The 69,365-nt window shown below is 43.2% G+C and overlaps 5 protein-coding genes across 6 annotated transcripts in view; 2 read left to right on the top strand and 3 right to left on the bottom strand.

Moving 5' to 3' along the window:
- The window catches only part of LOC127003355 (regulator of nonsense transcripts 1-like), a 14,257-nt gene extending 4,081 nt beyond the window's left edge, over nucleotides 1–10,176 (bottom strand). Inside the window, exons 1-13 of the mRNA XM_050869887.1 lie at nucleotides 9,886–10,176; nucleotides 7,075–7,179; nucleotides 5,846–5,995; nucleotides 4,940–5,112; nucleotides 4,486–4,698; nucleotides 3,925–4,097; nucleotides 2,904–3,111; nucleotides 1,679–1,844; nucleotides 1,266–1,460; nucleotides 992–1,080; nucleotides 764–866; nucleotides 410–544; nucleotides 50–284 (exon numbers count right to left, since the gene is read on the bottom strand). Coding sequence (XP_050725844.1) covers nucleotides 50–284; nucleotides 410–544; nucleotides 764–866; nucleotides 992–1,080; nucleotides 1,266–1,460; nucleotides 1,679–1,844; nucleotides 2,904–3,111; nucleotides 3,925–4,097; nucleotides 4,486–4,698; nucleotides 4,940–5,112; nucleotides 5,846–5,995; nucleotides 7,075–7,179; nucleotides 9,886–10,062 — 2,122 coding nt within the window. The 5' untranslated portion in view covers nucleotides 10,063–10,176. The remainder of the gene's footprint in view (nucleotides 1–49; nucleotides 285–409; nucleotides 545–763; nucleotides 867–991; nucleotides 1,081–1,265; nucleotides 1,461–1,678; nucleotides 1,845–2,903; nucleotides 3,112–3,924; nucleotides 4,098–4,485; nucleotides 4,699–4,939; nucleotides 5,113–5,845; nucleotides 5,996–7,074; nucleotides 7,180–9,885) is intronic.
- Nucleotides 10,177–12,613: 2,437 nt separating this feature from the next.
- Nucleotides 12,614–25,763, top strand: LOC127003353 (uncharacterized). Of its 2 annotated transcripts, none has more exons than XM_050869885.1 (12): nucleotides 12,614–12,763; nucleotides 14,506–14,581; nucleotides 14,980–15,092; nucleotides 15,380–16,452; nucleotides 17,233–17,820; nucleotides 18,005–18,100; nucleotides 19,364–19,492; nucleotides 19,897–19,978; nucleotides 21,082–21,175; nucleotides 21,691–22,680; nucleotides 23,058–23,237; nucleotides 23,679–25,763. In XM_050869885.1, exons 2-12 carry the CDS (start codon nucleotides 14,537–14,539, stop codon nucleotides 25,257–25,259), a joined length of 4,971 nt encoding a protein of 1,656 aa, XP_050725842.1. In that variant the 5' UTR covers nucleotides 12,614–12,763; nucleotides 14,506–14,536; the 3' UTR covers nucleotides 25,260–25,763. The 2 variants fall into 2 exon arrangements, with proteins under 2 accessions (XP_050725842.1, XP_050725841.1); XM_050869884.1 differs by having other exon boundaries at nucleotides 15,380–16,497.
- Nucleotides 25,764–25,828: 65 nt separating this feature from the next.
- On the bottom strand, nucleotides 25,829–30,136 carry LOC127003354 (26S proteasome non-ATPase regulatory subunit 14). The gene is made up of 8 exons (XM_050869886.1): nucleotides 29,989–30,136; nucleotides 29,206–29,312; nucleotides 28,697–28,846; nucleotides 28,372–28,588; nucleotides 27,832–27,944; nucleotides 27,107–27,171; nucleotides 26,723–26,858; nucleotides 25,829–26,117 (listed from the first exon to the last, which is right to left on the bottom strand). Exons 2-8 carry the CDS (start codon nucleotides 29,296–29,298, stop codon nucleotides 25,956–25,958), a joined length of 936 nt encoding a protein of 311 aa, XP_050725843.1. The 5' UTR covers nucleotides 29,299–29,312; nucleotides 29,989–30,136; the 3' UTR covers nucleotides 25,829–25,955.
- Nucleotides 30,137–31,132: 996 nt separating this feature from the next.
- Nucleotides 31,133–64,306, top strand: LOC127003350 (eIF-2-alpha kinase activator GCN1-like). The gene is made up of 44 exons (XM_050869881.1): nucleotides 31,133–31,194; nucleotides 31,291–31,393; nucleotides 34,985–35,180; nucleotides 35,553–35,787; nucleotides 36,066–36,221; nucleotides 37,713–37,914; nucleotides 38,378–38,556; nucleotides 39,007–39,204; nucleotides 42,518–42,673; nucleotides 42,932–43,097; nucleotides 43,224–43,462; nucleotides 43,843–44,014; nucleotides 44,613–44,749; nucleotides 45,064–45,230; nucleotides 45,751–45,948; nucleotides 46,686–46,894; nucleotides 47,393–47,528; nucleotides 47,836–48,080; nucleotides 48,399–48,565; nucleotides 48,927–49,079; nucleotides 49,479–49,643; nucleotides 50,008–50,241; nucleotides 50,590–50,784; nucleotides 51,101–51,319; nucleotides 51,684–51,948; nucleotides 52,077–52,256; nucleotides 52,749–52,912; nucleotides 53,375–53,500; nucleotides 53,593–53,742; nucleotides 53,939–54,124; nucleotides 54,440–54,588; nucleotides 55,159–55,270; nucleotides 55,586–55,801; nucleotides 56,175–56,377; nucleotides 56,881–57,100; nucleotides 57,743–57,975; nucleotides 58,095–58,275; nucleotides 58,400–58,514; nucleotides 58,625–58,854; nucleotides 59,353–59,546; nucleotides 59,989–60,200; nucleotides 60,697–60,950; nucleotides 61,415–61,645; nucleotides 62,278–64,306. The coding sequence occupies exons 1-44, from the start codon at nucleotides 31,180–31,182 to the stop codon at nucleotides 62,401–62,403; spliced, it is 7,989 nt and encodes a 2,662-aa protein (XP_050725838.1). The 5' UTR covers nucleotides 31,133–31,179; the 3' UTR covers nucleotides 62,404–64,306.
- Nucleotides 64,307–65,150: 844 nt separating this feature from the next.
- LOC127003352 (vitelline membrane outer layer protein 1-like) lies at nucleotides 65,151–68,868 on the bottom strand. Its single transcript, XM_050869883.1, has 6 exons — nucleotides 68,704–68,868; nucleotides 67,514–67,641; nucleotides 67,229–67,361; nucleotides 66,433–66,590; nucleotides 65,828–65,893; nucleotides 65,151–65,493 (listed from the first exon to the last, which is right to left on the bottom strand). The coding sequence occupies exons 1-6, from the start codon at nucleotides 68,771–68,773 to the stop codon at nucleotides 65,392–65,394; spliced, it is 657 nt and encodes a 218-aa protein (XP_050725840.1). The 5' UTR covers nucleotides 68,774–68,868; the 3' UTR covers nucleotides 65,151–65,391.
- Nucleotides 68,869–69,365: the final 497 nt, after the last annotated feature.

The following is a 69,365-nucleotide window of genomic DNA, read 5'->3' as shown; positions in this document are numbered from 1 at the left end:
GGTGAATGAATAGAGTGTACTTGTACATGGATGGCAGGACACAACTTACCATCAGCAACACCATTCTGCAGGGAGCCTTCGTAGAAGAAGTTAGAGGGGAATTGAGCCAGCTGGGGGTGCATGCGGTACTGGACAGTGAGTCGGAAGGGTCGGATGCCAAGGACGACCAAGCGCTCAAACAGGGACTGTGAGAGGCCAGCACGTGAGGCCTTTTTGCACATCACCACTGGCCCCAGCTGGCAGTGGTCCCCCACCAGGATCACCTGCTTGGCCCCCAGGACAACCTGTGGCAAATCATGAAGCCTGAAGTAACTGCAGAACATTTTTATATATTAGTCAGCACCTAACACTGTAACTAGTTTTTAAGGGGAACTGTATGTTGTCACTTCAACCAAGGTGATTCGCTTACCGGGACCATGCACTCGGGTTCAGTGGCCTGCATGGACTCATCAATAAGGATGGAGTGGAACTTGAGGCGAGCCAGCCTGGGGTCTCCAGCACCCACACACGTGCAGCAGATGACGTCAGCAGCCTCCAGCAGGGTCTGGAACATGAGGGTGATGGTGTAATGTTTACTCCAAATAGATAGTTTATTAGACACAAGATATTACTTCAATACACCGGTGCTTCATCTCTCCTTCCCCAGTAATAATAATCTAAAAATCTTAACATATACAGACTTGAAGTACAATCATTGCCAGTAATGGGTTCGTGGCCCCACACCCTCCACCATGGCCTTACGCACCACATGAAATGAACTCACCTTCTCGGCCTGCTTCTTCAGCATGCGATAGCGCTTCTCGTCAGCTGAAGAGAGCTCACCAGTCTCCTCCTTGAGCTGCTGCAGTTTCTGAAGCTCACCATTGCTGTAAATATCAAATGGGCCTTGAATTCATATACAATTGTGATTAATGAAACAGTCCAATGAGACAAATGGTGAGTGCAGGACAAATAAACCAAGAAATGAAGAATTAGACTCTTCAGTACTCACTCCTCTAAGTTGCGGATCTGGTTGTGGAGGGCGAGGAAGGAAACAGGAGAGTCAATGGCTTCACGGGACTTGGCACAAAGCCGCACCACCTGCAGGAGAAAGAATAAAACACATCAGAAGATGCTAGGAAATGTTCAGATGCCCTGAACTGAAGCAAGACTGATTGGCGACAAACACTTGACAGCACAAGCATAATTTGTGGCAGACTACATCACTTTGGCATGTATGGAATGGAAATACTAGAGCCCTATGCCTGCAAGAGGACAAGTTGTACCTTCAATCCAGTCTTGTGAATCTTCTCGGTGAGCTGGTCGACGGCAGTGTTGGAGGGGGCACACACCAGCACGGAGCCACCCGTCTGCTTCACCAGCTGGTACACAATGGTGGCAGAGGTCACAGTTTTGCCTGTGCCTGGGGGGCCTTGGATGAGGGACAGGGGGCGCTGCAGGGCATGTTTCAGGGCATATTGCTGGAAGGGATAGGATTCATCATCAGTTGTAAGATATCGTGCAGCCACTCATCCAGTAGCATCCAGCAAGTCAGTACAAAAGCCCTTTACAGTTAGAGTATTCAATAAAGTTATCTCCCTCATATTAGGGAGTGTTGCAACAGAGAACAATAACCAGTTAGTTGTTAGCTTCACCACAGTTACAGAAGGCAAAGAACTAGATTTTTGTGGTTCTTTACCTGTGAAGTGTTGAGGGTTGGCAGGTTTGGGGCGGACAGCTGTTTGGGCAGGTGGATGTGGCGGAAGATGAGTTCATCCATCTCCACGTGTCCCAGCAGTCGGTGATAGATGTAGGGTGACACAGAGGAGTCATCAACAGCAAACTTACGGAGGGCAGCCTGCATCCTAGGAACACATGTGAACAAGATGGTAAAGATGCAAGGAACAGTAGTGATGAGCAGCAATTGGAGCAGCGTGCACTTGGTAGCCTGCACTCTAAAACGCCTACAGACAAGTTGGTAAGGATGCAAAAGGACACCAGTTAAAGAAGTGGCCCTCTATTCTAGAAACAAACACATGCAAGATGATAGAGACGTAAAAGAACAGCAGCTTAATAAGAGCGCTGAGAGAAACTTTCACTTTGTAGCCTCTATTCTAGAAATATATTCCTTCGAAATGAAAGGGACAAAAAAAATCCATTACATGTGGCTAAGTAGGTGTACAAATATAGATAGAGTGGGTTTATAGGTAAGATTGCATGCATGTGAGCGTTAGGCGTATTTGCTGGTGGTGCTAAACGCTTGCTGCGAGCTCCACCCACACTCAAATCTCCTGCGTATGAAAGTGTTCCAACACTAATTCTCACAACACAGGATTGCCAATTGAGTGGGTTCTTCACTAAATTTGGTGGAAAATCATATCAGCCCAGCGCGGCAAATCTACGGACGAGTAACTGGTGGATGTTCTTGCCCAATATAGCGGCATTTTTGCATAGCTTCACCTATCACCTGACTAATTCTTTGACCAAATAGTTGTAAATATTGCAGTTGGCAACACTCCCTTGCCAGAATCTGAAGGAGAGATGTCCGCAGTTCCCTCAATATGGCTGATCACCCCGCAAGCACCAACATAAGTGTTAACATTCAACACTCCCTGAACATTCATGTACGTTTGCAAGAGAAGCATACAAAACCGACTCCTATAGATCTGGACCTCCTCTTTCCAATGGTGTTTTTGGTTTTTAGCTGTGACGAACAGTTTTTGAGATACAGAGGTTAAAAGAGACCCCCCATTGGGCTGCCTGACTGCGCCTGAGGGGATAGTCGTGTCCCGTCCCGCACACAAGGAAAGGGTTAAGAGTAGCATGAAGAGTAACTGAGTGCAAGATGAATATAGGGAAGATAGGATGTGCTGAGCTCAGTCAAGACAAAGGTTTATAGGTAAATGAAATAACAGTTGACCTACCTATCGAAGCTGGTGGACTTCCACACAAAGTCAACCACAAACTTGTCCCGGCAGTCTGTGGGGACACCGACGTTGGACTTGAGCTCAATGCCGACCTCCTCCCCAAAGTTGTCAGGGATCTTGATGACGTGCCCCACCCCGGACCAGGGCTTGTGCAAGTCCCCAAGGTACCTCAGCCGCAGCTCATCTCCGTGCATGAGCCGCATGTCTGCCAGGCAAGTAAGTTTCTATATAAGAGGACAGGGGTGGGTCAAGGCCTAAACATAAGAACAATAAAAGTGCCTGTATTAAACATCCTACTTCTAATAAATGATGAAAGGGGAAGATGTTGAATGCCAGTGATCAAATTCCGGGTTACCTGCAGCTTGTTATTTATTTATTTATTTAATTATTTATTTTTTACAGTAAAGGAAACAGTTCAAGGTAAAAAAAATAAAAAATGAAAAAAATGCCCGCAAATCACTGCTCCTATAAAGAGTTAAGAGGAGTGGCCAAAAGAAAGGTCAATTTCGGGAGGAGAGGTGTCTTGATACGCTCCTCTTGTTATATGAAAAAAAAGGAAGACAGGGACAACCAAAGTAATGAGGACTAATTGACTGATTGATTGGTTAAGTGATTGGGACATTCTATCATGGCACAACTATCATCGTCATATGCTGCCAAAAAAAAATTAAAAACAGTTGACTAATAGGACATATATAAAATTGTGGCGATAAATTTCATAACAAAGAAGAAATGAGGATGTGCACTAATTTTGGTACAGGGGTGACGGCAAGGGAGGGAAGTTGATTGCGGAGTGATGGAATAAAGGAAACGTGTTCAGGGACTTTGTAAAATGGAAGGGTTTGAAATAATACATCTTTTCCTGAGACAGTTTGAAGATTAATATCTGAGAAAAGGGTCAAAGGGTAATGATTGCATATTAAAACGACAAATAATGATGGGTTTTTTGAAATGTTGAAATGTTGACTGAACGAAAAATGGGACAAATGGGGGTGCCTGTACTAGTCTCACTACGTACCTCCGTCAGTCTTGGCCAGGGTGAAGTAAGCGCAGATCTTCTTGTTGAGGCCGATGTCCCAGCGCACTTCTATCTTGTCTTGGGTTTGGGATTCCTTCAGCTTCTTGTCATAATCAGCCTCCAGCTTCACCAGGGGACCAAAGATGTTCTGGTACTGGAACCCATCCTCGTACCTGCCAGGATAGTAGAGAACATGTACTGGTCCTTTCAAAAAGTATGTCACATATTAGGGGGCATTTTTTGGACCCCCCACCCTCCATCACAACGCCCTAAAAGGATGTCACATTATTTTAAAATATCTCCCACTCTCACTTTCTTACCATAGTGCATAAGGAAACTCATTACCATGCAATGACTTTATGTATCTAACACTGTGAGCTCTTTCTTTGTTGTATTCTATAAGTTCCTAAGCTTTAATTTAATACTACATCTATGATTTTATGATTATACTGTACCTCTTAGCTGGCTGCCTGTTGTCATGAGGAAAATGGTACAACACATGATCACTAAGCTAAAACCACAAGCCTTTGTTCAAGATGATATTAGATTAGTATTACTCACCTGAGGCACACCTGCTGGGGCTCCTCGTCCACTCCCGGCCGCTCCAGGTCATCAAAGGTGGCAGAGGCATTCTCCTTCCACAGCTCCTCCAGTTTGTTGATCTGCTGTGCCGTAATCTGGCGGGCACGAAGCTGCTCGGCCTCTGAGGGCACCCGGACCAGCCAAGGCAGCAGGGCACGGTCGTTGATCAGGGGCTTCCACTGTTCTGGGTCCCTGGGGGTCACAAGCTTCACTTAGAGCCACATCACTATATGCTATTTGAACCCTATATCTTTTAATTCAAAACCTTGTACATATTAATACAAAATTAAATACACTTTTTGGGTCTCTTTCGGCCTTCTAAGTGGAAGCAGCATGTTGAGACCTTTGTCCTGCCTCCTCGGCCATAAAAATATCTTAAAACACACCTAATACATAAATTAATACAAAAATAAATAAAACAATGAAGACTTACCAGTTCATGTCTCTCAGGGAGCTCTGTGCTGCACAAGGCTGGCGGCAGAGGAGCACCACCACCGACTCGGCCTTGGCGGGGATGAAGCCAAGCACAAACACATTCTTGACGGCACACGCGTAGCACTCCAGCACCGTGTCCCGCACCAGGCCATCCTTGTGCAGGCTCACCTCCTGCCCACAAAATCAAACATCATGTTAAAAATTTAGCTCTCCACTTCATCTCCTGCACCTCATTAGCAAAATAACATGATGCCACCAAGATACTGTTCATCAGCTGGCCCATCCTGCTGCAGCTTCCTTCCTTCCTTGCCACACCCAACCTTATGTCACCAGTATATTTAATTGTCAACTCATCCCTCCTATTCCTGAGTGTGTGTAAAGTGGCAGCAAGGACAGAACTAGAGGGATCAAAATACCACAAAAAGGTCTTCCTGCCCTCAATCCCCCTCCTATTCATTCTCTTTAGTTGCCATATGCAATACACACAATTAATACCCAGTGACTCAATACTTAAATGTAAAATAAATAATAATAACAATATTAAAATCAACAATTTCCAGCTCTTTCTTCTTTTCCTTTAGACTCTGTATGTAGTCTGAACACAATACATATTTAATTTCCACTACAAAACTAAATGTTGAAACCTAAACCATTCACTGAGCAAATAAACAACGACTGACTAATAATGCTAAGTATATCAATAGATAATAAAAATAATAATCAACAGAAGAAGAAGAGGAAAAAAGATGATGATAAAGAAGAAGAAAAATAAGCAGCAAAAAGAGTAAGAAGAAAATGGAGAAGAAAATGAAGAAGTAGAAGAAGAGGAAGAAGAAGAAAAAAAGAAAAGTGATAATAGTAATAGCAGGACGAGGAAAATTAATACTGGTGACAATCAACGCACCTTATGCTTGGCGCGAACCAAGTGGTTGATGATGTGGGAGCCGGAGGTGTTCCCACGGCCATTGCAGAACCACTTGTGGCAAACGTTGCACATAACCGCCGAGGCCGGGTCGTGGATACCACAGTAGCGGCACGCCCACTCAGGGAGCTCCTGGAATGTAGCGCCAGATTTGCACAACCCTGACAGTCTCAAAAGTTGATTTACTAATAGAGTGGTGGATGAAGGGAACAGGATTGACAGTTATCTTTAGAGTGATTATGCACTTGTGTCAGAGAGGCTCCATGATGACGCTGCAGTGGTCTGACACTGACTGACAATTTTTACTCAGGGTATGTGTATGGGGCACGTCTGCCAGCCAGGCCTCACCGTGTATGGCCACCTTTAGGTGCATCACGTCTATACAGGCTTTTTAACATAGTATTTGCAGCAACTTTTCTGACTTTCCCTTTTGCACTGTTCAATAATAATAATAATAATAATAATAATAATAATAATAATAATAATAGGTACATTAGTGACTTCCCAGAACCAAAGATTGAATAAATATTATACTTTCTTATACTTTATAATGATAATGATAACTAGAGTCATAGCACTCAGAGAGTGCACACCTCCGCCAAAGATTGTCCTGAAAATTGGTATGGGCATCAACTGTGACCATATGCATCGTATGGAAGCATTTTTTTTCAAAATTTGATGAAATTCTATTTTTTTTTTAACTCTGACCTTGGGCAAACTTTTGGAGGTCAAGGTTAAAGGTCAAGGTCATGCAAGGTGCATGATATGGAAGCATGTTTCGAAATTTGCTGAAATTCTATTTTGTTGGAAACTTTGACCTTGGGCAAACTTTTTGAGGTCAAGGTCAAAGTCAAGGCCATACAAGGTGCATCTTTCCATGAGCTAAAATATGAACCAAGTCTGAAGGCTCTACGATGACGAGAACCGAAGTTATGGCCAAAATGACGTTTTGTGCGACCTTGACCTCTGACATCAAAAATTTAATGGGTTCTATTTTGGATGGACACGAAGCTTCCCTGAAAAATTGGTTGAGATATCCGCAAAATTGTGCACAGGAGACTGCTCACGAACAAACAAATAAATAAACATAATGACCGGACTGAAAATATAACCTCCTCCCAATTTTGTTGGCAGAGGTAATAACAATAACAGGTACATAGTAAAGAGCTATAAATTAAGGTATGCATTCCAGGACAAACACCAAAACCAACCTTGGTATAGAAAGCATTTTCATCTTCCTCTTCCTCAAACTGTAGTTCTCCCAGCGTCTCCGTCACCTTCTCCACCTCTGCCTCCACATCCCCATTGACAGTGACCTGCAATGCATTCATAAGTTTAATAATATAAAATATAGTACCATCTTAGTTATCCATATACAGCCATCTGTCTAAACATCTGCCTTGATTTATATTTTATCACCTGCCCATCACACTAAAGGCTTTTTTTTTTTTAAGGTGTATTCTATCATTTATGCAGGGTGATGTGGCAGAAAGAATGACATAATGAATGTTAGGTGGTCTGAAGGTATAAAGATTGTGGCCATGAGAAAACAGAGGATCTTGATAAGTCCCACAAATCTTATCAGCTACTCTCACAAACTCTCGCTTGCGTTCTTGGACCAGTCACTCACTCTGAACCGAAATCTTCCTATTATACACTTAACCCCTTGAATGCGGATTTCCTAAAAGAAGACATCACCAAGCTACAGGAATGGAAGTTGGAACAAAAAGTGGCTGCTACAATTCAATGAAGAAAAATGAAGTCATGCACCTTGGGAGGGGCTATCCAGCATACTAATACCACATGAGAAACACTCCACTATCCACCACAGAGGCAGAGAAAGACCTGGGGGTATATGTTACCAGGCTACCATTGAAAGCCAAATTAATGCCAATCGCAGACGACGGGTTAAAAATATGATGTGTTTTCAGGTAAACTGTCTCGGAGATTAAGGAAGAGGCCTACAAAGAGGAAGAACAGAAGAGAGAAAGAAGGTAGAAGGGATTAAGAGGTGAAAAGTGAAAATGAGAGATGACATGCTGACCTGACCTGACCTAACAGCTTATGTCTCTTCCTGCTAATGCTTTTGATGAAACATAAATCATGAACTTTATAGCAGCATTTAAGATTAAAAAAAAAAAGAGGCTCATTACAACAATTATAAATAAAAAAATAAACAAAACTGACATGAATAACTATCTACACATAAGCTGCAAAATATAAATCTAAAACTCATGATGTCTGAATGAGAGGCAGAGGAGGAGGAGGAGGAGGAAAATAGAAAAATAGAGAAGGGGAAGAATAGTGGAAGAGGAGAGGGGGTTTGATACTGGCTAAAATAAGAGAATATATATAAGTAAATAATATAAGAGAGAGAGAGAGAGAGAGAGAGAGAGAGAGAGAGAGAGAGAGAGAGAGAGAGAGAGAGAGAGAGAGAGAGTGTGTGTGTGTGTCAGGTGAAAACTAGATGTGGATGGAAACTGATGGAGGAGTAGGAGGAAAATGAGGAGGAGGCAGAGAAGGAAGAGGAGTCAAGCCAATCAGAGAACAGGTCATATGTCAAGCTGACCAATGAGTGAAATTTCTGCAATGTAAAAGTGAGGCACAACTATGAGTGGGAACATTAAGCTTAAGCTTTACCCCCTACTGAACCAAACACATTAAAAATAGTTAAGATGCCTATAATGCTCTATAATATTCCTTATCACTACTATTCAATGGTTGGTGGAATGGCTGGTCATAAGGCATTGCCTAGTTTATCTGAAATGGAATCTAGGAATTATTATTAGCCTATTTTTTTTATATAGGAAAGGAGGCAGCTCAAGGGCATACAAAAGGAAGAAACAAGACAAAAAAATGGTGCTGCTCCAGTAATTAGTGTTACTAGAAGATTTCAAAAAAGAGAGGCCAGTCATTTGGAAAGGTGTCTTCATACTTCCATGACAAACTTGTTCAAAGGCTCTATTCCTGTATTTCACAACTAGGTAAATACACCTCAATATTGATCATTCTTCACTTGTTTTACTGCCTATTATTTAACTCCTGCTATGCAAAGCAACAACCCATAAAACACTGAGAAATGCTGACCAATGATTATAATACAGGTAATTTCCTTATGTTATAAAAGTAAATTTGATAGTTAACAGTACCCATAAATGTCTGTGACAGGTCTGGAATAATGACTCGCTCCCTTCATTATGTCAAAGAAAGATGGAGAAATATGTAGATCACTGCCGCCTACTCCATCTACATTGATGAAAACACTGCAGAGCAAATTAAGCCTATCAATGTATTTACCGTAATCAATTAAACTTTGCAAACCTAACCAATATAAATCTAACCTGACCCGACCTAACCAAACTATATATAACCTAATCTGACCCTCTGCTCTGCCAAAATGGATATGCCAGACTGTACTCAAACTTTATACATCAATACTTTTGTTTTTTTTTCATTTTCCAAAGTACAGCGCAACGTCAGTATTAACCTTACACGAGACGGCGACCATAGAAACTTTTGTATTCAGCAAAGAAAACGGTGGACAAAAAGCATTGGTGTATGAAACCTGGAAAATAAGGGAAATTAAAACACAGGAGGAAACACAAAAATGAGAAATACTAATGACATGTGCCGTTTCAAAGCCTGTACTTCGGCCCATCAACTGAACTGAACTGAATTTAATCTTTGCTGTAAGCTGTCTATGTTTCACCGCGCTAATGACACATGCATACACTGCACAACCATGTGGCGATTAGACCAAAGCAAGTTAGGCAGGTATGTCCCCACACCTGCCTTTACACACACACACACACACACACACACACACACACACACACACATACATCAGCCTGTCTGTCAACTACACAAACCCACAGACCTCAAAAGACCACCATTTAAGACCAGGCAAGTCCCACCACCCCGGAGAGATAAGGATCCCCGTTGACCCTTAATTCCCTTATAACATACAGACCCCTCCTGACCCCCGGCCCTCCCCTGCCCCGTGACCTGACCCTGCCCCTCACCTGGCTCTGGGAGGGCTGTGTCTTGTCCAGCGGGTCGCCTTGGGTCTGGGTCTGGCTGCCGAGGGTCAAGTTGAATTCATACTCTGACCCCTGCGTGTCAGCCCCCAAAAGGTCAGTCTCCTCGGTGTCATAGAAGGTCAGACTCTGGGAGCTGGGGCCGTACGCGTCTACACTCATGTCTGGAGGGACTGAACGGACTTAACGCACTCAATTTCAACTCTTTTTCCGTTCAAATCTTGCTTCCCGCACTACCATGTCCGAGGGAACCATGTTAGTGTGAGCGGCGCCGCGACCCACACGGTTTTTAGTCGCAAGAAACAAAATAGGATCAATACAGGTACAGGACTAGAAGAGATCCCATCCCCTATACGTCAGGTTCTAAATAGGATCCAATGCTTTAAATACAAGGATCTAATGCTTTCCGCTATCTCCCTTTGCCCTTATTGCTTAGATATCCCCATGGCACACGTCACTGGTGGAGCCTAAATGGAAAAATAATTATCTCCTATGCTACTCCCTCCTTATCATAGAGCTCGTTGTCCCTCGCAAGGCCCGGGGGAAGGAATGCCCCACATATTCACGGCCATCCAGCTCCCCGCCATCACCTCATTGCATTTCTTTCTTGAATAGTTTACTGACCATACGAATGAGACTTAAAAGTATGACGTCATGTGTTAAATGATGCAATAAATGTTATGTACCCAGGTTTTACATACTACGCATCATTTTAAGGCTCTGCTACGTGTATGAAAGAACTTATGGTGGGAAAAACTTAATTGCTTTCCATTATATACATACTTAAACTTTTGTAGCGATGTTGACATATATATTGAGAAAACTTGCCTCCCTATACCCTACGCATACTTAAACATATATAGCTCGATATAGCCTGGATTTATAGATATCATATGGAGCTCATGCCTAGTTTGATGGACTAAAAACTTTCACATGATTATAAGAATGTAGTGACAAGCAACTGATAATGATAAGCCCAGACTATCCCGAGGGGCGTACGCGATCCTTATAGATGTGAGCTAGAAGGGCACAGCAAGCATATTCAATTGGGGGGAGATTAATTACTTGATTGATTGATAGTTTATTGTTGCAAGTAAAACAACAAAGGAGAAGGAAGAATTAACTATATACACTGCTAATCCCAACTATAATCCAACTATATAATCCAAACATCCATGCAATTATTATTTACTCTAAGCCTGAATTAATGTATGTATGAGAGAGACAGAAGAAAGGGAATAGATCGATGGAATTAGGCTAAAGAAAAGAAAGTTGTGTTGAGCTATACGGAAAGGCGTACGTGTGTAAGAAAGATAAGAATGGAAGGAGAAGGGAGTGGAATTGAGAGAGATAAGGGGAAAGGAAGTGTTGGAGGTCAGACGTTTTTATTTATTTTTTTTATATCTCCTCCTCCACACTTTTCCTCCTATACTCTCCATCCTAGATCTTAATTAATTCTCCTCTCTCGATCCTTTCTCCTCTTAATTATCTCTTATCCTATATATGCTGGTTGATTGATAGTTTATTGTTGCTATGTACGTTGTTTTGTAAGTTTTGTTTTAGCTAAGGATTTGTCTGTACAGAAAAAGATAAGGATGAGAGTCATTTCCGCTCCCGGCCGAGATTAATTCTCTCCTCCTTCCTTTTCTCTACTTTCTCCTCCTCTCTCCTATCCTGTCTGCTGTTTTATTTGATTTATTTTAATTATAGGATTCGCCTGTACATAACAAGATAAGGATAAGGATAAAAGGTCATAATTTTACATATATTTACATAGATATTAGATTACAAAGACCGGCGCTGCCCTAAACCTCCTTCCTTTATATTACTTAATTAATTTATACCTCTTCTCTCCTATCCTATATGTTGTTTTAGTTTATTTATTTTAGCTGGAGGATTTGTCTGTAAGTAAAAGATAAGGATAAGGGGCTAGTATATATACCTGTACGTACGATAACTCTCTCTTCTCCATTCATTCCTCCTTTCCTCTACTTTAATTTTCAACTCTTCAGCTCCTATCCTCTATGTTGTTTTACTAGACTTAATTGTTTTAGTTATAGGATGTGTGTGTACGTGAATAGATATGGATAAGGACGTATATAGTACAAGCTAGGGTCTCGATTATAGCTAGTTCCTCTCTTCTCTCCTATCCTATATGTTGTTTTATTAGATTGACTTTAGTTGTATTATTTGCTTGATTGAGTGACTGCAGATAGTTTATTGTTGCAAGTAAACAACAACTAGAAGGGAGGAACATGCCATCACAACCCCCAGGCAGTACATTTGTGTGATTATACAGGATTAATACAGGATATGTGGAAGTAGCCAGGAAACTAAAAAGATACAATATGGTACGTAGGGGTGCTAGAAAAAGAAAGGCCTTGATTTAGTCAGGGGAGTATATAGAGATATCTCGACATATCTATTTCTAAAAGATCTCTCAGTCATAGTAGCTCGCTGAGTAAAACTAAACACGGAAGAATGGAAGAACAGGCAACAAAACAACATAAAAAAACAACATAAGGCATAGGAAGGGAATGAATGCAGTTAGATCGAGATATTAATTAAAATATAAATTATAAGAAAGAGCCGGAGAAAGAGGAAGTGAGGGTGGAAGAGGGAGGGAGAAAGGGAGGTAAGGGAGGAAGGGAAAAAGAAGGTACTGAACATATGAACTATAATCAAGGGGCAAATCCAGGAGATACGTAAATATAGATAAGGATAAGCGTGCAGGTATTTCCGCTCCCTGGCGGCGGCGGGGCGAGGCAGGCGCGTAAACAAAGGTCCTCCGCGCAGGGTTTGAACGGCGCCCACCATGACCTTCCCGCCCATTAAATCACTGGCTCCTGCACACAATAACCCGGTAAGCTCGATGGCAAGGCTCGTAATATTGTTCTGGTCCTGTGTGGTGACTGTGGACGTCCTGGGAAGGGTAAATATGGCAGTGTGGAGGAAGGTGCATCTGGGCGTGAAGGAAACCCCCAGGGAACCCCACGCCCACTTCACTGTGTCTTCGTTTTGTATTTAAGGATTTGATTCAACCCTCCGTGTCATCTACCAGTCCAGTCCAGTAGTAGGCGTGGGATTGCCTTTGTAACGGCTCCCACTTATGATCCTTAGTCTTGATTCTTGATTGTTGATTGGCGTTGTTGTGTCTTAGTTTTGTTCAGTTTTATTTTTTCTTCTATTCCAGATTGTTGTTATATATTTTTTCTGTCTTCAATTTCCTCCAGAAGTACATGTCTCAATGCGAAGGCGCCTTTATGCTATATGAAGTACTTTTCTTGGTTAAGATTCGTTTTAGGTCCGTGCCAGTATCTCATTACCTACCTTATGAAACATCAGTATCTCTTCATATATCTTTTCTACAGACCTTCAACAGTCATGCAAACGCTTTGAAAATCCAATTCAAGGACTTTTTTTTTACTCTTGAAAATAGGGGATAATGTTTACGAAAGCGCGTCGCCTCCTCTGGCGACGGTGCAGCCGGTGTTGCGAGAAATACCTCCTTGCTGAAATAAGTCACATATACATGTGGGGGGGATCCAGGGGGGGGCATAGCCCCCCTCCTGGTTAGTAGGTCGTAAAGTTCGGTTGGAGTAGTTTAAATATGCTCCCCGACCCTAAACCCTCTGCGAGCTATTTTACGGCTGCGGCAGCTGCAGCGTCGTCGCGGCCGCCGCCAGAGGAGGCGACGCGCTTCCGTAAACATTATCCCCTATTTTCAAGAGTGAAAAAAAAGTCCTTGAATTGGATTTTTAAAGTGTTTCCGTGACTGTTGAAGGTTTGTAGAAAAAGATATATGAAGAGATGCAGATGTTTCATAAAGTAGATTATGAGATACTGGCACGGACCTAATACGAATCTTTACCCTTTTCTTTTACTCACCGAGCTACTAATGACCGGAACAAGTTACCAGATCATAGTGTGAGTGCTCCTTCAGTGAACTCTTTTAGAAATAGATATGACAATCACATTCAACAGATAACAGTGGAGGTGGGCAAAAGGATGTAGTTAGATCATTAGGAAACCCGTGAAACCTATTGGTGAGAGTTTGTAAATATATAACACACTGCCATATTGCTTCCACATGTGTGAGATATAAAGTTCTTAAAATATTGTCAAGGGAAATGTAGTGAGTGATTTATTTCCATTCATCACGTATTGGCAAAGGAGTTAGGGTGCGGCCACACTGCACGTGGTTTGCTGGGAGGGTAGAGGGTGGCAAGTTGCCTAGCGGGTCAGCGGCAAGAATGAACACATCTTATCTAATATGGGTGGGTAAGCTTGGAGGGAACCCGCTACCCGCATCTGGTATGGCCACTCGTATTACATAACATGTGTTTGTTCTTGCCTCTGACCCGCTAGGCATCCTGCTACTCTCTACCCTCCCAGCAAACCGCATGCAGTGTGGCTGCACCCTAAAGGTCTGGTTAGGTTAGGGTAGAGTTGGGGAATATGGAGATGACTGTAGCCTTCTCTGCTGCCAAAGACAACAAGGGTGCAGTGGTAAGCGTATTACAAGTATATAACAACAATTAAACTTGACGTACTTCTGGAATTTTACCCGCTCATCTCCGTCACAGTGTCATCTTTTCTCCGCAGGTTTCGTAGCTGTGGTAAGAGGGAGGTTGTCATGGGGGAGAGAAGCTTGCCCCCCAAGGTGGAGGGCTATCCTCAGGTCAGTCCACTACAGTAATAGTGATAGAAAATGTTAAAAAGTTATAAAGGAATGTAAAGTATGATGCAGATTCTCTTGAGGGGGACAGACTTAGAATGGATTGTATATATATTCTTTTAGAGGCTCCAGTTATTTACTCAATCTAATGCATCATGATAGGCTTGAAGGACCAATTTTTACCTGAATACATACGTTAATTTCTTAAAAAGTGACTCACATTTGCCTTTCACTAGGAATTGTTTTTGTCCCCTCCTTTTTTATTCTTCTTACCTTTATCACTGTCTTTCAATTTTCATAACCATGTTTGCTCATCTAGGGAACTCTGTTTGGGTCTGTAATGATTTTTCTATTTTACCTTGATGCTCTCAATAATACTGATACTAATAATCATTGTACAGGGCCGCCTTGACCTTATCTTTGGGAAGCCGGCTGTTTTCCCTCCACCACAGCCTTCACAGTCTTTCATATTCACATTCCGCTGGTGGGGAGACATCCGGCCCTGCATACTGAGGTAACTAGGGATTTACTGACGTTTCCAGCATGTCCCGTCTGCTATATTATTAAAAACTGATATATCTACCGTACCGATTGATTGATTTGCATATTAACTTCTAACATTTTGAGTTTATTCTACTGACTATCATTTGAAAAGAATATATTTGTCTGCTTTATTGATTAAATTGTGTATTAATGTCTCTATCTAAGCTTGCCCCTGAGAAGAGTGAGACAAGAATAAAATGCATAGTAATCTGACTTTATTGATTGTACGATTTGCATATTAATTTCTCTTGATCTTAGGTTGCCGCCCGAGAAGAGTGAGACCAGAATAACGCACATGGTAACCTGCAGCGCCCAGTCTTTCCGGCAGTACCTGAGTGACATGAGGAACCTGCACGTGACAGTCAAGATAGGCGGGGAGGGGCGCTCATACACACAAGACAATCAGGACAATTTTGACCTGCACACACAGAGCCCCAGACGGATGGAGGGGGACACGCCAAGACAGAGACTCCTCCGACGGCAGCAGAGGCTCAAGAAGGGTTGGCAGGATGGCGATGTGGTGGGAAGCTTCGTCCTGCAGGATCTGAAACTCAACGCACGTGGGGATTATGTCAATGAAGGGAGAATTCTGGACTCATCGGGTGATATGATTGGCTCAGTTGTAGTGACGATGGTGTTTCTCGAAGGAACACTTGAAGAATTCCAGCAGATTAAGATCCAGAGCGAAGAGGTCGTATCACCTCAGCCTTCCTCCACCACCTCCTCCCCAGAGAAGATGGATTCTGGGGCAGGGAGGTCTCGTCTGTCTGGCATCCCTGTCCCAGAGTCTCGTCTTGGCAAGCCTCTGAAGACCCCAACACCGGAAGGCTTCAGACCCAGGAGTTGGAGCTTTCGAGAGACAATCAAGCAAAAATGTGATAAGTTGAAATCCCCAAAGAAACAGCACCTTCTACAGCAGCAGCAACAACAACAACACAGCTTTGAGATGCCAGTGGGGGAGAAGGAGAACCAAGCCCCTTATAGGAAGAGGGCCAGCAGCTTCACCAAGAGTAGTGGCCGGGAAGGCTCGGCACCCCAAGAAAGTACAAACATGAGAAAATCCAGCACCCAGGAGAGCAATTTACAACAGCCGGGACACACACAGGCAGCTCAAGACACAGAGGCAGCAAGGCGTCAGGATCCTTCACACGGCAGGACGCAGGACGGTAGAGACATGGAGGTTGGCAAGAGTCCTCAGCTGCCCCACCGAGCCATACCACAGAAGGTGCCGCCAAAGAGTCCCCAGGTGGTAGAGAGCTCTGTCCCGGTGGTGCGGAGGGAGAGGAAGGCGCAGGAGGGTGTCAGTGAGAGGGCACGGCCAGCTAGCTGGGGTCTGTATCCGCTTCTTAATGGAGCAGATCCTCACTCTTTAGTTGGTATGTCTGTAGTGTGGCTTTTGTTTGAACTCTTAACTAGACAGCCTCTAAAGTAGATAACTCTGTCATTTTTGAGATGTACAAGTAGTTGTTGTTGTTGTGATTTAGTTTCCTTTTGAAGCACAGTTTTCCTGTAATTGCACACCATATTTTATATTGTGTTCCTCCTTTTCTAATCTTCCCAAATTAAAACTGACTATGATCATGAGGAATATTATAGTACTGAATTTGATAAAGCACCTGATGAATAGTGTCAAATACTAGTCCTATAAAAAACAAGATTAAATAAGCATGCTGCTACTTACATTGTGCACACTTGTAAAAGTCAACATAGGATCTTTACTCACTTTAGGTCATGTTTAAGGGGCCAACTTTAACATGGTTAGCTATTAATTTTCTGAGGACTTCATTCAACACCTCAACTTGACACATTAAATAACTCCTCAGTCTAGCATATATATATATATATATATATATATATATATATATATATATATATATATATATATATATATATATATATATATATATATATATATATATATATATATATATATATATATATATATATATATATATATATATGACCTTGGGGTAGTTGTCTTATACATGGAAACAACTTTCAACCAACCTCTCAGTCTAACATATCAGAGCCTTGACTTTTACTTGTGTATATGGAAATAACATTTACACTAGTACTAATACTATAAACACATATACCAAATTCGCCCTCAGATTCAGGGGCTGTGAGGGCCGATGAACTTCCCATCCTCCTGCAAGTGCTGGAGGGACACTCGCCCAACATTGACTTCTCCAACTTTGACCCCAAGACTCGGAAACTACTGGATGGCCTTGACCTTTCCCTCTCATCAGGTGGCGCCAGTGGGTCATCTCCACAGAGGTTCACATTTGATACCCGGGGCTCAGAGAATAGGGGTCATGCCTTCAGTGTGTTCAACAAGGGGGGACAGAAAGACAAAGGGGACCCATCTGGTGTCACTGTCTCAGGGGTGTGGCCTCTGGAGGACCCCAAGCCTGGCCATGCAGAGAGAACTAGCCACCTCCCCCCCACAGTGGTGCCCAAAAAGGTTCTGGCAAGTGAGAAGGCCAAGTTTGACTCCCCAAAGAAGAGTCTGCCTGTGCAATCAAAAATTCCAATGACGCAGGGTGGCAGGATCCCAGTTAAGGCTCAGAGGTCACTGTCCTCCCATGCCGCCCCAGAGAAGAAGTTGTTTTCCATGCCTGACGCCTCATCTCAGCCCAGGGAGGATGAGGAGACATGGATGGAGGTGGAGAAAACTGCCCCTGAGAAGTATCCATCAGGTGGGTCACCACAAGACTACACTCAAGCTCAGCCCTGTGCCGTTCAAGTTTTTGAGCCAAGAGATAACCAGTAATCATTCTTTTAGCTTTTGCGCTTGTGGTAAACTCCCCTCACATTATCTTGTATTTTGTGTTTACTTGTAATGTGGTTTTTATTATTATTAATGTGCGTGTCTGTGTACAGATGAAGGGTCACTGCTGGTGGTGGATGTGGGAACACTCACCCTCTCCTCACCCCTCCTGCCCCCAACACCTCCTGAGATAAGGAAGAAAGTCACGGGTGAGTTGCACAAAAACACTACAACAGTTCTCCCCAAAGCAGACTTTGTAGACACACTTGGCCCTCAGCACTGCACCACATTTGACTCTGCTACTGTGCAAATTAGCTGGCAGATGTCCCTTGAATTCCAGAAAATGATGATATATATTTATTGACTTTATGATTTATATTTCTGGAAACTTATGATATAGTGGTATTTCAGTCATCCAGGAAATTGGAGTCCACACAGTCTCGGGTCTGCTTTATATATTAAATACATAAATGAGCATCTTCATGACATGTATCAGACACATAAAACATAAATATAAGCACATAAATGAGCATCTTTTTCTTCCTCGTTTAATGTCTGTGTTCCTTCATGGGTTTGGATGGGCTGTGAGTCTCTCCCACTCCTAACAATCACATGCTCTCTCTTCCCTGATCTTCATCATTCTTGTGTCTTCTTCTACACATCATCTTCAGGTCTTTTTCAGTCTTCCAGCTGGTCTCCTCATCACCATGACATATTAAACACTAAACATAAGTATACAAATACATTAACCCTCTTGCGCACTGTAAGTTTCCAATAAGTTTCTGTTCCATTCACCATGCATTTCTCAGACCCGACCGGCCTTTTTTTGCCACCGCGATACTCTACATTCCCGGACGTATTTTACCCTCACAGATATATCATACCCCAATAAATTTGTTATCAATGGCTTCATAAAGACTTGTACTAGAACATGCACAAATAAAAATAGAGGAAAATAAACAATACAAACTCGTTTCAAGTCTCCGTATAGCTATAGAGTATTGTAGACATTAAATCCTAAGTACCAACTCTTCCCCACTTGCTAGCTCGAAATTTTGTGGGCCAACTTTTTTAGCCGAAAATGTTTCGAAGCGGAATTTAATGAGGATTCTTATGGTATCCTCAAAATCCTCATACGCCTATTAGTTTCCGAGTTACACCAAGAAAACTATTTTTTTAAGAATAATCTACAGAGTTGCTCATTGCTCCTCATCTATGCTCCTTAGAAAGGTTGCCATATGTTACCATTAAGAAACTTATCCCAACAAATGACGCTCCCAAATTTGACACACTTTCACCGAAAAAAAAAAAATCAATTTTTTAAACTTTTATGATGTGTTTCGCGTCATTGTGTGCCAGAACCTTTTACCCTTGATGATGCGAAACGCGTCATCGTGTGCGAGAGGGTTAAACACATAAACAGATGATTTAGCATCTCTATAACATCCCATCCCCTTCCCCTCCTGGCCCAGGAGTGCATGTCCTGCACCGTAGCCGCGTGTGTTACCTCACCACGCTGGACCTGAGCCTGCCGGAGCTGGACCCGCCCTTTGAGTGGGACCTGTCTCAGACCTGCGCCTCGCGTCAGCTGGTGGACCATGGTGAGGGATGACAATTGTAACCAGGAGTGAGAGACAGCAGTTGATGCTGCTGTTGGTGTCTCTTATGACTTTTTTATTCTCATTGCTCCTCTGACAATCATCCATTTTATGCCTCATCTTAATTTCTGTGAGCAGTTTTTATTTATTTATGTATTTATTTATTTGTCTGTGTGATGTAAGTAATGATTGAAATGATGTTTACAAATTGGCAAATGCTCACTACTCCTCTGAAGCTGTTGGTGAAGTGCAACATCAGCCCCATTCTTTGTGTAGACAATACTAGTCTATCTTTCATGGATGTTCTCAATATCCTACAGCATTTTTTTATCTGCTGTGATTACTGATTGGAATGTTGCCCACAAATTGGCAGACACACTCACCTTACCATGTTGTGTCCTTTGCAGAGGTTCATTACAACGTGCGTGAGGCTCTGAAGCTTCCCCCCGCCCCTGTGGCCACCATCCTCAAGGGGCACCTCATCATCAGGTAAGGAAGGCAGCTGGTCCAGTGGGAACCTCTCACTCACTAAGCTATCTGTGTGCATGTCTTTCAGTTGATCTGTTTATAGCTCTGATGCATTGTTCCTTCTGTTCACTTCCCTCAAGATTCACACACTGTCTTTTATTTCTTCTCCAATAGCTCTAATGCATTGTTCCTTCTGTTCACTTCCCTCAAGATTCACACACTGTCTTTTATTTCTTCTCCAATAGCTCTAATGCATTGTTCCTTCTGTTCACTTCCCTCAAGATTCACACACTCTTTTTTATTTCTTCTCCTATAGCTCTGATGCATTGTTCCTCCTGTTCACTTCCCTCAAGATTCACACACACTCTTTTATTTCTTCTCCTATAGCTCTAATGCATTGTTCCTTCTGTTCACTTCCCTCAAGATTCACACACTGTCTTTTTTATTTCTTCTCCTATAGCTCTGATGCCTTGTTCCTCCTGTTCACTTCCCTCAAGATTCACACACTGTCTTTTTTATTTTTTCTCCTATAGCTCTGATGCCTTGTTCCTTCTGTTCACTTCCCTCAAGATTCACACACTGTCTTATTTATTTCTTCTATAGCTCTAATGCATTGTTCCTCCTGTTCACTTCCCTCAAGATTCACACACTCTTATTTATTTCTTCTCCTATAGCTCTAATGCATTGTTCCTTCTGTTCACTTCCCTCAAGATTCACACACTGTCTTTTATTTCTTCTCCTATAGCTCTAATGCATTGTTCCTCCTGTTCACTTCCCTCAAGATTCACACACTGTCTTATTTATTTCTTCTCCTATAGCTCTAATGCATTGTTCCTCCTGTTCACTTCCCTCAAGATTCACACACTCTTTTTTATTTCTTCTCCTATAGCTCTGATGCATTGTTCCTCCTGTTCACTTCCCTCAAGATTCACACACTCTTTTTTATTTCTTCTCCTATAGCTCTAATGCATTGTTCCTCCTGTTCACTTCCCTCAAGATTCACACACTGTCTTTTATTTCTTCTCCAATAGCTCTAATGCATTGTTCCTCCTGTTCATTTCTTTCAAGATTTGCATACTGTCTTTCTGTTTATTTATTTATAGCTAACACGTTCCTTGTGGCAGATGTGTGTGTCGGCGGCTGGGGGAGAGGGAGAACGAGGAGGTCGGCAGCTCAAGCATCAGCCTTCTGGACCTGTGGCAACTCAATGGCTCCGAGGTGATTGAAATGTGTTTAAAAAAGGGTTAAGGGGATGAATTAGGACGATGTTGGTAAAGTATTTGGACTAGAAGGTGATGTTAGGACCCTCAGCAATGGGTGCAGATTATATTTATTCAATTTCAGGAAGAAGATAAGTAAAAACTGGTTTCTGAATAGGTTTGCTGGATGAATGGAGCAACTTAAGTGATGTGTAGGTGATGGAAATATGATGGAGAGTTTTAAATGGAGGTTATGTTATGGATAGTGACGGCAGATGGTAAATAACTGATGCCCAGGAACTATTGTTGTTATTATTATTATCTTTGAAATCCATGAAAGGTCACCAAGGGAAAATAAAAGAATTGATATAGACCCGAACAGAGTCCCTTAGATTAGCAGACATGGATATAAAAAATTTTAGACAGTGATAGCAAAGTAAGATAAATAAAAATGGTGGGGATGGGGGACAAAAACTACCATGTGTGGGTCGACTGGCCTCCTGTGAATCTAATACCCTTGTTTATCCTTCGTAGGTGCAAGTGCCACTGTTCTCCTCGGCTCCCTACGGCTCCCTCACACGGAGGTTCGGCAGGAGGGCCAGGAAGATGGAGGATGAGGACAAGCCGCAGTCCTTTGCCCACATAACCTTGACAGTCAACTTGATACTAGCCTCGGGGCAGGGGCGAGAGAGGGAGCAAGGAGGGGCACCAAAGTCAGAGTCGAGGCAGAGGTCAGAGTCCCACATGCATGCCTGGAACGGTGCGGCTGGACAGGTCTCCCTCAAGCCCCGCGAGGACAACCTGTACCACAAGAAATTCACCGACGTGAACAGCTTATTCACGTCGATGGATTCCTCGTCCGGCTCCGACATGAGTGAGCCAAAGTTATCCCTTGCTGAGTCCCGGCAACTCAGTCAATACTCAAAGCCGAAGATACTCACGCCTAGTTATCCTAAATGCCAAGAGTCACCTGAATTTAACTCCATTTACCTCCCTACCCACCTGAGCCCCAGTGAGAAGGTGAGGCGGGGCACCGTGCACTACACCGGAGCTCAAGGGGTGACGGGAGCAGGGGAGAACATCACGGGGCCTCAGTACAGCCCTAGACTGGCACCCTCCATGGAGCCCGGCTACCAAGGTTACCACAGTTCCTTCCTCTCCGTCATCAGCGAGTACAATGGCTCCAATAACCAGCCTGTGGAAAGTGGGGGAGAGTCACCTTGCATCACGACAGCCACGGACTACTGTGCGGACTTCATTGACTATAACACGCTGGGATGGCAGGCTGGGGCAGAGCCGAGGAGGGAGGATCATAGAGGGTGCTGCCGGGTCCACATGGAGATCCTCAAGGGACGTAACCTGCCGTGGATTGAGGGGAGTGAAGGGATCCCGCAACCGCCTAATTGCTATGTCAGAACCAACGTTGGGTCCGTCATCGTCCTCACAAATATTTGCCGGGAGAGCGTCAACCCCATGTGGAATTTTGCTGCCGATGTGTTGCTGCCGTACTCCCAGCTGGCCCAGGCAAGTGGAAGGGGGATGGGATGACAATTTATCCTTTGTTTATTTGTTGTTATTTTTCAGAGACCAATGGCAGCCTCATCCTGTAGGTGCACTGTTGTTTTCTTTTATCTCTATTTGATTTTGTTTATGGTTACTTGTTATTACTTTATTTCATTCATTTTTTTTCCATAGATGAATGGGAGCCTGATCCTGTAGGTGCCCCATTTAAATTTTTATGGCAGCCTGATTATTTCTTTTCCTTGATGTTTATTTGTCTATTTTTCCATACACACCAATGGGAGCTTGATTCTTCCTTTATTTGATTGTTTATTATTTTTTCCCACACACAAATTGGATCCTAATCATTTCTTTTGTTTATAATTATTTTTTCCCCCCAGACCAACGGCAGCCTGATCCTGAAGGTGCACCACAGCCAGACCCACCAGCGCACCTCCCCTGACGACCTGCTGCTGGGCTTTGTCTCAGTCGACGCCACCTCCATCTGGAGCGGCCACGTCTCCCTCTGTGGCTGGTACCCTCTGCTGGACCTCCGTGGGGCTGTCAGGGGCCACGTCAAGGTCAGTGGTGATTATTTTCATGTGTGTCTTTGTTGTTGATTGGTAGTTTATTATTGTGTTGTAGTTTGCTTTTTTATCATAGGTAAGTACGTTGATATTTTCCTTGAACGTCACATCTGGGGTTCTGGGGTTGATATCAGGAAAAAGGATAGCCAGTGGAGATGGTGAATCCTTACTTTGTATATATTTTCTATTGTCTTTTGATTTAGACTCCCTTTGTGTCATTGATGGTATATTTTGCCTTTTACCCCTCTCAACCCAGAACAGCAAACATTTAACAAAGGGAAGATATTAATATACTTCCCCATATTAATGAGTATCAGAAACAATTGATGATGCAGCTGCATACTTCATTCTGTCATTATGATTTAGTTAGAAGTAAAGGAATGCAGCTGTTGCCGTAAAGTATAATGACACTGAATTTGTGCGTGCTTTCCTCAGGTCTCCCTCACCCCACACGAGCCACCTCTAAATGTGGCAGTCAGCAACGTAAGGCAGCCTGTCCACCCCCACAGTGTTGCCTCCTACGGCCCGCCAGTCAACCAGCACCTCGCCAGACACTCCCCTTACCCACAGTGCTCAGGTCCCATGCCCGACCCACACGCTGAGGCTCTCTACTTCCAAGGGGACGGTGCTTGCAACTCGGTCCTCAATGCTCTAGCAAGGCCCTCAGGTGCTGTGCCTCAGTTCACTACAAAGAGTCAGAGGGAAATATATAATCAGAGTCTTCAAGGCATCAAAGACTCCTCATCCTCTGCAGAAGTTAATGGGACTTTAGAACCACTGGCTGCTGAACCTTCTGGGCCTTACAAATCCACTCCAGGTAGTGAAAAGGGGGAAGATTTCACTCATGACAAGAGAGAAGAGTGCCCCACAGCTCATCCCAAAGCCAACAATGTGGGAGACAAGTCACAGAATGCCATCCGCAAATCATCGAGCATTCCAGTTTTTGCCTCAAGTAAGACCATGCTGAAGTCTCCAAGGGTGGATGACAAAGCTAAGATGCACAGCTATCTCCCAAAGGTGGACTACAAGGATAAGGAAAACATTCACCCCACAGAGGTCATCAGCCAAGGTTATTGTCGGCATAAAGGCTCCATCATTGTGAAGGGCCTGAGTAAAGAGCCTGTTGGCCATGACCCTCCACACCCTGACACTGAACCTAAGTCTTCCACTAATGGGCATTCTACCCTTCAGAATGGAGAGAGGGAGGGTAGAAAGGAATCTACACTGATAAAAGATTCTTTGATTGTTTCCCATTTCCGAATACAAAAGGAGAAAGAGGAGAGGCCAGAGGAGGTGAACGGTAAAGGTGCTCACAGTGCTAGGCCTGGACCATCCTCAAAGGGAGTCATGTCCAGCAGTGGTAGTGATAACTCTCAAAGTGACAGCCAACACTCTACCTCTGATTCCAGGTCTTCTTCCCAGTCTGGTAGCAAGCCAAGCTCCTGCCTGAAGGCCCCCGGCAGCCCCTCACTCAGGGTAAAACATGTGACATTTGCTCATAAGTTAGTTCAGCACCAGAATGGCAACACTAAGCTTCAGTCCCACTTCTCCCAGGGTGAGGTGAGCTGGAGGTCCCACCAGTCCTCACAGTCCTTGCCACTCACCAGACAAGATGCAATTTCACCAAGAGACCTAAGAAGCGGTCACTCCCTCAACCTTGAAGGGTCTGACCTGCAGGTGGTGCCGTGCCGGGAGGGGGACCCGCAGGCACACACCGGTGCCCAGGGGGGCGTCACACTCAATGGCTATGGAATGTCCACGCCTCATGACAGGGCCAAGGACGACCTGATCATGCAGTTCTCGTGGATGAATCAGAATGATGGGTGTGACACTCCCTGCGTTTCCTTCATTGAATCAAAACCCCCAATGCAGCATAACAATGAGGCCAACGGCACGTGCAGCTCCAAGTCCCCGCCAGATGACAGGACGGCGGCGCCCAGTCCAAGCAGCTCAACTTCACCTAAAAAGTCTAGAAAACTTAGAAGCAGAATAGCAGCAAATTTTACCCTGAAGTAATCTCATCTCACTTATGTTGCAGAAAACCAAAAAGAATTTTGTTCTTTATATTCAGATTCTATCATGTTATTACAATATGAAATATTTCAGAAATTTATTCACGTCACTTTATTTTCAAGTATTGATTTGTGATATATTATATTTTTTTATATGAAAGTTTTTCTCTCAGGTTTTAAATTAAAATGTGAAAAGTTTGAGACAGTCGTTCATGTCGCACACAATGTTGTTTTGGAATCTCACAGTCGTGTAGTTTACCAGTTACCTTTATCCCATATCTCCTGTAAAGCTTGACCTCGGTGAGCCTTGTATCCCAAACATCTCCACTTCCATCTTCAGGCTTTATTGCCACACAGCTCTCGCTCATATTGCTTATCCAAATATATGTATGAAATTATCTCATTCCAGCATGTCACAAACCTAGCAACCGCTTGTGTTGTGAAATGGTGCTAATGTACCTGCCGCCACGCTACCCGTGAACTCCCTAATAAATGTGATCTCTTTTAAGCCACCTTTTTCACCTGAATAAAAGCAAGAATCAGTCAGCTGAGGGGTTGTGAGAAAAAAAGAACTATGACAAATACATTTAATTCAGTTAAGGATAAGAGTTCTAACATACAGCTAGGAATATGTAGCAGAAAACAGATGCTTGAAAATAATTTTGCGTGGTGTGAACAACTGGTGCTCCCGCTGTGCTGCTCACTTGAAGATGACGGTGTCCAGCATGGCTCCCAAGCACTGCACGATATTGGAGGTCATGAGCACCTCCACTTTGTCCTCTAGATGGCGTTTGGGGTCCAGTTTGCCGACGTTCTTAATGGCAAGCTGCTCTGGGGTCATTTTCTCCTCCTCTTCCAAGCTCTGCAAGGGATTGTGAGGTAAAAAGTGATGTAATTATCATAAATCCATGCTGGAGTTAAGACCATTACAACTGTCTGTGGAGGAATACTTGTTGAAAGGATAGGCTCAGTAGCTCAGATGTTATGACTGTCTACAATACTGGCCACCTGGATTCAGTCCTGCTCATATCTTCTGGATGTTTGAACAGGTGCCTTAATGAGTACCTGGTTAACCTCAGCTAGGAAGGATAAAGGCGGTGGAGAAAAGAACTGTTTACCCTACTCCATGAGATGATGACCAAGGTGAAGCTGCTCTGAATAGGACTCCACCTTTAGGATATGGCATTTCCACTCCTCAGCAACTATATAATACAGGCAACACTTCCTTAATTACAATAGGAAATGGGACAATAATTATGAAGCAGAACATTGAAAGTACAGGCAGTACAGGTGAAACATCATTTTGAGAAAGACGACGACTGTGTGTGAGAGGCAATGAGAGGGAAGAACATCAGGTAGGAGAGAGTATATGATTGTCAAGACTGTGAGACTCATAGCCCATCCAACCCCATGAGCGAAAATAAGGAGATAAGGACATTAAATGAAAAGAAAAAAGGCCACGCTTACCTTATTATACGCTGTGGCTAAATTGAGGATTTCTTTGACAGTGTCCTCATTCAAGCTGCTGTGCTCATTGTAGTTCTGCAGCGTGAGGCCCTCCATCCACGACTTCTTGTGGAGGTTGAGGAGCATCTGCTGTTCTCTGCAGGTTGAAAGAAGGACCAGTGAGTGAGCGAAGGTTTCCATGACAAAGGGATGATTGCCCCCCCCGCCCCCCCCTTTTTCACAACAATGGCAACAGCTCAGGACAGCAAAAAACAGAAAACAGAAAGCCTGTTAAGCACTATTCCAGCAAAAAGAAGATGGTTGGCATACATAACCTATTTCATATGTGTACATTAAAATATTTCATTCATAGCTGGGGAAATCTTTCTCCTGAGTTTGCCTCACCTTTCATTCATCCGGTACTTGATAGGGATGGAGTAGTAGTGCCTATTCAGGCCGTGGATCAAAGCCTGCAAGGAAAGCAATAATTTTCATACTCAGTCGTATACAAATAACAATGGTAATGAGCAGTTTACTTTGATGGTTTTATTCACAAATTTATGGCAGTTATGGCAATAAGGTTGGGCATCCGACTGTCTGTGGTCTGTGTTTAGATCTGTATCCATGTCAGTGAAAAATCAAACACACGAGTGGCAAGTAAAACCCCACTTTGAAGTCAGCAACGACGAAGGAGACTCCCAGCCAAAACCAAGGCTGAGAAATATCCCTTGATTCTATATTGGCAGTAACTGTAACTCTTCTCCTCCCTTTAATCCCTTGACTGTGGATTTCCTACAAGAGGACCTCACCAAGCTACAGGAATGGAACAAAAAGTGGATGCTACAATTCAATGAAGAAAATGTAAAGTGCTGCACCTTGGGAGGGGATATCCAGCATACCAATGCCACATGGGAAACACTCCACTATCCACCACAGAGGCAGAGAAAGACCTGGGACTATATGCTAGCAGGCTACCAGTGAAGGCCAAATCCGTGCCAATTGCAGCAGACGGGTTAACAGTGCCAAGTCTCAAAGGCTCGGCGAGTTGAAATTAAAAACATATTTGAGGCACACCAAAGACTAGACCACGGACACAGACAAATGGACACAAGACAGCCAACAAGCCATACCTGGATTGAGGGTTTCTGGAGGTGGCCGAGGTTAGATGTGGTCTGTCTCGGCTCCTGGCCCAGAACCATCATGTTGGGGTTAATGAGGCGGAAGGCATCTATGACGACCTTGCCTGAGAGAACACAATATGCATAAGCATTGGAGAAAAGACTTACAACTTACACCCACAAATAAAATAACAATTAACTAAAATAAAACTGAAAGGTCATCTTATATTATCTTTTACATCATTATTTAACCTCTGCCTGTTTCCCGATTCATGATACGGTACTTACTTCCTATCTTCAGTCTTTTTTTTCTCTCCACCCACAATAAAAATAATGAACTAAAATGAAACTGAAAGATCATTTAATATTACCTTTTATATCATTATTTCACCTTTGCCTGTTCCATGATTCTCACTTTCTGTCCCCAGCCTTTTATTTTTTATTTATTATTATTTTTTTTTTTCACAGCAATGAAAGCAACTCAACAACAACAACAACTCAACAAAAACAAAAGAAAAAAGTTGGCTAATTTCAACACGGTATGCTACTCACCCTTAACAGACTGTATGGGATCCACCACCACCGCCACGGCACGTTCTGAGAGTGCCTCAAAGCTCTGTTGGGTGTTGATGTCCACCCCGGAGAGCCAACAACCAAAGCCCGGGTGAGAGTGGTACCAACCCACCACCATCTCCGGCCGCCCAACCTGCTTCAGCATATCCAACATCTTAGCCTGAAACACTGGGTCCACCGCCTCCACAGACACACCCTGTACAAAGAGTGAAGGGCAGAGTGTAAAGGATGGATGTGGGGATTATTTCTACTTTTGGTTGATGATGCAATATGAAATGTTCTGATTCTCCTTCTTTGGCCTTACCGTTCCACTCTGGGGCATAGCGAAGACATCGATGACCCTGACAGTGTAGTCGTCCACAAACTCTCCCAGCATAAGCCCCATCACTTCCATGGGCACACCCGCGCGGCCGTGCTTCAGCATCTTGAGCAGCGCAAGGGAAGAGATGTACACCTGGAGTGGAAAGATAACAATATTATTTTACAGTGAAAGGCTGCACCTCAAGGGAAGAACAGGAAGAGAAAAAAGCCTGCTATGGCACTACTCCACCCACAAACAAATGATAGGAGATTGGAAAATAGTGTATCAGGTTCAGTTAAAAACACAGGATGTTGTTTGGTTTCATTTGGTTAGATTAAAATAATGGAGTTAGGTTTGATTACAATTGTTGGTTATAATTAATTACAATAAATGAGATTAGATAAAAGGAAATAGACCACCTAGGCATCCTGTATTTTTACCTGTTTTTTTCTCTCAATGCCCTTTATGGGATCTCAGTAATAATAATAATAATAATAATAATAGCTTCTCACCTGTTCGGCAGTGTCAGGCACCGGGGCATCGTTGGGCGGTGGCCCCTGGCCCAGCGCAGGCAGGCCTCCCCCTAGTCGCAGCAAACGGTCCATTCTTACCCTGCTGACTGCACGAACATGAGCATAAGTACAGGATAGGTAGACGCAGTACATGTTTGATGCACCGTTAAACTAGAGTAATACAACAGTATGGGAAAACTTGGAAAGGCTAGTGATGCTGTGGGAGCAATATTGGAGGCGCGTAGTGATTCTCCATATTTACCAAGAAAAGATTACCAAAGTATTATTCTGACATTTCTTATCTCCCTTACAACTAGCTTCCTGGCATTATACCCATCCAAAGACATCTTACTTGGGCGAGAAAAAGAAAGTCACGAAAATAGAACTGTAGAAAAACAGGAAATATTAAAGCAGCAGAAGAGACGATCAAGAGAAGGACCTAAAACGCGATGCAAAGCAATATATATCAAAAGAGGAGAAGGAAACCATACTTCCAGATGAGTTTTGACAGGCTGTGAACTGATGCTAAATTCCCTCTCAGCAGAAAGCGAAGTATTTTAATATTCACCTCAATTCTCCCTTTAAATAACATGGAAAAACTAAATACCTCCGAACATACACTCTCCATCAACTCGGGTCAAAACAATAGTCTCAGTCCGTGCCCCAACTCATAAGACTCACTGTTACATATTCTATTGATCTTTAGTACTGTAATTGATTCGTGTACTTAATTGGAGTCATATATATCGGTCTTAATAGATATGAGGTCAGCTGGAGCCTTACCTTGCGAAAAATAAAGGTGTGTGTCCCGCCGCGGCCGCCTCCGTGAGTGTCTCGGGAAAGTGTCAACAAGAACAGCTTCTCGACTTCCTCAACTCACTCACTGAATATAATAAAATCTGCCTTACTGACTACACCATGCATCAGAACTTATATAAAAATGCAAAATGAATACGTATGGGACTGGATCTGCTTCAAAAGTTTTATGCGTGTAATTCTAAGTCGAGGCTATGGGGAAAAACACATGGAGCTCATTTTTACCTTCATAAGAATAGTAATGAGAATAGTAAAATAATAAAAAGAATAATAAGAAGGAAGAGAAGAAGAGCTTTATTTCACCCAACGGTACAAGAATAAAACAGGAATTAAATTTAGTGGTGTATACGTGCGCATTTTTATACATTTTCATCATGTATATATAGGAAGTATTATTCCTCCAAGGTATATATACATAATTTATCTCCAAATACGTAATAAGTGATTAAAATTCCCTTCCCTTCCTAACAGCTGGCAGGACAGGGGCAAGGGAAGGATGCGAGGATAGGGACACAAACAAAATAATAAAAATAAAATCACTAAAATCACACTTTCTTTTCGAATCAGAAGATGGAACAGAGGCAGGAGAGGAGAGGGAGAGGAATGGAAAGGAAGAAATATGCACGAAATAATATATATAATCGAGGTTTAGAGGAATATCAAGCAGAAAATCATAAAAAAAAACACTTCCTTTTTGCCGTAGAAGGGACAACCGAGGCAGGAGATGAGAGAGAGGGGATGCAAGGGAAGGGAAATGATATACAAAACAACACATAATTATATATAAGCTCTAGAGGAACAGTTTAACCCAAAGCACTTTCATCAAATTTCAAGGCAGGATAGAGGCAGGAGAGGAGAGGGAGAGGGATGGAAAGGAAGAAATATATACGAAACAATATATAATGAAGGTTTAGAGGAATATTAAGCAAAAAATCATAAAAAGACACGCTTGAATTGGTAAAACAGATCGAGGCAGGAGATGCAAGGGAAGGGAAACACACAAATATATACAAAACAACACATGATAAAGCTCTAGAGGAACAGTTAAACCCAAAACACATTAATATAACACTTTCTATTCAAATTACAAGGCAGGATGGAGGCAGGAGAGGGCAAGAGGGACACAGACACACAGACAGACAGACATTCACTGACAACATGGGCGAGACAGAGGTGAGAGATTGCTGGCTTGAACTCCCTAAATTCCCCCTTCTCGCACGCTACTGAGAATAAAAGACCCTGAGGCCATTATTTCTTTATTTTTCACAGGTGATAGAGAAACTGAAGGGCGTCCCACAGCTGCTGGCGGCCTCCAAACGGGCTAAAAGAAGGGCCGGCATTGATACAGCCTTGGAGGTGGTGACGAGGGAGGGTGAGTGAGGACATGTGTCTGTGTGTTTGTGTATTTGGAGGGATTTGCGAGGTTTTGAAGGTATTATTATTGATTTTAAGGTCTTTCATGGGGGTCCTGGGTCTTACATATGTGTCCAATGCGTAATATACGTATGGGGTGGCTGTCTTTCCCTCCCTCGTGTGTCTGTGTGTTTGTGTATTTGGAGGGATTTACGAGGTTTTGAAGGTATTATTATTGATTTTAAGGTCTTTCATGGGGGTCCTGGGTCTTACATATGTGTCCAATGCGTGATATACGTATGATGTGGCTGTCTTTCCCTCCCTCGTGTGTTTGTCTGTTTTTGTATGTGGAGGGATTAAAGGGGTTTTGAAGTTATTATTATTGATTTTAAAGTGTCATGGAGGTTCTGGGGTCTTATATATGTGTCCAGTGCCTGATATACGTACGGTGTGGCTGTTTTTCCCTCCCTCGTGTGTTGGTCTGTTATTTTCTGTGGAGGAGTTAATGAGGATTTGAGGATGTTATTAATTTTAAGGTCTGTCATGGGGGTTTTGGGTCTAATATATGTGTCCAGTGTCTTAAATACGTGTGGTGTGGCTGTCTTCCCTTCCCTCGTGCGTGTGTGTGTGTGTGTGTGTGGAGTAATTTACGAGGTTATGAGGGTGTTATTATTCGTTTTAAGGGCTGTCATTGGGGATTTAGACCTGATATATTATAGGGGATGCTGTAATCTGTGTTAATGTGTTTTTAGGGGAAGGAAGGAGTGAGGCTGTGGGATGCTGTGGTCTGTGTCAGTGTGTTTTAGGGGATTAGGAAGGGTTGAGGCTGTGGGATGCTGTTGTGTGTGTCAGTGTGTTTTAGGGGATTAGGAAGGGTTGAGGCTGTGGGATGCTGTTGTGTGTGTGTCAATGTGTTTCAAGGGATGAGGAAAGAATATGTCTGTGATGCTGTATGTATATATTAGTGATTTTTTTAAGGCTTCTCCATCTTGTGTGATAGGCAGAGAAAATAGGAAAATAGGTTAGGAGGTTATGTAAAGTTCGGTTGGGGTAGTTTAAATACGCTCCCCCACCCAAAACCCACGATTTCCCACGGGTGTCCAAGTCAAACCTCTCTGCAAGCCATTTTGCGGCTGTGGTGGCGGGTCCACAAATGGCATTGAAAAGTCAATCATTTAGTGATTTCCGGAGAAAAATACTATCCATGATAAATAAGTTATAGGAAATGCCTTCTGCCAAACAGAGAACAAACCACATAATATTCCACTAAATTTAGAGTTAGTGTAATGTGTGATTTGCTGAAAAATAATAATAGGAACCTAATAACGATAATAATAATAGTAATAATAATGCTGTTACACCAGTGGGTGTGGTTGCATGTTTGTTTGTGTTGTGTGTGTGTGATTGCATGGGTAATGTGATGAAATTGTGGGTAGCATGATGCAATGTTAACTTTGTATGGTGCAACCCACGATTTCATCACATTACCCATGCAGTCACACACACACAACACAAACAAACACATAATCACAACCACTGGTGTAACAATACCTTGGATTGTGTAATAAATGGAAAAGGTTAAGGTAATAGGTGTCCTAAGGGATAATATTCACGAAAGCGTAGCCTCCTCTGGCGGCAGCTGCGGTGGCGGTCCAGCCAATGTTGCGAGAAATGCTTCCTCGCAGAAATAAGCCGCATATACATGGGGGGGGGTTCAAGGGGGGCGCAGCCTCCCCCTGGTTAGGAGGTTATGTAAAGTTCGGTTGGGGTAGTTTAAATACGCTCCCCCACCCAAAACCCACAATTTCCCACGGGTGTCCAAGTCGAACCTCTCTGCGAGCCATCTTGCAGCTGTGGCGGCGGGTCCACAAATGGCATTGAAAAGTCAATCATTTAGTGATTTCCGGAGAAAAATACTATCTCCATGATAAACAGCATCATATTTTGTCCAGAAATAAGCAGTCCGCATCTCAAAATTAGTAGGCTACACTTTCCTGAATATTCCCTGTCCTAAGTATAACAGTAGTAATGTTAGTTTGATTTACGTAGATTTACATAGAAAATCAGACCACACAGACCCCATGGTCCAGACTAGGTAGTCTGTCCTTAAACCTAAGTGATTCTACATTAATCAGATGGCTCCAAAACTTTGCATATCAACTCTAGTTAATATTAAGTTGAAGGAAGTGTTGGTCGAGCTTGTTTTTAAAGGAGTCAGTCATGTTAAACTGGACCACTGAAGGTGGGAGCTTATTTCATTCTCGCACTACAATGTTGTTGAAGAAAAATTTGGTGCAATCTGAATTTACTTGCCTACATTTAAGTTTTATGCCATTGTTCCTCGTTCGCAAAGTGTCATCGATCATAAACAATTTTGATTTGTCCACATTCGTGAATCCATTAGGTATTTTAAAACATTCGGTCAGTTTTCCTTGGAGGTGACGTTTCAAGAGAGAACATGTTAAGGGTGGAGAGCCTCTCCGTAGGGTTTGTTGCGTAAGGAAGGGATAATTTTTGTTGCCCGACGCTGAACACCTTCTGATTTAGCAATGTCCTATGCATGATGGGGAGACCAAAACTGCATTGCATATTCCAAGTGGGGTCTGACTAAACTATTATAGAGTGGAAGTATTACATCTTTATTTTTGAATGAAAAGTTTCTTTTAATAAAGCACAACATTCTGTTAGCTTTATTTGCTGCATTGATGCATTGCTGTGAAAATTCGAGGTTTGACGTGATTTTGACACCCAGGTTCTTGACACATTGAATGCTTTTGAGTTTGATGCCACACATTTCGTAATCAAACTTCTCATTTCTTGTTCCAACTTGAAGGACCTGTCACTTGTCTACGTTAAAGGGCATTTCCCATCTGTCAGACCAAGCTGATATTTTGTGCAAAATCTCTTGGATGCTTTGCCTGTCTTCGTCAGTGAGAACCGAGTTACCAATCTTTGTGTCGTCTGCAAATTTACTAATGCGATTATTGATTCCAACATCCTCATCGTTGATGTAAATAATGAAGAGCGCTGGGCCAAGAACCAAGCCCTGAGGGACGCCACTAGTGACCGGCGCCCACTCTGAGTTAAATCTGTCAATCACCACTCTTTGTTGTCTGATGCTCAACCAATTCGCAATCCATTGGTGTACTTGACTGTCAATACCTATTTGCTTTAATTTATAAGGTAATTTATGTTGTGGGACTTTATCAAACGCTTTCTGGAAATCAAAATAGACTGTCCAATGATTTGGTTATGTCATAAACAGATTTTTTTCACTATACACATTGACAGCTCTTTCATTATAATAACCTGGATATGACCTGCCCAGGTTCATCTTTTTGTCATGATAATTGTTAAGGTATTTTCAACCTTTATCTGTTCCCTTACCTATGATATTTTATTTCTATTCATTTTATAGCTACCCACTATTTTATTCTCCATTCTTCTTAGCTCACATCTTAGCTTTTCTTTATGATCTTGTGAGATGTGTCAAGTTGTACTATATTCAGTTCTCAGATATCGGTTTCGGTTTTCAGTTTCACTCTTCACTATTCAGTTTTCAAGTTTCACTATTGAGTTACTAAGTTCAAGTCTGTCTGCCACACCCCAGAGCTCCCTGAGGCTGTTGTGAAGGGTGTGTCAAGGCTTGCGGTGCAGGTGGTGCAGAACTACACCGACGGCCCCTCCCGCGTGCGCCTCCAGGAGCTGATCTTTACCCTCGCCAAGAAACATGGAGCGGCTGTCCCTGCCCTGGCTGGCGCCCTCCTCAGCCAGGCCCAGCACCACGCCAATGTCCCACACTCCACGTGAGGCTCCCAGTTCTTTGTTTGGTGGTTTATACATGGAAGGAGGATGTTACGTCTACCTTATTAACTTTTCTTACGACATGCGAACACACACAACAAACATGTGATTTGTAATTTGCCATGCATATCAATAAGTTGCTACCTGTGTTTGAAGATACCTTACTACCTGTGTTTGAAGATTCCCTTAACCTTACCTAACACTAATTGCTTTAGACTAGGAGGTTGTGAACAGTGCTTTGGACAGTAACTTATGTTAAAAGTAGAATAAAAAAGAGAGGGATGAGATAAAAACCTTATCTATTTTTACCTATGTATGCTGACAGGCCCCTTTCAGACTCCTCTGTTCTTATATATTGCCCTTTTGGCCGACAGGTGTGCCCTGGCCCGCACCCACATCTCGTCCGTGGAGGTGGCTGCCCAAGTGTGGTGCATCATGGTGGAGACCAAGCACCCTTTCGCCACCAAGGAGGCCACGGCACTCACTGAGGCCTTGGCTATCCACTACGCCCTGACAGTGGCCGCAAACAACAAGACCCTCACACGCAGGGCTAACAATGCCATTGGACAGTTCCTTAAGAATGAGGAGCTCTTGAAGGCAGTTTGTGAGGTGAGTGAGGTCCTTTCAGAGGCACTTTCTGTTGTTAGTGTGATTTTATTTTTATTTCTATTTATTACTTGCTACCTGAGCTAATGTCAAGAAAAATATTTATCTATGTCTATCAAACTTAATTATCTATCTGTATTTAACTATTATCAATCTATCTAGCCTATCTATCTATACCTAACTTATCTATCTAGCTTATCTAACTATATCTAACTTACCTATCTATCTAGCTTATCTATCCAACTGCCATTGCTAAGGACATTCCTACATCCTTCTTCCAGGCGGTGGTTAGCGGGGAGGCGAGTATCCACCGAGTGATCCTTGGGGGCCACCTGCTGCACCTGATGGCCGAGGCGAAGGTGGCCGTGCCCGTAGACACTCTCAAGCTGACCCTCACGCAGGTGTATGTTAAGCAGGTCCTTCAGTCCAAGAGTAAGGTAAGGGCATTGCAGTCTGCTTGTGTGTTGTGTTATTTGTTACATAAGGTGTGTGGGGAAAAGCCATGTTGTAAGAAAAGTTCAGATTCAGATATTCATGTGGAACTGTAAACACCCTCCAGTTGGTCCTCAGTCCTTTAGTCTTATAGTCCAAGAGTAAAGAAGGGAGACAAAGGAATGCAGTTTCAGAGCATACAGGTGAAAGGGATGAAAGAATGAAGATAGGAATTAACTCTTGTATCAGGAAGTTGGACAGCATAGGGAGTCTTGTACAGTAATGCCATAGGAGGGGAAGGGTGGAGGCATGCAAGTGTAATCAATTGAAAGAGTAGAGAAAAAAAATTGGAGCTGTAGGGCTTAAAAAAGGTATGTGAAAACATCTTGTGTTTCAGGGTTAAGTAAAGGTAGAGGCATTGTCAGGTGCAAGTGTGATCTGTTTGAAGTTTAACCCTTTCAATACATTGATGCAGATGTTGGCATCACAGTATGGAAAGGGTTAAGAGGAAATGGAAGAGGAGTAATCCTCTTCTAAACCTCTTAATCCTCTTCCAATTTCTCTTAGGTTTAGAAGAGGATTAAGCAGAAATGGAAGAGGATTAAGAGGTTTAGAAGAGGATTAATCCTCTTCCATTTTCTCTTAACCCTTTCCATACTGTGACGCCGACGTCTGTGTCACGTATTGAAAGGGTTAAGCACATGGTAATCACTGGAATTGCTCACATCACTACCAAATGGAGGTCTTACACTCGTTATATGTATGCATGGTATACATATATTAACTTGTTACTTATAAGAGTTATAAAGAACCTAATTCATTCATGTGTATAGTGAAAACTTCCTATATAGGCAAACAAATTAATATATCAAGCAAATCATATGAATTAAATTATATCAAGCAAATTATATCAAGTTTATCCCAAGCTAGCCAAACTGGCAACCCTAAAGTCTTGTGTTGCCGGTGGTCGGTGATTTGGGAGAGTGACTTGAGATTCCAGGGCCTGCTGCCCCAAAGCATTGGGAGCATGGTAGTATGAATCTCACACAGACAATGTACAGGGAATCTTCTTTTTGACAAGCTCATCAGGAGGAACACAAAATCTTTAAATCTTAAAATTTGTTACATTTGATGTTATTGTATCAAGTAAGCAAAAGATATTGTTGACAGTAGTTAATATTGATCAGTTAAGTAAACTTTGTGTGAATTGTTTCATTTCAAAAGTTTTGCTTTATGAAAGGTATCAAGTTAAACAAATTTGATTGTTATCTATGAAAATGTTTGGTAGGCTAATATGGTTCAACAAATAAAAAATTCCTTAATTAGAAGTTTAATGTGAGTATTGGACTTCTGTTTGAGTTATTGTATTATTATTATTATTATTATTATTATTATTATTATTATTATCATTATTAGTAATAGTAGTAGCAGTAAGAAAAATATCTTTACCTAGCATTACAGGAATACATTTTTATTGCATTTTCCTGACTGGGCAGCCGTGGCAGTTCGTGTTGGAGCACACCCGGCCCCTTCTGCGCCAACTGAGCCACCAGGAGTTCTCTGAGATAGTGCTGCCGGCCGCCAAGAAGTCCCTGCTGCGCAACCCTGAGGTGATCCTGCGGGCTGTGGCTCACCTTTGCTCGGGACTCAACCTGGACCTGAGCAAGTACCTCGAGGAGATCATCAAGACCCTGGCCAGTAAGTACCACTTTGTATTCTGTTTTTTATTAATTTTTACAGCATAGGAGACAAAGGACAACAGTTTCAGAGCTTACTGGTGAAAGGGATGAAAGATTGGAGATAGGGATGAACTCTTGTATTAGGAAGTTGGACAGCATAGGGATGAGCTTGAGCAGAAATTCTTGTACAGGCATTTTCATAGTTTACCAGTGAAAAGGATGAAAGAATGAAGATAGCACTGAACTCTTGTATCAGGAAGTTGGACAGCACAGGAATGAACTTAACTAGAAAGCTTTGCTCAGTGATGCCATGGAAGAGGAGGGTTGGAGGCATGCAAGTGTGATCTGGTGAATGAGTTTTATTTTGTGGGATAAGCAGAAGTTGTAGGGGTCATGTAAAGCATGTGAAAAAATAGTGACTAGATTTTAAGGTTTAGCATACTAGGTCCTTGGTTTTGAATGTGGTTTGTCTTGTTCGTTAGGTCCTCTGCATGGCAAGGAGGACCAGGTGAGGGAGGACACTGTGGAGGTGTGTCGACAGCTGGCTAAGCAGTGCAGCGACGCCTCTGCCATTGAGGCCTTCATCAGCCTCCTCTTTGACGTGTTCTTCGGCTCTGACGGAAAGCTAACGGCCACGACACATAAACTCTCAGTCCTTCAGGTAGGGGCTTCCCACCTCCATTTCTCCACTTCCAAGTCTCCTCCTCTTTACTCTTATCTCATCACTTACTAATCATTATTATTATTTTCGTTTTTATTACAGTACCCCTTCCATTTAACATTTTTTTTTTGACGATTTTCTTATTATGTCCTTGAGCAGTCTTCTTCATTCACACACACACAAAAAAATGCCTCACCAGTCCCATATCACTAAAGTTCAATGAAGTAACACCTCCATTTTCCTTTAATTTTTTTTATACCTGTCTTGCTTTGAACAGAGGAACTAGTGTTTTATTATTATTGTTATATCTACTGATTTATGGCATCTTGATTCCATGTGGTATCAACAGCTACAAGGGAAGGGTGGAGGTATTTCATCTTTCTTATGTATGTTGAACTCATGCTGTTTCTTGGGCTATTATGTGGTCCTCTAATAACATGTCCTGTGCAGGGGGTGGAGGCAGTGAGTGAGCACAGTGTGACGGGCAGCAGTGCACAGGCTCTCTCTGTCAAGGTGCTGGACAGGATGATGAAGGTGCTGGAGACAGAGAGCCATGAAGGTACCCTCATTCAGGCCCTCACTTCCCTTAGTGCATGGACAGCCAAGTTCACCACCGACATTCCCCAAAAGCTCATAGACTTCCTGCCAGTAAGTGAAAGTTGTTAGCTTGTACCTGGACCCTAGACCTCTGTACACTTAAGAGACATTTATAAGGCATGTGTGGCTGTATAGAATGAGTTTATGAGGTAGATGTGTATGTATAAAGTGAGATATTGAGTGTCCATGACTAGTGTGTGTGTATCCTTTTGTGTGGTGCTTTGAACTTATTTTACTAGAGAGTATATGATCATCAAGAGTGGGAGAGACTCACAGCCCATCCAACCCCATAAGGGAAAACATGGACATTAACTGAGAAGAAGAAGGGTTGAATTTTCACATCACTCCTGCTCAGTTCAGTCTAGTCCAGTAAGGGGTTTGGGAAAAGCCTTTGAGTCGGCTCCCACTGGGTTGCTTAGTATACCCTTCCAGCTGTCAATTTGCCTCTTCATTGCTAAAGGATTTGTAATGCATCATAGCAATGGCACACTTTTCCCTTGACAACCTCTCAATGATACATCAATATTCTTGTACAGTTCTTATCCTTTAATATTTTTATTATTGAGATCCATGAAAGGACATCAAGGGAAAAAGAAATTGATATAGACCCCAAAAATGTCCCCTCAGTGAGCAGACACGGATATGAAAAATAAAAGACAGTGACAGTAAAGTAAGGAGAAGAATTAAGAAGGGGAACAAATAGGGTTGTAAAATTTCTGGGAATTTTGAACTGGGAAACTTCCCATAGGAATTTTCAGGAATTCTTGGGAACTTGGAAAATTTAGAAAAAAAATTCAAGTAACTATGATGTCTTTTTTTTTTTTTTTTTTTAGGCTAAGATAATTGCCTCTTCAGACTTCAGGTTTAGCGGGCTGTTAGTGAATGCCCCTTAGCCCGGTGAAGGCGAGGGCAGGGTTGTTTAAGTGATGCCTATTGAGCCACATGGCGCCCTCTGGTTAACCTAACCTAACCTAACAAAACCCCAGACAGTTAACATAGGTCTTGACTCAGAAAATTCATATAAGCTGCCTTGCTAATGAGACTTTCTATACAACAGAGTGAGGTCATTCTTTGTTGATTTATACCATAAGGTGCTGGCTATCATGTGTTTGAAGGTACCCCAAACTTAACCTAACATAACAAAACCCCAAATAGTTACTATAGGTCTTGATTCAGAAAAATCATATGTTCTTCCTTACTAATGAGACTTTCTTTACAACAAAGTGAGGTCATTCTTTGTTGATTTATACCATAAGGTGTTGGCTATCATGTGTTTGAAGATACCCCAAACTTAACCTAACTTAACAAAATCACAAAAAGTTACCTTACGACTTGACTCAGAAAAATTATATATGCTTCCTTACTGACTGACTGAGGTCATTCTTTGTTATTTTGTGCCATAATCTGTCACCTGTTATGTGTTTGAAGATGCCCTAAACTTAACCTGTTAGTAGCGATGGGCCAAATTTGTGGCTTTACCGCATACCAGTGATGGGCCAAATTCTTGCCTTTGCCTCTGAACCCCCCAAAATAGAGGATACACAAACTGATCACAAATGTGTTGATACATACAATATAATGGTTTACGTGAGTGATGATTTTTTCTCATTAATTCGCTTATAGGGGATGCGACGTCGGCGTCCAATGTCGTCACCGTATGGAAAGGGTTACCGTATTTTTCGGCTTACAAGACGCACTTTTTTTCCTAAAAAATACCATGAAAAATACTTGTGCGTCTTCCAAGACGAATGTTGTATTGTGGCAGCAACGTCCAGGCTCAAGTGAGCTTGGACAGTCACCGTATTGGCTCGACCGATAGGGACGTGGATTTGTATTTTGTCATTACATTATGAGGTTAACTTAAGTAACTATTTAATTCAGCCTTTTATATGATATAACCTCAGTACTTACTTGTTACAAGTATTTCCAATACCACAAACCTTCCTGGAGCCAAGCCACAAGCTCAAACGTGACCCAAACATCTGTTGTTTATTGTGCGGCTGGTAGCTGATCTTGATCTTGATGTCACAGGTGGCTTGGGATTTCTCCCCAGCCAGGCCTTTGTATCGGCAGGATGGTACAGGTGGCTTATTTCTATAGACCAGCAAGCCTTTGGATCGGCTTTTTTAATTCACTTTTATGGAAATACAACCACCCTTGGACAATGAAAGATGTAGAGTATATTTACTAACCATCAACTAGTATGTCATCGCCATACGGACAAAATCGGACGAGTGATGAATGTAAACAAACCAATAGCCTACATGCCGCCATGTTTATGTCGGGGACCCACTGTTTCAGTGTGTGTGTATTTACCAATGGTAGTTGAAATTGCCTAGTTGTACATTTGTGGTGAGTGCTCCAGCAAACTTGTGGTGAGTGCTGAGACAATAGATAGTTTTAAGAAAAGGTTACATAAATTCATGGATATGGTGAAGCTGTTCTTGTGTGAGAATGACTTAATTTTTTTTTCTAGAAATTTCTCTCCAATATTAGGGTGCGTCTTCCAAGATGCAGCGTCTTGTAAGCCGTAAAATATGGTAGTCCTCTTCTAAACCTCATAATCCTCTTCTATTTCCTCTTAATCCTCTTCTTAACCTCTTAAGAGGAAGAAGAAGAGGATTAAGATGAATGTAGAGGAGGATTGAGAGGTTTAGAAGAGGATTAATCCTCTTCCATTTCCTCTTGGCCCTTTCCATACTGTGATGCCGACGTTTACGCCACGGATGGAAAGGGTTAAGAGGTTTAGAAGAGAATTAAGAGGAAATGGAAGAGGATTAAGAGGTTTAGAAGAGGATTAACCCTTTTCATACGGTGATGCTGATGTCGGCGTCACCGTACTGAAAGGGTTAAGAAACATGATCCACGCAGCTACTGGGATAACCTAACAAAACCACAAGCAAAAAGTTACCATTCGTCTTGACTCAGATTACTAAATGAGACTTTCTATATAACATGGTGAAGGCTTTCTTTGTTAATTTATGCTATACTTGTAGGTGTCTGGATACCATCTGTTTGAAAGTTCCTTAATTAAACTTAACCTAACCTATTTTAAATACAAATTTTGTTGCTTAAAACTTTTTAATCAATAGTTACATTAACCAAAATTGATTTGTTTATTAATTCAATTGCACATGTGTGGAAAATTTGAATAGTCACCCAAATTCCCCCAAATCCCGGCCCTGAAAATTCCCGGAAACTTTCCCTGAAAAGTTTTCACTTTTCTGGAAATTTTCCCACCCTTTGCCACCCTAGCGACAACAACTTTCAACCAAGTGTTTGCTGTGTGAAATCTGCATGAGTAAGTAGGCTATAGTAGTTATTGGCAGTGTTTTGAGGTTCCTTTGTCTCCCGCCCACTCCAGCGAGGCATGACACTCAAGACCTCAACGGCAGGCATCCGCGCCGCCTATGTCCGGTGTCTGCAGGGCTGCGTCACCTCCTCCAACGCCCACAAAGCAGCGCCGGTCATCAGTCACCTAATCTCCTCCATCGAGAAGGCGCTGAGTCAAATAACACAGGTAGGAAGTGAAGGTGTTTCAGGATTTTGTATACAGTGAACTGGTATTATTCAACCTCTAATTTAAACACTGATGATTTAGAGACAGTAAGTTTCTTATTCTTTTTTCCTTCAGATTATGTGTGCGTAGTGGCTTCCTTGGATAATTGCTCAGTGTTTATATGAAATAGGTCACTGATTGCACCAGTAATATAAACCAACTTTTTTTTAAGTAACTAGAAGATTACTTCATCTTTTTATTTTCTTCTTTCCACACCAGATTCCCACTCTGGTGGAGGCACTGACTTCCTGTGTGCTGCTGCTGCGGCTGAGTGCTGCGGATCTGAGCCTGGAGCAGCGTGTGGCCCCCATCTGGAGCACTGCCCTGGACCTGCAGAAAGGCTACTTCACAGGGGAGAAGTTCCTCACACAGGCCTCAGAGGATGGTGGGTGGAAGACTTAGCCCAGGCATCCAGCTGTCAGTTATTTGTCTGTTTTGTTATTGTTATTATTTTAGTATTGGTATCATTACCATTATTATTGATGTTAATACAGCCCATTATCCCCCTCAGGACTGCTACAACTGGTGACCTTCAGTGAGCTGCTGCTGTCCCAACACGGCGGGCGGCTGGGCAAGGACATGGTCCTGGTGCACCAGGCGCTGGTCTGGTGCCTGGTGTGCCCTCACTCCAGGGTGCGTCTGGCTGCCCAGTCCTCCACCAAGAAGCTGGTGTCTGCGCTGGGGGGAGCTCAGCTGGCCACGGACCTCCTCAATGCTCTCACCACAATGACAATGAACAACAAGATCCAGGTAAATATGGCCTCCACAGTGACCATGGGCTACATGTTTTTGGGGTCAGGGTGAAGTTAATGACATACTTATAACAAGAAGTAATTTTACAATAGTGCAGTGAATGAATGAGGGAATGAAACAAAGTAAGCAGATAAGTAGGTAATGCAAATACTGTTGAAAGCTCAAAACAGAGATTTGATTAATTGAGTATGAGGAGAGCAGCTGCTTTCAAGGGCTGCAATGTGTAGGCTGACTGGCCTCTGGTAGTCTCCTTATTTCCTTGTGTATCCTTGTGTGTGACTTGCTTTCTTGATAGTCTTCAGAGCGTTTAACAAACATATAATTGACACTGCACTGTTCCCTTCAAATTAAAGTTAACATGAATTTCCCTTGATTAGTTGAAAAGGTCAGAAGAGCAAGATGCTGGGGGTGGAAGTGGAGGGGGAGAGCTGAGCCCGGCTGGGGTGGCTCAGGCTCTCACCACCATCTGCTCTCCCAGCACACACGAGCGCCGGCAAAAGGAACAGCTGGCTCTCCTTGCCCTGCGACCAGCCTTCCACCCGTCCCTTGGTACGTACATCTCGTGGGTCTCGTTCAGTCAGTAACGTCATTCCTACTCTTCTTCCTCTTCTCTTTTTGCATCCTTATTTTTTCCATATGGGGTTGGACGGTCCAGGGCAATGACTCTCTCCCACTCTTGACGATTGTATACTCTACTCTCCTCCCAGATGTTCATCCTTATCATGTCTTCCTCCATACACTGTCTACTCTTCGGACTTCCTGCTGGTCTTCTCTCTTCTACTTCTACCTCCACAGCTTTCTGAGTACATGGCCCTCCTCCATCCTCTAGACATGCCCATACCATCTCAACCTTTTCTTCCTCAACACACTCAACACATCCTCCACACCACACATTTAGTACTAGCCTCATTCAGCACTTTGTATTTCCTGACTTTCACAATTATTGTCATGCTTTATTGCCTCCTTCTTTGTTGTGCTTGCTTTGAGGCACTTTGCCATTATGAATCATGGCTTTAATAATTATACACCTTTTGCAGTTGTCATACTTTATCACTTCCTTTTGTGTGGTGATTGCTGATGCGGGAATGTTAAGGAAATTTTTAGACACTTTTCAGTCACGAGTCATGGCTTTGTCTTCTGCCCGCAGCCCGTGAATACCCGGCACTGTGGGAGCAGGTGTGTCGGTCCATGGGGCTGGTGGCCAGGGACGTGATCGCCAGCCAGAAGGACACGCTGGTCAAGCAGTTCACCACGGAATTCATACCTTCACCCATTGACCAGCAGGTAACGCTGTGGCTAGTATGAGACAAGCCAACTACCTGTAGCTATGTTAGTCTGTATTAGTCTTTTTGCCTCTGAGTTTTCATTTCCTTTTTCCTTTTGTTATTTTACCTTATATTTAAGAAAGTTTTGAATATTTGCTAATTTTCTTGTATGTATATTTTATTTGTATATTTAATGCATTAATGTCAGTTGTAAGTTGAAATGCTATTGGGGGTTTTCCAAAGTTTTTTTTTTTTTTTTTTTTTTTTTTTGGCTGAGTTTATGTTATGTTGTGGCTGGAGGTGTAGGGTTTGAACTGTGTGTGTATTTTCCAGGTATTTTCTGGCCTGTGTCGCCTGGCTGGGCAGGTCATGCTGCCCCCTGTAGTCGCTTTCATTAACAGCCGACTGAACAATCCAAAGTTGGTTCAGATCACCGATGAAGATTATGCAATATACCAAACCCCCGAGGGAACACTCTACAACCAGAGTGTTGTTGAGAAGTAAGTCATTCTAGATCTCCCTCTCATCAAGTGCCTTCATTCATCCTCTCATAGTCAGCCACCAAAGTGTTGCTTCCCTCACTTTCTCTTACTGGTATTTTCACTTTAGCTGCTCTTCTGAACTTGCCAGCTCCATTCCTCCCTCCACCCCTTCTGCTGTCCAACTGAGGCTCATCCCTATGCTGGCCAACTCCCCAGTACAGGAGATAACCATTATATATATCTTTTTCCCATGAAATGAGACAAACTAAATATAAAAAAAAGCTTTCAAGAGGTCAATATTTAACTTGAACACATATGATAATAATTTTTTTTACATCAAAGGAGACAAGAAAGTAGCAGTACTCAGCAGGCTTTTTTGTGTGTGTGTGTTTTTGTTCTTGCCCTTGACTGGTTCCTTTACTGTAAAAATAATAATAATAAATAAATAAAAACTAAAAAAGCCCACATTAGATCAACTTTCGGCATGAGAATACCTACGATAACAACACCAACTTACTTTGCTGTTGATCCTTTGCAGAGCGTTTGAAGATCACCTCAACACAAGGAACGTCAAGAAGTCCAACAAGGTGTACAGCCACAAGGAGCAGGTCATGATGCTGGAGGAGAAGAAGAAGGAGCTGGAGAGGAAGCGGAAGGAGGGGAAGCTGGAGCTCACGCCCAAGCAGAAGGAGGTGCTCAAGGCCCAGACTGAGAAGGAGAACAGCATTCGTAACAGGTGAGACAAAAGAAGGAAAAGAAACGTTAATATTTTCCATTAGAATTTATGGTAAAGCAAGCGATTGGGTTCAGACTAATGTAAGAAATAACTTGTCTTTTTATGGTGTGTTTTGTCAGAAGGGTGAAAAACATTAGGAAAGGCCTTGGAAATTTATACATTATTATTATTTTTCCATTAGAATGCATCGTAAGACGAGGGATTTGTTTTTTTCATGTTGTAAAAAATAACTTTAATTACAAATTGTTTTCTGGAGGGGTGCAAAACATCAGGAAAGGCCTTGTGAATTTAAACATTAATATTTTAACATCAGACTGCATGGTAAAATGAGGGAATCTTTTTTTTTATGTTTATGTAAGAAATGGCACTTTTTCAGTGTGTTTTGCCAGAGGGGTGGAAAACATTAGGAAAGGTCTTATGAAATTAAGCAAATGTTTTTCCATTAGAATGCTTGATAATATGAGGGATTTTTTCCTTTAATGTAATGTATGAAATTAATTTTATTTTACAATGCATTGTGCCAGAGGGGTGGAAAACATTAGGAAAGGCTTTATAAATTTTAAAATTTATGTTTTCCATTAGAGTGCATGGTAAGATGAGGGCTTTGTTATTTTTATGTGTATGTAAGAAATAAAAACTTACAATGATTTTGCTGGAGGGTTGGAACACATTAGAAAAGGCCTTCACTCTGCAGTGATTAATAATGATAATTATGACTTTTTCTCTCCCCCTACCAGAGTGCGGGATCTGTCCGAGAGCACCAAGTCTTCCATCGCCCTGTTGGAGGCAGCCATTGCAGGGAATGTTGAGGACCTGGGCCCCCACTTCACGGTGCTGGTGCCGCTCCTCACCTGGGCCCTGCGGTCACACCTAGTGGCCCCGCAGATGTGTGACCTTTTCATCAAGCTCCGAACAGCCGTCTTTGAGACTCAGGATGAAGTTTATGGTAATATTAATTCTTCTCATTTGTCAGCGAATTCCCTTCATCCATCTCAGTCCATGAATATTTCCTTTTGCTCCACGTCTTCCATCCTCTCTGCTCTCCTATTGATTGCCCTTCTCACTCCATCTATCTTTTCCTGGGTCTTTGTGTCCTTCCTTGCTGTACCCATTCCAGCTCCTGTTTTGGTAGTCTCCAAATCCATTCTCTGCAGGTGTCCATACCATTGTAATCTTTTTCTTTTCACCACTACAGTAATGCTTTTTGTGCCCGGTTCTCATCTTATATTCATGTTTCCTACTCTATCTCTTCTAGTGATTCCTTTAATTAACTTGTATTTTCATTTCTGCTGCTTGTATTTTTAATTTGTGTTGTGTATAAGATCAAGCCTCTGAGCCATAAATCAATATTGCCCGTAGAAGTGTAGTATAGATAGGAACTTAACTGCTATTGATATTTTTTACTGTTTAGCCCTCATTTGATTTTCTCACCATCGCTGCACAGCCCACACGCTGGCTAGGACGACCGTGCGAGTGTGTGAGCCAATCATGAAGCTTCCCAAGGACTGGCTGGGAGAGCGCCTGGAGGATGCTGCCTTCAGGACCCTTAAGATGATCCACACAGCCACCGTCCCAAAGCAGTACGTTGACACAGGGAGAGGGAGGGGGAGAGGACTGCTTCGTATGGGAAAGTTGAATTTGAATTGAATCAACAGTTCTTACACCCTTTACTTTTACCCTTATTTTACTCTTTGATTGGTATTTTCACATTAACTGCTCCTTTGGACTTGGCTCTGAGTAACTGTGGCCTCTCTGTTTTTAAAGAGGGAGGGGGATGGGGCTGCCTTCGCTAGTACTGCCTTGTTGAGAATTTCGGAAAGGTGAATATGAATTGAATGAACAGTTGATGTGAGGTTATGAATTATCTTCCCACTGTCTTGCCTAAAGGTCTGGGCGGGATGAGGACGAGGAGAAGTATTACTGTGCACCGGGCTTCATGTACTGCTTCCCCTTCCTGGAGTGGGTGCTCACTAAGCGCCTCGGGGGAGACGACAAGTTTGAGGCAGTGGCCAGTCAGGCGTTGCAGATTATTAGTGAGCACATGGCCATGAGGGGGGCTGACAGCACGGACCTCTACCACCCTCGCTATCTCCCCCGCAAACAGCTCCTCACCCTCATTATCAACGTCATCAGTAAGTCTTGGTAGCCATTTCTATTTTTGTCCCTCACACCTCGCCTCTTCCTAATAGTCATAACTACATGTAGTTCTCAAGTTAGAATGGGGTATGGGTCTGACAGGCAGGGTTATAAGTCGAAAATTGCCTTTAAAAATATGCTAAAATATTATTCAAATGTCCTGGTGCGGATAGAGTGGTGTTTCTGCGCCTCCTATCCTCCCCCCTAACCTGCTGCTCTCCTCATGATCTCGCCTCAGCTTACAGTTTTCTACTTCCACAAATTTGGACTAATGGAATTTGCAGACTAACGGAGTTTTAATGTCATGGTTCCAGGCAGCATCTCGGGCCGCACGCAGCAGAATGCCTGTGCAGTGCTGCAAGAGGTGTGCCGCTGTGGCTCCGGGGAACCAGGCTGCGACAAGGCCACCCCCGAGGAGATCACCGTTCTCTTGGACACCCTGCAGGCCCCGGCACAGTCTGTCAGGGACGCGGCACTCAGGGTGAGACACTTGCACCCTGCCACTGTGGTTTTGTAAAATTCAGTCAGTTAACCAATCCATTCCTTTATAATAGTAATAATGATAATAGTTTTATTTCACCCTGAGGCATATAGAAAAAGTATATACAGAAAAGAAGTGCAGATATACAGTACCATACTCAGTTAATATTAAGCTTTTTATACTTTGTTTGGCTTGTGGTCTGTTATCAGTCAGTCAGTCCTTGCTAATAGAGCTTGTTGGCGGTCATGGATTCTTGTCTGTTTCAGGAGTAGCGATATTTAGATTTGTTTTCTATGCTCTTGTATAACGTTGGATGTTTAATTTGTTTTAATTAAAGTAAGACAATCACACTTGCTGACAGGGCTTGCTGGTGCTTGTAAATTCCCTGCCGCGGGTGGAGGAGGACATGGAGGCATGGCTGCAGGTGGCCCATCGCCTCTGGGTGGCCAAACACGACGTGGCAGAGGACGTTGCCAACCTTGCAGCAGAGCTGTGGACCAAAGCAGACATGCAGGTGAGACACAGCACTTGTAAATCAGGCACAAGAATCACAGGCAACACAGGACTAGATATTGTTCAGTGATTAGGAAGTTTGGAAGTAATTGGGGAGTAAGTTTTTCATATCCCAGATTGTTCAGTAATTGGGAGTCTGTAATATATTTTATTTATTTACTTTTTTTTACATCAGAGGACACGTCTCAAGGGCAATAAAAAGAGTACAGAAAAAAAAAGCCTGCTACTCGCTGCTCCTATAAAAGATAAAAGTAAAGAGTAGCCAAAAGAGAGGTCAGTTTTGGGTGGAGAGGTGTCCTAAGTGCCCCAACCAAACAGATTTTTTTGGGTCTACAATCAATTTTTTCTCCCTTGATGCCCTTTCATCTCAATAATAATAATAATAATAATAATAATGCAGGCCGACGGAGCCATGAGTGAGGGCATCCTGGGCGACGTGGTTCACCCGGTGTCCGCCGTGCGTGCCGCCGGGGCTGCTGCTCTCGCCACGCTGGCCAAGGACAACCAAGACCTGGTGTCCCCCATCACCATACAGCTCATCGAGACCTTCAAGGAGAAAACAGAGGTAGGAGGCAGCTGTGGTCGAATCCAATGTCTGATTTTTTTTCACCTTTCACCTTCATGTGTAGAAAACGGCATGTTGCTGATGATGTGGATTTATTAGAAAGCCTTATTCTAGGCAACACCCATATCTGTTAATTCATTATGCACTTTTCACCCCTTTTTTTATTCTTCTCCTTACTTTATTGTCACTGTCTTATTTTTCATATTCATGTCTGCTTATTGAGGGGACTGTTTGGATGTATATCAGTTTTTTATTTTCCCTTAATTCCCTTCCATAGATCTCAATAACAATAATGATAATAATAGTAATAATAACAATAATAATAATAATAATGATAATAATAATAATACTGTGCTTTGTCCAGATGACCCCGGCCATCCGAGACAAGTATGACCGTGTGGTGGTAGAGGCCGTGGACTTGTGGGAGGGCCGGGCAGGGGTGGCCATGGCCCTCCAGCAGCTGGCGCCCCTCCTCAATGCCGAGACTGTGGTGACCCTGGCCAACTTCTTTGTGCCGGACGCCTTGGGGGACCGCAATGCTGAGGTCCGGAACAAGATGCTGGAGGCGGCCATGTCTGTGGTGAACTCTCATGGCAAGGTCAGCGTGCACTTTTACTTTTAACCGATGATGATTGAGGTGCTTGGGAAACTGGTCTGCAGGCAAAGGTATCATTTGAAGGAGTTGTAGATGTCTGTATTTCCTTCCCTTTTGCTATGACTTTTAACTCCTTCAAGAGGGAAACATCAACACGAACCAATATTTACAGTTATCTTTCATTTCTCCTGTCTACCTTTTATAGGGCACTGTGTTGCAATCCTTATTTAATGATTTGTTGTGTCTTTTAGCCTTACTATACATTAGAAGACAATTACATACCAGTTACTTTTGATCAATATGTAGCATAACTTATCTTTGGAAAGTAATCAATATTTTTGTTGTTTATAGGAGACAGTGAACAGTTTGCTGCCTGTGTTTGAGAAGTTCCTGAACACAGCGCCCAACCATGCCAGCTATGACGCAGTGCGGCAAAGTGTGATCATCCTGATGGGCTCGCTGGCCAAGCACTTGGAGCCCAGTGACCCCAAGATCAAGCCCATTGTGGCCAAGCTTGTCGAGGCCCTCCACACCCCGTCGCAACAGGTACAGAGCCATCAACATGAAACCTTTTCTGGCTACTTGTGAAACATGATACTTGGATGCTTAAAGGATAAGCGTAAAGAGGAAAAATCTCTTATTTTATATGGATGAAGGGCTTGAATTTGTGATGTTAATGAGTGTAGTAAAAGAGGAAGGTAGGACTTGTAGCAGTGAGTTTGTCTTAAGCATAGCAGCAAAATTGCAAGCATTTATCAAAATGAATTATACTTAACAGTTGTATCCTTGCCTAACCTTCAATAGGAGTCTTGTAGTACAAGATTTTTAAGTAACTAGAGATATTTGGCCTTGCCGTGCTCAGGTCCAAGAAGCTGTGGCCAACTGTCTCCACCCGCTGGTGCCGGCCATCAGAGACGAGTGCCCCAAGCTGGTGTCCAAGCTGATGACTGTCTTGCTGGAGTCTGAGAACTACGGCGAACGTAAGGGAGCAGCATACGGCCTGGCCTCCCTTGTCAAGGGCATGGGTATCCTGGCCCTCAAGCAGCTGGACATCATGAACCAGCTCACCAATGCCATACAGGTAAGGCAGAAGAGTAGACCTGAACATTAGGAAACAAGGCCTTGCAGGAAGCTTCCTTGAGAATCTTGATACAAACCTCACCAAGAGTCTGACCTTTATATTCCTAAACATTTCAACTCCCAAGCACATATTTAACAAGGCTTTTATACAATATTTAGGCACTTCTAGGGGTAGTTTTATGACCCTGGTGGTAGTTTGACCCTTCTACTGTACCATGAACTTAAAAAAACACTCATTAGAACCTGACTGATCTCATCTTTGTCCTTTGGAAGTAGTTTTTGTTTGAGGTAGAAGTGTCTAAGAATTCTGACCTGAGGGTTTTAGGGGCAGCAGCGCAAGATACGAGAGATCCCGTGTGTTTCAGGACAAGAAGAACTACCGGTACAGGGAGGGTGCGCTGTTTGCCCTGGAACAGCTGTGCAACATGCTGGGCAAGCTGTTTGAGCCCTACATCGTGCACATCCTGCCCCACCTGCTGCTCTGCTTCGGCGATGGCAACCAGTATGTGCGCGAGGCCACCGACGACACGGCCAAGGCTGTCATGAGCAAGCTGTCGGCCCACGGTGTGAAGCTGGTGCTGCCGTCCCTGCTGGCTGCCCTGGAGGAAGACTCGTGGCGGACAAAGACAGGTTAGTGGCTCTATTGAGTGATGAAGAAACTGACTAACTCTTGCAATGAATGTTGGACAGCCCTTCTTGGTCTGTCTTGATAAAGAAGATCACATACCACATCCCTGCACTGCTTTCTACCACCCCAGGGTCTGTGGAGCTTCTGGGCAACATGGCCTTCTGTGCCCCCAAGCAGCTGTCCTCGTGTCTGCCCTCCATTGTGCCACGGCTCATCGAGGTGCTCAGTGACTCCCACATGAAGGTGCAGCGGGCGGGTGGCCAGGCACTCAGACTCATCGGCTCAGTAATCAGGAACCCGGAGATTCAGGGTGAGTCAGGCAGGCGTCTCTGTGTGATACTGTACTGTTTGGAGTGTGGACAGATGTATGAGAAGGGAAACATAGTGTAGTAGCATGTATGTAAATACAGTGTTATTTAGGTAAGTCCACCTAAATTTACCTTTGAGAAAATGTTCAAAAAGGAACTTAGATACAAGTTTGTCATCACCTTCATAAACAAACTGGCCAAGTCTTTTTTTCTACTTTGTGAGAAATTGAGAAAACTTCTCTTTTTCTTAAGTTTTACATTATAGGCAGAAAAGTCAAGACAAATTTTAGAACACTTGCACACTATACCAAAAGGTGCACCACATGAGGAAAAATTGATTTGACCAAAAATCTAGAAATCACCAAAAAATGACTTAGGAAGTTTGTTTAAGAGGGTGACATTATGCAGTGGTTTTCTATCATAACAAAGCACTGTAGAACAAACTTTTCGGGTGTCTTGAAGCGCACTGATGAACTTGTTTGTTTGCTGGGCAGCCATTGTACCGGAGCTGCTGGCAGCACTGCAGGACCCCACCAAGAACACCTCGGCCTGCCTGCAGACCCTCCTGGAGACCAAGTTTGTCCACTTCATCGATGCTCCCTCGCTGGCCCTCATCATGCCTGTGGTGCAGAGGGCATTCCAGGATCGCTCCACCGAGGTACGTTAGTAGTGGTAATGTGGATAGTAGTTTGCAAGGGTAATGTAGTTAGTTATAAGTAGTGGTAGTGAAAGTAGCTTGTAGTGGAAGTGTAGATCGTAGTTTGTAGTGGTAGTGATAGTAATTAGTAGTGGTAGTGATAGTAGTCTGTAGTGGTAGTGTAGATTGTAGTTTGTAGTGATAGTAATTAGTAGTGGTAGTGAAAGTAGTTTGTAGCGGTAGTGTAGATTGTAGTTTGTAGTGGTAGTGAATAGTGATAGTAATTAGTAGTGGTAGTGATTGTAGTTTGTTGTGGTAGTGTAGATTGTAATGTTAGTGTAGAGTGTGGTTTGTAGTGGTAGTGAAAGTAGTCTAGTGGAAGTGATAGTAGGTTTTTAGTGATTGTGATGCTCTTGCCTTTGTTTTGCCATTTACTTGTTCCTATATTGTAAAAAGTGTTTTCATTGCCAATTTTTGCTTCAGGTGCGCAAGATGGCTGCCCAGATCATCGGCAACATGTACTCCTTGACTGACCAGAAGGACCTGCAGCCCTACCTACCCGGCATCATCCCAGGTCTCAAGGCTTCCCTCCTCGACCCGGTGCCCAAGGTAAGGCTGAGGACGGAATTCATGACGATATACGAGCCAGTGTGAAGTGTGAACGGGTAGGGAAGTAAGTTGTGTCCTTCCCCTCCTCTCAGGTGCGTGCAGTGTCATCAAGAGCGCTGGGGGCCATGGTCAAGGGAATGGGTGAGTCCAGCTTTGATGACCTGCTTCCGTGGCTCATGCAAACCCTCACCTCAGAGTCGTCAAGTGTGGATCGCTCAGGAGCTGCCCAGGGACTTGCCGAGGTCAGTGTTTGTGGTTGTGGGTGTGGGTTAAGGAGAGGGTGTGTAATAGCTAATCAAAAGTAATCATTCTTCTGGCATTATTTTGGGGTTTCTTTTCGTAGGAGCTGCATATTGTAAATAGCTTGCTTTAATATTTAGTTTTGGCTTTGGTCGTCCTCCTTGAGTATTAACAAGTCTTGGTGTTCCTTGGTCACAGGTGGTGGGAGGCTTGGGCCCCGAGAAACTCCATCGCCTCATGCCAGACATCATTGCCACGGCCGAGCGTTCAGACATCGCACCGCACGTCAAGGACGGCTACATCATGATGTTCATCTTCCTCCCCACTGTCTTCCAGGATGAGTTCACGCCTTACATCGGCCAGATCATTCCCCCCATACTCAAGGTAACCTCATGGCTGCACAGGGAAATGTATTTAGTCATCCTCAGCTGAACTTGTTTGAATGTTGATAATAAAACAAACCTTCAATAATAGACATGTGGATACTAATTTTTGTGAATATCTTTTCTTGTCATTATCATTCCTCTAGATAGTAGCAAATAAGAATATGTTTGTGAGAGAAAAGATTCAGTAATATTGTCTGAAGGATTTGAGTTTGTTAATTCTTACTGTCAGTCCTTTCCTTGCAGGCAATAACAGGATAATTGATACAGATTAGAGTTTGTGAGTTCTAATAATCTTCACTCCTCTCCCCTGCAGGCACTAGCAGATGAGAATGAGTTTGTGAGAGAAACAGCATTGAAGGCTGGCCAGAGGATTGTCAACACCTATGCAGAGTCGGCCATCACCCTGCTGCTGCCGGAGCTGGAGGCCGGACTCTTCCATGACAACTGGCGCATCAGATACAGGTCAGTCGCATTCAAAGATTACTAAGGGCGATTTAGGTGAAGCACTTATTTTAAAAACTGATGTAAGAACACACAGTAACAGACATAAGTTGGATATATTCAAGTTCAGGAAGGAAATAGGTAATAATTGGTACACAAACAGGGTGATGGATGAGTGGGACAAACTCCTCCTGGGAGAGAGAGAAGGCCTTTTTTTTTTTTTTTTTTCTTTTTCTTTTTCTGTCTTGTCTTCTAAAAAAAAAAAAAAAAAAAAAAAACTAAGTTGATATATGTAGTTGAGGCACACACAGTTGAAAGTTTTAAATGCAAACAAGGAGGGGAGGAGAAAGAAATTGAGTCTAGTTTGCATTCAGATTCCTCTTATGTTTTATGCATGTTAGTTATAAGTTATTGGAAGAACTTCATGTGTAAACAGAACAGGAGTAACCATATAGAAGCTGATACCCTAATATTGCTTTTAAAAATAGTAAAAAGATAAAAATAAACTGCTATGCATGTTTCAACGTCATGTAAGTTTATAAGAACAGCAAACATCATATACCTATCCTTCTCGTCCTTGTGTTTTTACAGCTCAGTGCAGCTTCTGGGAGACCTGCTGTTTAAGGTGTCGGGCGTGTCTGGCAAGATGACCACTGACACAGCCCACGAAGACGACAACTTTGGAACAGAACACTCACAAAAGGTAGGGTTTTAGTGGATTACCATGTACAGGTGTGGACAAACAAGTGACTCAAAACTATGTGACTTATTTTGTATTTCATCTCACAAGTATCCATCCACCTAAGTCTCACTCTCATCTCAGCATGACATTTTTTCAACATTTATTTCATCTCACAAGCAAGGATCCATTCACATCAGTCTTACTTACAAGCTCAGTGTGACATTTTGCAGCATGTATTTCATCTTACAAGTAAGTATCCATCCTCCTCAGTCTTACAAAGCTCAGTGTGACTTTTTATTCAACGTGTATTTCATCTCAAGTATCCCTCCACCTCAGGCCATCATCAGAATTCTTGGAGAGGAGCGAAGGAACAGAGTGTTGGCTGGGCTGTACATGGGGCGGTCCGACGTGGCCATCCTGGTGCGACAGGCGGCCCTTCACGTGTGGAAGGTGGTGGTGACCAACACACCCAAGACACTGAGGGAGATCCTGCCCACCCTCTTCTCGCTCCTCCTTGGTCACCTTGCCTCCACCAGCTACGACAAGAGACAGGTATGCAAACAGTGCCCTCGTCTTGTCACCAGCAGTTGTGTCACTATTTATTTTGTGGCATAACCTTTTAGAGCTATTTTGTTGCATCACTTTGTTTACATTTAAATTTTATTTGTTCTTATTCCTTGATATCCACCTTTTAGCCTCCTAATATATATTCTGCCTCCTTTATTGTTAAAAACATTTGATTGCCTTAAAGGAATTTGGTGCAGAGGTTTGTCTTTAAATATTTTCATCTTAAAAAATTTGGTGTAGATTTTTCTGTTTATATTTTTCCATGGTTAAGTAAAATGTCTGTGTAGTACCAACAATGTCGACTGAGGAAGCAGGAAGGTGAGCAGCCCACCTTCATCCCTTACAATTGCTTCTTCAGGTTGCGGCGCGAACACTTGGCGACCTTGTGCGTAAACTGGGCGAGCGAGTGTTGCCAGAGATCATCCCCATCCTGGAGGCTGGATTGGGGTCGCCTGAGCCTGACCAGCGCCAGGGTGTGTGTATTGGCCTGTCGGAGATCATGGCCTCCACCAGCAAGGACATGGTTCTCTGCTTTGCCGACAACCTGGTGCCCACAGTCAGGTGAGCGGCTGCAGGAACCAAACAGTAGAGAATGATGTTGCTGATGCTTGTATTCTCAGGTTCTTTCAGCTTTCACAACTATTTTTCAAGGCCACAAAAGAGATGAGTCTGGTTCTCATGAGTGTTTTTTCACATTCATGGTGCAGAAGCCTTATCAAACTACCACTATCCTCATTAAACTACTACTCATGAGAATACTAACACAACCTCTTCCAAAGCCTTACCAAATGTGGGTGTTTAAGCCACAAAATGTTTGAGAATATGGACCTTATTTTTGGATATTACCTGATTTCCTGAACTGATGGTGTTACATTATTACCTCAATTTGCTGGACTAAAAATGCTGGTTTTCAGCTTTCAGGAATTGAGGTAGTACTATAGACATTGTCCATTTTTTTTTTCTGCCCTTGAGCTGCCTCCTATTTTGTTAAAAAAAAAGGAAAAGAAAAAAATCAGCTTATGAGGGATAATGAGACTCTTCTTCCTTTCTTTCCTATGCTCCAGGCGGGCGCTGTGTGACCCGCTGTCATCCGTGAGGCAAGCGGCGGCCCAAACCTTCGACTCCCTGCACGGCACTGTTGGCTTCCGGGCGCTGGAGGACATCCTGCCCCACCTGCTTGCCGAGCTTGAGAATGAGGACGAGACCCGTGAGTATGCACTGGACGGCCTCAAGCAGGTCATGGCCATCAAGAGCAGGGTGGTGCTGCCCTACCTTGTGCCACAGGTAAGCCTTTGCCCCTCCTCACCTTCCTGAGCCTATACTTGACCTATTTATCTGAGCCTATACTTGTTTTTGTCTCCCTCTCTTTTTACATTCTTCTTACATTACGATTACTGTCTTATTTTTCATATCCATGTCTGCTCATCGAGGGGACTCTTGTTTGAGTCTATATCATTTTTTTTTCTTGAATCCCTTTCATGGATCTGAATAATGATAATACAGGTTCTTCAGGTAATGTTTCCTGGCCAGGTTTTATGCATAAGGACTAAAGGAAACTGCAATCTAACAACCCCAACCATCCATGAATGCATCTTATCTCCATTTTAAGTGTTCATGTATATTACCATTACCTACACACTTTAATTTATTCTACTACTTTCTTTGAGCAGTTTTCTCTTTTGTCCCCTGAGTTCCTGTGTTGTCATTCCAGCTTTCTCTTGTATCAGCTTGAATTTGTGTCTTTCATCCCTCATGTGTTCATGTCTAATGTTGTACATGGCTGAACACACTGTCATGCAACACACAGGCATCTCATTTTACCGGTTGTCCATGTCCATGTAAATCCTGTGCTGCCAGTCCACCTTTCCCATGCATCACCTTTCATTACTCTCATCTCACGCCACTCACACATCACCTTGTCTGCAGCTGACTACACCGCCCGTCAACACACAAGCGCTGTGCATCTTGGCGTCAGTGGCTGGTGACACCCTGACCCGGCACCTCAGCAAGATCTTGGTGGCTCTGCTGGGCGCTCTCAGTGACTCCGCCGGCAGCCCAGAGTACGACGAGGCACTGGGCCACTGTCAAGGAGTGGTCCTGGCTGTGACAGACGAGTCTGGTGTGAATACCATTGTGGACGAGCTTCTTCAGCACTCCAAGTGGGTGTCTTATTTGAGCTTTGTAGTTAGTAGTTTCATGTTGTCATACTTGTGTGATCATGCCTTCCTTTTTCTTAAGATCTCTCCTATTTTTGCTAATCTTGTTATTGTGGTTGCAGGGGAAACAACCTTGGGGTGGCCCAGGCAGCCGTGGCCCTGCTGCTGGCCTTTTGTTCCAACACCCGTGCTGACTACAGTGACTATGTGCCCCAGCTGCTGCGTGGCCTCATCCACCTCTTCACTCACAGGGACGAGGAGATGCTCAAGACCTCCTGGCTGGCTCTCAGTGCTGTCACCAAGGTGAGGGCTGCTGCCTTGATCTTGACCTCCGTACAAAACAGAAAGAATTCATTAATTACTCTTGGAAAAAATAGTCCCATTTTTGAACACTAGATGCTAATTCTTACAACCTGTTGTTGGGCAGAGTCTGGATGCAGCACAACAGCGATCGCTGGTTGCGGACGTGCGTCAGGCTGTCAAGTTTGCCGCCTCAGACCTCAAGGGGGAGGAACTGATGCCTGGCTTCTGTCTGCCTAAAGGTGGGAAGTCAACTGTGTACCATGTCAAATAATTATATAAATAATTATAGTAAATAAATACAGTAAAGTAGTTGTAAAAGCTGACTCATGAATCCATGTGTGTCCGACAGGCATCCAGCCCATCCTGCCCATCTTCCGCGAGGCTGTGCTGAACGGGGAGCCGGAGCTGAAGGAGGCGGCGTCCAATGGGCTGACGGAGGTGATCCGCCTCACCAGCTCAGATGCGCTCAAGCCCTCAGTGGTGCATGTGACGGGGCCGCTCATCAGGATCCTCGGAGACAGATTTACCTGGAATGTGAAAGTGGCCGTGCTGGACACCCTCGCCCTCCTGCTGGCCAAGGTGTGGGGCTGCTGCTGCTGTCATGTCCTCTAATACCCTTGCTTAAGTGTAGGAGTTCTTAGCCTCTTTGGAGTGATGAACCTCTCAGAAAGCCTGGTGAAAGCATTGGACACTTCCTTCCCTTGATTTCTATTGATGGGAAGGTGTTCTAGAAATCACAGCCACTTCCCAGCAGTACTGTTGTATTACCTGGTGGCAGTATCTCACTTCATGCACTTTGTGAAGATTCTTGCTCATTGACACATATCATCCTTTACTCAGGTTAATGTATTGTGCTGCTTCATATATAAAAGACAGTTAGTTTTATACAAGCATCAAAAGGTTCAAGATAATGCAAGAGACAAAAAGGAGAGAAAGGAAAATCTTATTATAAATGACACTGATACTCAAGCATAAAAAGTTGAAGAGAATGCAATGCAAGAGACAAGAAAGAAGAGAAAGGAAAGCTGCACTATGCTTCCCTGGACTGCCGTAACCCCTGCCACCTCTCCCCCCCAGACTGGCGTGATGCTGAAGCCATTCCTGCCACAGCTGCAGACCACATTCGTCAAGGCCGTGCACGACGCCCACCGAGGGGTGAGGCTGCGTGCTGGTGCCGCCCTCGCCCACCTCATCACCATCCACACCAAGCCAGACCCGCTCTTCACGGAACTCCACAATGCTGTCAAGGCTGCCGATGACACCCCAACCAGGTGACCCGGGCGCCAGTTCCTCTCCATTTAGAGTGCTCATGATTATATGGACAGAGTAAACCCTCTTGAACAAACTACAGGAAGTCTCACAATCCACACAGTTGCATCCCCATCCAGAACTTGGGAGTAAAAAGTCATAAAATAAAGTAATAATTGTAAAAAGTAGAGTAGGAGTCCGGAATTTTAGAGGCACAATTTTTAGAACTCAATTTTTCACTTTCCCTTAATGCCTTGTCATGGAGTTCAACAGTAATAATAGTGACAATAAAGAAGGCTTGTAAACGGGTCATGAGGTAATGCTTGTAACAAAATTGGGTCACAGTAAGTAAAGGTTTGAAGAAGAGTGTGTCAGATTCTGGTTTGACTGACTGAAAGGTTTGAGGAAGAGTTTGTCAGCTGCTGCTCTGACTGACTGGCTGACTGGCATTTCTGCACTCCTCAGAGACACCATGATCCAGGCCCTGCGCTGTGTGGTGCAGCCAGCTGGGAACAAGATGAGCGACGGTGTGCGGCGGGCGCTGGTCACCACCCTCACCTCCCTCCTCACCCACGACGACGACTCCACCCGCCTCTGTGCTGCGGGGGCCCTCGGGGTGCTGGTGCCCTGGCTGCCCCCAGAAGAGCTGCGGCCCCTCCTCACTCACCATGTCCTAGGTAAGCATTTATCAGACTCTTATTAGTGTTTTGGTGTCACTCGTATACCCAGAATATGACTAAACGGTTAAATTAGAGAAAAATATTGTCTGTTGGCTTAGTCTGTTGTATATAATCTTAGAGAGACTTCAGATGACAAGCTAAATGAGGTAAACTATTAACTCCCTGTCCTGTATTGCTCCCTTCCTTCTGAGTGCCTTATTAGAAGTTTTAGAGTTTGTAAAAAGATGAAACGGGTCTTCTTTGCTAAACATTTCAAGTTGAAACACAACCTGAAGAGAGATGAAACAGACCTGCTTTGGCTCATGTTTCAAGCTGAGGGAAGCAAAACATTGAAACACAGCCTATACAAATGTGAAACAGACCTGCTTTGCTAAATGTTTTAAGTTGAGGGAAGTAAAACATTCAAACAACCTGTAAAACAATGAAACAGCTGCTTTTCCAGATTTTTCAAGTTGAGGGAAGCAAAACATTGAAATACAACCCTTTCCTTCAGAGGATAACAGTAATGCTGACTGGACAGTGCGGCACGGAAGGTCAGCTGCACTCTTCTCTGCCCTGAAATCTGCTCCTGCCAAGATCCTGGAGGTGGCCACTCCAGACCAGATCTCCGCCACCTTGCTTTCCTACCTGTCGTCCGATCGCCTGGCCCTGGTGGAGAATGCCATGTCCGGGGTGGCCTTCCTTGCCACTCACCAGCTGGCCTTGGGAGAAAGTGTGCCTCCTGTGCTTCTGCAGACGTTTGCTAAGGTAACCAAAGACCAAGGGGTGCAGTGTTACCTCCCATGCATTTTTTATCACTTCATCCTCACTACTCCTTTGAACTCACTAATTGTATGCCTCACCCTTGCTGCTCAAAGTTTTGTACTCAAGCTCATCCCTATACAGTCTGTCCTGATGTAAGGTTTCAACAGTATTGTCATTTCTTAATCCCTGCCACTAATATACTCTGAACCACCTTTCTCTGTGTGTATTTTCTTCTTCCTATGAATAACTCTTACCAAGAACTATTTGCACCCCTCACTCCACATAGTTGTAGTGTTCTGGTGCTGAGTCACAATTCCTGCTGTGATATTTTGTGCATTTATTAATTATTGTGTCCAAGAAATCCACATGTTTCTCCCTTCCAGTAGTGATGATGTTGAACTATTTGTGAGCATCTATTCATTATTTATTGGCCCTGCAATTCACAACACCTTTCCTGCCTCCACCAGCTGATCAACCACAGCAGCAACGAGGTGAAGCAGGGCATGTGCCGAGCCTCCCAGTACTGTGCGGAGAAGCTGGCAGAATCCGATGGCTCCCTGCTGCCCGTGGAGGTGGCCAAGCCCTTGATCCCTATGTTGGTCAACGGCACCAAGGAAAAGAACCAGGTTGTGCGGTCCTCGGCTGAGATGGCGCTGGTGGCACTTCTGCAGCTGAAGGATGGCGACCAGGGCTCCCAGGTACAGTGGAGGAGACTGACACAAGCTCTTTTAGTGGACTGACTTTAAAGATTATCTGAATGAGCTTACTATAGTCACACAGCCAAGTAGTAGAGTATAGATAGATGTAGATTTAGTATAGAGGCAAATATAGGTATGGTGTAGATGAAGAGATTGATAGATAAGAGTACTTTCTAGATTATCTGAATGAAGTCTTGTCTGTTGGGTCTGAGCTGAAAATAATCACATAGCCAAGTATTAGAGTATAGATGGATGTGGATATAGTGAAGAGCAAGTAGATAGACAGATAGGTAGATAGATATGGTCGAGTATCAAGACATCTCTCCATCTGAAACTGACCTCTCTTCTGGCCACTCTAATCTATTTTCTTGTATGGGAGCAGTTCTTTGTGGGGTTTTATTAATTCATTTATTTTTATTTGTTTGTTTTTGCCCTTCGAGGTTCTTCCTTTGCTGTAAAAAAAGATGGATATAGGCATAGTATGAAAACATTTGAAGCACTTACTTATCACCAAATTCTTTCAAGGTACAAAGATTTATTTGGTATATGGTAGATTTTTTAGGTTATCCCTTTCATAAGCTAATACTTTTCGGGCAGGAGAGAAAGTAACCTCGCCTGTTCTCTGTGTGCAGGTGATGTTGGCGGCCCTGGAGTCTGGTGGCCGTGATGCTCTGAGCGAGGTGATCAACAAATCCCTACGACGTGCCACCTACATCCCCGTGACCCCGGCAGAGATAGACCCCACGCTCCTCACATGATGGGGCAGCAGCGGGGGCCTCGGGGGTGACATGACACAGCGACGGGTGGAGAGGTGACAGCAGGGGGGAGGGGGAGTGGCAAGGTCGTGACGGGTGGTGGTGGGAGGGGCGACTTCTGCCACTCCTCTTAAGTAGCTTTGGGGTGTGTTTGTCAGTTTGTGTGTTGCTCCTTTCCCCTTGGTGCTCCTGTCAGGGATTCAACTACTCTGGAAAACTGACCAGAAATATTAAAAAAGGCACTACTGCTAAAAGAAAGGTTGGTATATGTTCTTTATTTTCACAGGAGCTCAGTTTTAAACCTTAGCTCAAGTTTCTAGTGTTTTCTTGATAGAGATACCAATCGGAAAGTTGTGAATGAATTGGCAAGCATGCCCTACACACACACACACACACACACACGCACACGCACACACACACACACACACACACACACACACACACACACACACACACACACACTGGTGCTCTCAGCCATCCTAGGAGTTAAGGAATCAACATCATCCTCTATATTTGATACCTCCTTTAGTAACACCTCCATCCTTCACGACATTAAGCTCGGTGACGTAACAGCTTGTATTACCAAATCGGTCTGTGTAGTGGGGAAACCGACTCCACAGTGTTACGTGGGGTAGTTTATAACAGTATCCAGGGTAAGGAGATATATGTACAGCAAAGATTAATGGCCATTTTATTATTGTCTGTGAGATGTTTGCAATAATTTAACCTAACCCCACCCACCATTCCTTGTGTGATGCCACAGATGAAGTGTATATCTTGGCCACTGATATATTTAACTGCCTCTTTTCTTTATATTGCAACACTCCATAAACACAAGCTTTGGTAATAATCTTTCAGTGTACCGAGTGATATTTTTGCGAACTTGCTTTTCATCAGAGTTGCCATCATAACTTGTTTCATGAGAGTAAGGATTGCAAGGACCCCACCTCACCTGCTTGTGTGGGAAATGGGGTGCTGGTGATGGTGACATGACTTGTCAGACAGATACAATGGAAACAGTTGACTGATTGTTGGTGTAAGGATCCAGTCAAGACAGACACTATGGTCGGTATTATAAGATACTTTCGCCTCTCACATCATCTATTTGTAAAGGCCAAGGAGGGGGCAGTTGGGTTTTAATGAGTGTTTCTTGAGGTTCACGGCACATAAGAAGGATCAAACTACCACCAGGGTCATAAAACTACTCCTGGAAATGCCCACAACTCATACGAAAGCCTTGTCAAATATGTGTTTTTGGGCGGCGAAATGTCTTGTAATACGACTCTATATAAACAGGTGAATGATTGATGGTGTAAAGATCCAGTCAAGTTTGAAGTGGTGGTCTTGTAGCTTTAGGGAGGCATCCAACATAATTAATTTCAGGGGGTTCAAAGTTGTTATTCTTTCTGTGCCGGCCATGACAGATGTTTGAAGGGCATCATTTAGGGAGAAAAATGGTGTTCATGGCAATTCTAATCAAATTAACTGATATAATTTCAAATATTCAGGGAAAATTAAGTATAAATATGAATGTTTCTCTACACAAGGGTGAGGCACAGAAAACATTTATTAGGAGAGGCATTGCCCCTTAATATCACCCCTGCCCATGGACACATTGGAGAATTAGTAAAGGTTATTATTTTTTTTTGTATTTTTAATTTACTCATCTTTTTTATGTTGTCTAATCGCACTCCAGTTTTCGTAAGCATTATAGTGGTGCGGGGTGACTGGCGGGTGCGTGAGGGATGAAGGCTGTGGGAATAGCCAGCTGGGTGGAGGAGGTATTCTGGTGACGCCATCGGGAAAAGTTAAGGAAAATATTTTTGTGGTGAAAGAGCACGTGGGTGAAGTTTCTTCTGGGCTGTATGCCGAGAGGTGTTTCCCAATAAAATCATGTTGAAAGAAACACCACCACCATTTTTTTATCCTTGGCTGCTGTGGCTGGCTGGCTGAATGCATTTTGATTCATAATGTGGATTATTTTCTCATCTGGAATATTCCTCAGGTTCAGTCTGGCACCGCTTTCAGCATTGGCATGACACTCCTGCAAAAAGTGATCAGATCTTCCATTCTGAACTTAGATACCGGGCATGTCAGTTAAAGTAAGGTCAGTGTTTCCCTTCTTTTCTTTTGTCTTGAGCTATTATGTGAGTGTGGGAGCATGTGTGTGTGTGTGTGTGTGAGAACTTCCCCTGTGGCTGCAGGGATGTGTGGGGAGAGGGAGTCTAGACTCTACAGCAGGGGTGTCAAACTCAAATCCTTTCGAGGGCCAATTATGCACTTGGTTATGATCTCGAGGTCCATCAAAGATTTGGTAATTACATATTGGCAAGACTGAAGCTTGAATATGAATATGAAATAAATCAGTCATATGAATAAAAGGTAAATGTTATTTGTCTCATCTTAACAGTTTAGTATCTTCCTCAACTGTAACAATTATAGTAACTCGAGCTGAAGAATCTCGTCACCTCGCGGGCCACTTAAGACCATTCTGCGGGCCATGAGTTTGACACCCCTGCTCTAGAGGGAGGGAAAGTAGGCAATTCAGGCATGATGGTTTGGTTACTTGTTGTGTTGTGGTCACCTGTGTCTCTTTGGAGTCGGATCACTTGGTGTATGTGCAAGTTGAGTTTCCCTGAGTACTTTATTTATTTTTGTCTTGTTTTCTGTTTTTGTTGCCCTTGAGCTTCTGCCAGTGCCATGAAAAAAAAAAGCCACTGTGCCCATATAAGGAAATGACATGACTTGGGTCAATGATATCAATATTTATTAATTTTCAAACATCATTGTAGTTGGGTATAATTAGATTTCATTTGATTTCTTTGTGGTAAAGTAAAGTATACTTGTGGATAATTTACTGAGAATAACACATGAATTGTATGTTTAAACTCTTGTGTCCAATGGGAAAGTGTTTGGTAGACATAACATTACTCTCATTGGTCCACAAGGTGCAAATGGATGCCTGGCCCTTGTCTGGCCTCATCCGTGCCCCTAGTTGGTGTGTGTGAGGGTGTCGTTGAGGGCACAGCAGTAGAAGGTGGCATCGGATATGGCCGCGTCATCAATAATGGCATCAACTTCGTTGTAGCGAGTCTGTTGAAAGGAGTCATAGTCAGGGAGCGGCCACACACACACACACACACTCTAAACTAATAAGTTATGGAAATCAAAGTGCCATAAAGTATGTACTCATGTAAAATAAAAGCCAACCCCTTTGTTAGACTGGCATAAATTTAACCACCCTGAAAAGTATGCAACATCTATGTGTGACTCATCCCCTAAATAATCTTGACCTTCATAAAATAGTTAGAATAAAGAATGAATAAACAATTAAAAAGAAAAAAAATAAAGATAAAGAAAAAAAAAAGAAAGAAATGAGACTTCTATACAAGGCTTTCCAGAGGCACACAGACACACTGGCCCTCACCTCAATGCCACAGATGGCAGAGCCGTCGGGGCAGGCAGACCACTCACCCCACTCGCCCAAGGGAATCTGAAAAAAGTAACGACATCACTTAAAGTCTATTGAGAGAGAATCAAGGTTGGAGCTAAACTGATCATTTCATTTTTTATCCTTCAGTGAACTCTTTCTTTAACATTTAATTTGGGGAAAGCCAAGCCCTTGTATGTGAAAGTTGGTTCTATGCAAAGGTACTACTAACGGGTACAAACAAGAAAAGCTAAAGATTTTGTTTTCAGTATTTGATATTGATTTATGAACTTCAGTGCTGTTAGTTGTTTTGATGAGTTTATCAGATAACAAATGAAAATGCTATTCATGCAGATAAAGTATTCAGTAGATTCATATGGCTGTGTGATTTCTGAAAAAGAAGGATTACTGTATTGCACTTTTTTATACAGAAATGGAAGAAGCTCAAGGGAAAAAAAAAAAAAAAATCTCACTAAACCTCCTCTCCATACTACTACCATCACTGCTTCTGTAAAGAGTTAAGTGTAATACATAAAACACAAGCACAGACATAACACATAACATACAGGTCAGCTGCACTCCCATGCCCCATCTGCCTCTACCTTGGTGTCCTTTTGCCCAGGGATAACTGTGACGATGTCGTTGCGGTCACACTCAATCTGGAAGTTCTGTATGGCCACGTCGTCGCCAAAGGCTCCCTGACTATCCAGCACACGGGCCTTGATCCCTGTGATGAACCCACTGGGGCATGTCTTCATCCCTGACCAAGGAGTAAGGAAGGAGTAAAGAAGAACTATATACACACAGAAAAATCGAATGTCTTTGTTACCTGACAGAGAATGGAATAAAAATCCATATCTACCTCTTGTTAACTCATTAAAAAATATATAGGTAAGTGATTGTTTTTGTAACCCCCTTTTTTTCTTTTTATTATTCTTACTTTACTGTCACCTATAGTCTGGACCATAGAGTCTGTGTGGTCTGAATTTCTATGTAAATCTATGTAAATCACTTATTTTTCATATTCGTGTCTGTTCATTGAAGGGACTCATATATGGGCCTGTATATTTTTTTCATCCCTTCATGCTCTTTCATGGATCTCAATAACAATAATAGAAATAGTGCTAATGTAGAGACCCCGCCTGATACGGAAAGCCTTCCAAACTCGCTCTGCAAATGGCTACCTCTTGGGCCGACTGGTTGTTTCCAATCTGGCCGGTCGCGGGTTCAATCCCAGGCGCCTAAAACCATTTCTGCGGCTGGTTTAATACATCGTGTGGTTGCTGATACGCAGGGGTCATGTAGAGGTATGTGTATATGTTATATGTATGAGAGGTATGTTATATGTATATGTGGAATTCTGTGGTATTACACTAATCTCCCTCTCTTCTCTCTCACCCTGTAGTTCTCCCTTCTCCCCCACGGTGGATGCGATGTGTCCGGTTGGGAGTCCCGTCGCGAGGTTAACGCAATAGAGTATGAGGGCGTTGAGGGCTGTCTCGTCAGCGTCCAGGGCGGCGTAGATCTCAAACTGCGAGTGAAGTAGCAGCATATAGTAGTAATACAATAGTAGTAGCAGAAGCAATGATAATAGTTGTAGAAGTGATCAGTAGCAGTAGTAGTGGTTGGAAATAGTCTCTCTCTTGCTCTCTATGTCTGTCTATCTTTCTATCCATCTCTCACCTTGGCTTCCGCGTAGGCGGCGAAGCTCCCATCCTCGCATAATTCTATATCGCCCCAAGTGCCCCAAGGAAGCCCGTTGTTGAGGTACAGAGTCTTGGTGATCCTGCGGCGGGGGGTGGGCGCGCTCCCTGGACGTGGGCGGAAGAGTATGATACACAAAAGATTCAGAAGATTAACAGAGCACAAGAACATAAGAACATAAGAACGTAAGGAGTCTGCAAGAGGCCGGTTGGGGAGCCTGTAATAATAATAATAATAATAATAATAATAATAATAATAATAATAATAGTAATAGTTTTATTTCGTCCAGCGGCATATATAAGAAGAAGGCAATTAAGTAAGCGAACGAAATCGAGCGAGATTCATTATAGTATAAGCGTATAATGTCTTGGTTGTTGGGTCTCTCTCTCTCTCTCTCTCTCTCTCTCTCTCTCTCTCTCTCTCTCTCTCTCTCTCTCTCTCTCTCTCTCTCTCTCTCTCTCTCTCTCTCTCTCTCTCTCTCTCTCTCTCTCTCTCAAACAAGGAAAATTATAACAAATATTTCAAGAATCATGGAATTATGGCTTCCTTCTTCACACGCACAATATCTGAATATAAATCAACCAAAGTAACCTTTTCAGAACTGTTGCAACACATTTATCGTTTAAACTGATATAATATTAATAAGTTAATGAAAACAACTTCCCGAATCATCACGAATCAAAAGAAAATAAATGGGTGGTCACATTCCAGTTCCAGCACGAGAGCTCTATGGTGTTCGTGTGTCTACGGCAATACCTTCGCCGTGCATCGCTGCCTCACCTTATAATGCACAATCCGCTTTTTGCCTTATCCATGAAGTGAGAGCTTATGATAAACCCTTAAAAAAACAACAAAATTATGCACCTACACACAAGATCTCGCGGCACTCGGTCCCATATGTTTTACAATAAATGCGATGTCCGGACCACCACCCTCTCCGAATCATCACCGCTCTCCCCTAGTAGTAGTAGTAGAAGTAGTAGTAGTAGTAGTCTATAGGAGGAGGAGGAAAAGGACCTACTATATGCGATACAAAGCAATATAAAAATAAGAAGAAAGAGTATTATCATTATTAGTGGTAGTAGTAGTAGGTGTAGGTAGCATTAGTGAGCGTAGGTAGTAGTAGTAGTAGTAGTAGTAGACCTGAGACATTTCGTAGAGGAGCTTACCGAAGACCAAGAAGCAGCAGGAGGTCGCCAGCAGGAGAGACAGGGCAAGGCGATGGAAGGCAGTCATCATGGCGCTGCGTGAATCTTATGGGAAGTGAACAGGTGAGTTGGGGGCTCTCTCTTTTATCTGGTATGGGGCAGGACAGGTGTTTGCTTTCCCACAGAGAAGGAAAAATAAATGGTAGGCATACTGGAGGCACTGGATGGTTTTCGAGATGTTTTGTTGTGTGTGCTGCGATAAGGGTGTAGCGGTGGGAATTACTCATGCTGCGTGTGAATGGGTGGAATACCTATCAATGCTATCAGGGGGAAAGTCCTTGTGTGTGTGTGCGTCTTTTTGTGTCTCCAGGATATTTCAAAATATCCTAATAATTATATCAAAATTATTTTCGAGGTTATGATTCATAAAACATGTAGACTGACGAGCGTCGAGAAGAATGTTCGCACTCAGCTGCTAATGATGACCCCTGCCCGCCCTCACACCCTGAGTCAGGTCACTCCCTGCCCGCGACCTCTCCCCACTAATGATCCCTGTCTCCCCCTTCCCTCTCCGTTTCCCTTCCCTTTCCCTCTCTTTGCCCTTGCTCGATCACGTCAGGTCAAGAGGGGAGGGCTAATTTTCTTGTCAATTAAGGCCGGAAGTGAATATCCATATATGTTTA

This window comes from Eriocheir sinensis, chromosome 25, assembly GCF_024679095.1.
Source record: "Eriocheir sinensis breed Jianghai 21 chromosome 25, ASM2467909v1, whole genome shotgun sequence".
In the NCBI taxonomy this organism is placed as follows: domain Eukaryota; kingdom Metazoa; phylum Arthropoda; class Malacostraca; order Decapoda; family Varunidae; genus Eriocheir; species Eriocheir sinensis.
Note: the sequence above shows the minus strand (reverse complement) of the source record. Positions and strands in the feature narration are given on the sequence as shown.

Excerpts from the sequence above, each read along its gene's own strand:
- LOC127003353 (XM_050869884.1), top strand. The coding sequence starts at position 14,537 with ATGGGGGAGAGAAGCTTGCCCCCCAAGGTGGAGGGCTATCCTCAG. Across the intron at positions 19,493-19,896 it reads GCGTCAGCTGGTGGACCATG|AGGTTCATTACAACGTGCGT; the intron begins GTGAGGGATGAC and ends TGTCCTTTGCAG. Across the intron at positions 22,681-23,057 it reads CGTACTCCCAGCTGGCCCAG|ACCAACGGCAGCCTGATCCT; the intron begins GCAAGTGGAAGG and ends TTTTCCCCCCAG.
- LOC127003354 (XM_050869886.1), bottom strand. The coding sequence starts at position 29,298 with ATGGACCGTTTGCTGCGACTAGGGGGAGGCCTGCCTGCGCTGGGCCAG. Across the intron at positions 28,589-28,696 it reads CTATGCCCCAGAGTGGAACG|GGTGTGTCTGTGGAGGCGGT; the intron begins GTAAGGCCAAAG and ends CTCTTTGTACAG. Across the intron at positions 27,172-27,831 it reads TCCAGAAACCCTCAATCCAG|GCTTTGATCCACGGCCTGAA; the intron begins GTATGGCTTGTT and ends CTTTCCTTGCAG.
- LOC127003350 (XM_050869881.1), top strand. Across the intron at positions 55,802-56,174 it reads CCAGCTACGACAAGAGACAG|GTTGCGGCGCGAACACTTGG; the intron begins GTATGCAAACAG and ends TTGCTTCTTCAG. Across the intron at positions 59,547-59,988 it reads GCCGATGACACCCCAACCAG|AGACACCATGATCCAGGCCC; the intron begins GTGACCCGGGCG and ends TGCACTCCTCAG.
- LOC127003352 (XM_050869883.1), bottom strand. The coding sequence starts at position 68,773 with ATGATGACTGCCTTCCATCGCCTTGCCCTGTCTCTCCTGCTGGCGACC. Across the intron at positions 66,591-67,228 it reads GGAGAAGGGAGAACTACAGG|GGATGAAGACATGCCCCAGT; the intron begins GTGAGAGAGAAG and ends CTCCTTGGTCAG. Across the intron at positions 65,494-65,827 it reads CTGCCATCTGTGGCATTGAG|ACTCGCTACAACGAAGTTGA; the intron begins GTGAGGGCCAGT and ends TCCTTTCAACAG.